Source organism: Diadema antillarum, unplaced genomic scaffold, assembly GCF_040938485.1.
Source record: "Diadema antillarum isolate AM-2024a unplaced genomic scaffold, OU_Dant_1.0 seq00000894_RagTag, whole genome shotgun sequence".
Classification (NCBI taxonomy): Eukaryota; Metazoa; Echinodermata; class Echinoidea; order Diadematoida; family Diadematidae; genus Diadema; species Diadema antillarum.
The window spans coordinates 728,581-800,669 of record NW_027271757.1 but is presented as its reverse complement, the minus strand read 5'-3'; the positions used below and the strand labels follow the sequence as shown (position 1 = coordinate 800,669).

Here is a 72,089-nt window from a genome sequence, read left to right as displayed (position 1 = left end):
GTAAGTTTAAATGATATCATGTGCATGTCACGTCAAGGTGGTCCCAGTTGCAAAGCATTCGACCGCTGACCGGCAGTTCCCCTTGTTACAAACCACTGACGGTGACTTTATTGTTTAACTGTTTAAAGCGGTAGTCGTAGTAGTAGTAGTAGTAGTAGTAGTAGTAATACTACCACTACTAATAATAATAATAAAAATGAAAATAATAATAATGATAATAACAATAATGACTACGAGGTCTTATTTACACAGGGTAGCCTCTTAAAGGGGAAATCCAGTCCAAATATATAAGTTAGTCTGACAAGAAAAAGTAAAATATTACCAGTTCAACGGTATAAATTTGATCGAAATCGGATGAAAAATAAGGAAGTTATGACATTTTGAAGTTTCGCTATTTTTTTTTTTTTTTTGGGGGGGGGACAGTTCTTGAACAGTCAATATGAATATGCAAATGGAAAAGCGAGCATGTCATTTCCTCACAACTTACCATATAGTTTGTACATAAAATTTTGAAATTACCAATTATTCATTCAAACGCAATTATGCCCGAGGCTCAAATCCTCGTATATCTAACTGATCACTACTCTTAAATTATTCAACCAGGAATAACGTCATGTCTCAGGCTTCAATGACAGAAACATTGAATTTTCGTCATTTTTTTTTTGTACACGATCAATGGAAAATTGTGGAGGTATGAATGGTTAGCTCACTCATTTGCATATTCATATCTACTGTACAAGAACTATTTAGCCGAAATTAGCAAAACTTCAAAATGTCATAACTTCCTTTTTTTATCCGATTACAGTAAAATTGTTACCGTTGAACTCGTAAGAGTTTACTCTTTTTTAAAGACTAACTTATATTTGGACTGTATTTCTTCTTTGTTACCACTGCTCTACCAGAGGGCCCTGTCATTATTATCAACCTAGCGTTGCCAGGCACCCATTTATACACTTGGGTCGAGAAGGACATATGGGTATAAAAACATCTTGTCCAAGGACGCAAGCACTGGGCGGGATTCGAACTCGGTTCCTCCGATCAGGAGTTGGGAGTCTTGTCCACTATGCCACAGCGCCCCCACAGTAACCTATGAAGTGTGATTAGTCATGATGAATTTCATTTTCTTTTGTAATTAAACACCGCGTAAAATAATGAATGATGGACAAATGAATGATGTGCATCGGCAGCGAAGAATGAAATTCAATGATAGATACATGATGATATCGACAGCAATATATCTGGCTGTCCTGGCGGAGTGTGGTGTATACATTTATATGAAAGTATTTCAAATGCTTACGATTCTCTTGTTTTGAAATGTTTCCAATTAAGCTCGCTGTCCCTCTTCGAGTGCAAAAGATGACGCCTTACGCTCCTCACGATGCTGATGACACAACAGTCACGTTTCATATGGAAACCTCGACTCATTCCAAATCGTTTAATACGAACTAAGTTCATTGCTTCGTCGCACACGTACAATAAGCATTGAGCAGAGGGAATGCGCAGTGGTCACACACACAATCCGTAAAAAAAAAAGATCGAAATGCTATCCCAGGATGCATCTTGACATCACCAATCCCTCTGGGAACTAGGAAAGATATGGCAGCCGATTTCAGGTTTTCACTTCCAAAAACAAAAAAGCTCGATAGCGACAGGCCCCTGGGATCCGAGGGGCACTGAGGGTGTTGCAGTTCCACTGACCTTTTGGAGTGGAGATGCGTGCGTAGCACCCCCTATGAAACAAACAAAAGCAGGGGGTGCTGGAACACCGTAGGAATACCGGATTTTCAAATCTTATTTCTTAAAATGCGATAGCTCTCTCCTGTGGAAGGAGAGATACCCGCCCGTCACACCCTTCCCCCTGTTCGTGGCTGTGCTCTGATAATGGAGTTTCAAATAATTCTATTACTTACATGAGAAATCATGCAATATACTTACAAACTATATTTGGCTGAATATTTTTATCTTGCAAATGAAATCTGTTACTAAAAAAGTGATGTCTTAATGTTTTTGTCGAAAAATGAAATAAAAATTTGATTTGAATGAATTAAATCTGCCAAGTTATTGTTTTACTCTTTTGACTGAAAATTTTCCAAATATTCCCCCTAAAGTGTGGATCAGATCATTGAACTTCAATACTACCAATGCAACAGATCACTCGTGTGGTAGGGGAGATACGCCCTTTCCCATCTCCTCCTACGCCAGTTGGTTGCTGCGATTAGATATTTGATTTACAGGTTTTTCAAGTATGTTGATTTGTACACAAGAAAATTAATCACGCAGCAATTACAGATTGCAGTTGGTCGGGTCTGTTTTTTCTTTTAACTAATGATTAACGGAATTGTTTCTACTTATTGAAATATTCTCACTTCTTTGAGTGAAAAATTTGCAAATATTTAATGAAATGTGTGTATCAAATCCTTAGTTGAAACCTAAAGGCTGCGCTATATATATATATATATATATATATATATATATATATATTAATGCATTCCTCTGTTGTGACATCATATACATATATATATATATATATATATTAATGCATTCCTCTGTTGTGACATTATATATATATACATATATATATATATATATATATATATATATATATATATATATATATATATATATAATATATATAATGTCACAACAGAGGAATGCATTAAATGCCAATCTTGATTTTGATTAAAAATCCGAATTTTCGGGGGTCCTCCTCCTTCGTCAGGGATGACAGTGCGAATGAATTTTGACTGAAAATTCATTCGCACTGTCATCCCTGACGAAGGGGGAGGACCCCCGAAAATTCGGATTTTAATTAAAATCAAGATTGGCATTTCATGCATTCCTCTGTTGTGACATTATTATTGCTATTTCTAGTACTGCCAATACGCGGAACAACTTAAAAAAAAAAAATATATATATATATATACATATATATATGAGATATGAGAAAGAAGGAGAAATCGGTGCGTAGCTTGACATCACTATTCCTCCTTTTTGGAAAAGCGCAAGAGTTGAAAAATTGGTCTCCGCCGGGAATCGAACCCGGGTCTTTGGCATGGAACGCCAACTCCTTAAACCGCTCGGCCTCGAAGACGTCAAAACGGTCCAGGCAGACCCAGGCTCGAGTACCCGACGGACCAACCCTTCAACCCTTTATGCGCATGTTCCTTTTTGGGGTAGAGAGTTATGAATATAACAACCAGCCGCGTGCCTCAGCTGGATCTTCTAATGAGATTCACGTACCGGTGAATTGGGATAATGTTTTGCGAAAGAAATCACCGCTACAACAGCTTTTTGGCTTCTCCTGAATTAATTTTGCATATGTGAGATATGAGAAAGAAGGAGAAATCGGTGCGTAGCTTTGACATCATTATTCCTCTTACTGTTCCTCCTTTTCAGAAAAGCGCAAGAGTTGAAAAATTGATCTCCACCGGGAATCGAACCCGGGTCTTTGGCATGGAACGCCAACGCCTTAAACCGCTCGGCCACGGAGACGTCATAATGTATATAATTATATATATTACATATATATATATATATATATATATATATATATATATATATATATATATAGAGAGAGAGAGAGAGAGAGAGAGAGAGAGAGAGAGAGAGAGAGTGTGTGTGTGTGTGTGTGTGTGTGAGTCGTGCGTCTTCAGCTACTGAACCCCTGGGTCGTCGCATCTTTTTGGAGTGTGTATAACGAGAGTAAGGAGGCGGTAGACGTTGCTTAATCGAATCCTCACAAGTGATTTTACTTCAAGCTTTCGGGCTTTCTGCCCTTTGTCAAGACTGAGGACAAATCGGACAAAGTACAAAATATGGATATCATATACAAAAAAATAATGATGATCAAAACAATAGTGAAAATAATAACGACAGTGAAGGAGGCAGAGACGGATGTGCGTACACATCCGTATCCATTGTGTGTGCGCAGATGTTTAGTCATACGTATTTGTAAATGCTTGTAATGTATGCTTGTTTGTGATTGTATGTATGCAAGTTATATTATGTAAGATTGATGCATATTAAACACTCCCATCTGTGTAATTATTCTCTGCCGTCTCTGCCTCTTTCACTGTCGTTATTATTTTCACTATTGTTTTGATCATCATTATTTTTTTTTTGTATATGATATCCATATTTTGTACTTTGTCCGATTTGTCCTCAGTCTTGACAAAGGGCAGAAAGCCCGAAAGCTTGAAGTAAAATCACTTGTGAGGATTCAATTAAGCAACGTCTACCGCCTCCTTACTCTCGTTATTATACACTGAAGCAAAAAAGTAAGTTTCCCCCTAGCATTTTTGGATATATCTCAAAAAGCATTTTACCGATTTTCATAATTCAAACGGGAATGGATAGGAAATTTTATTACTCTTAACATGCAGAATGGCATATCATTGCCACTACATATCATTATTGGTGAAAAAAAAATCGTTGTTTCTTTGTTTTCAACCTCCCCCACCCACGCCCTATAAGACCCTTGATTATAATCTTCCTCTCAATCCAACAATTAAGATCACCGTGCCTCCAACAACCATGGTATAAGGTTCCTTCAATCCCTCTATACATCACAAGCTATTAGTTTTGTATTCCTTTGTGTGCTTTTGTCGTATTCACTTTCCATGATTTATGTTTTCGTCATTACATGTATTCGCTATTGCGTTCTCATCTTCCATGCTTGTACGCGTTGTCTTTAAAACTTTGAATCCTGAAGGAAGACGTAATAATTACGCTGTGAAATAAGCTGTAAAGAACGTTAACGTACATGTTTGTTTATATACACCCGTATAGCAACATTACTGGATTCACTACTTTAACGTTGTAAAGTTCTTTGACTTCAGCAATTCCTAAAAGACGTTTCAAATGACACCAAAAAACTGCCTTGTAATATGCAGGCATTACATTCCCTTAAAAAGACGTGAAAAGAGTAGCATGCTGCAACTTTCATGGGTATTTCCTTCTTTTGGAACTATATTACACTATAGACATTGCATGCACTTAGCCTATGAGAACAAAAAACAAACAAATAAACAAAACAAACAAATAATTGAATCTGATGGGAATTCGTTAATGCAAATTTCTCTCAGTTTTTCCTTAATGAGTTCTCATTAATATTCAAAATAATTACAGTATACAATATTCATTTATTCATCGCAAAGAGAAGGTTGACAAGTTAGTGAAGTGGTCCACCAACCTACCCACACCAGAAAATTTGGCGAATAATACCGACCCGGCCTGGATCCTGGAGTTAAACCATGGTCTAGCTAAGTAATGTTGTGTGTTGTCAAATAATTGTATTGTCCTCTCTAGAAGAGGCAAGATATATAGGACATAGAACGGATGTCCTGTGTGTGAGAGCCACAGCTCATGAAAGTATAACCTGATCCCACTATATTCATTCATCACAAAGAGCAGGGTGCATAACCCTGTGAAGTGGTCCCGCCTCATGATATGTCCGAAGACCAGCTATCATGCCACTGCAGCTGAATATTATTCGGTTTCAATTCAATTTCAATTTCAAAGTTTATTTCATTTTTCAACAAAACGTATATATTTCACTTTCTGTGATAACAGAGAATAAGGTAAAATGAACATTGTAGAACGAAAAGACAATCCAATAATTGAGGAACCTTATAATGATTATACATTATAGTACTAGTATTCAAGAAACAGAAGTGGTCTAAATAAAGTACATGCAGAGACTCCAACCCCAAGCACCTTCTGATCTGGAGATTCTCCCGCCTGAGACCCCTAGTAAACGGGAGACTCCAAATTGATGTGTGCGAAGCGCGAAGTTCCTAGGGTTCTAGATGCTCTCTGGTGCTATCTAAGGCTTATTTTTTCAGCATACAATAGCAATAACTAAGAAATCCTTTCCAACGGGAGACACAGGGCCAGGGCGGGAGAAATTAAATCTCAAGCGGGAGAACGGGAGATTCTGCAAAAATGGATTTTCGGCGGGAGATCTCCCGTCGAAAATGGGAGAGTTGGAGTCTCTGTACATGTATAACCTTGAGTAAGTGCGAAAAACGGAGGGACCCACTAAAAAGACAGAGCTTGTAGAATGTGGGCCCCTCTAGAAAAAAAAAACATCCATGGAAAGATAATTGAAGCACCATATGGAAAGAAAATTGAAGCACCGTTATCCAGCCATCTTTTCAGATGAAAAATTTGTTTTGAAACAAACAAACAAACACGCATTATACCTCCCACGGATCGTTCCAGGTGACAAGCAATAGACAGCAAACGGTATCAACCTGGCACATTGTGCTGTATGACAAATGATTATATTGCCTTATCACTGTCGTGTGTATGTGTACAGTAAGTTTACATTGTATGTACAATCACCACGTGTGCATTTTGTTTCCTTTTGAGGTGCAATCACATTGCAATGCAATGATAATATTATAGTAATGATATCACTGTAAGGTGATTTGATATCATCAAAAAGATAGTTGTTCTTGTTTTGGGGGTATGTACAGTTGCATGTTTGTTTTCTGTAACCATATTTCTTGTATGTATGGCACTGTAAATCCGCTGATTTAATGGTATGCTTCTTTTGATTTGTTATGCTGCATGTGCGTTCTGTCCTAGTGCATGTATAATTATTTCTAATGTATGTGCATTTACGTATGTCACCACACGTGTATCAAGTTTCAACCTCCTGTAAGTGCAATGTCTAATTTCAGGATGGCTGTACAATGCCAAAAGTCTACATGTAACTGTAAGTTACCCATCATTCTGGGTCTTCTTGTTGTTATCATAGCAGGCAGGGGATGTTGAAAGAAATCCAGGTTCCAGGTTACCTAAATACCCTTGTGGTGAATGCCAGAAAGCTTGTACAGACTATCAACAGGGGAGCAAAAGTAAGCATCCTGTGTGATGAATGCAATACATGGTTCCATGCAGATTGTATCAACATGTCAGATGAGACTTTTTCCAGTCTTGCAATGAGATCAGACTTACCATGGGAATATGCAAAGTGTGGTATCGCTAACTCTTCAACAAGTCTCTTTGGTGCTCCTCAAGTGACAGAAGTGATATTAGCTGTCCCGGTAGTCTGAGCAGTCCTGACTTGACATCAAGCCTAGACGCTGATGCTATGCCAGGATCTCCTCCTGCACACTCAGACGCCGGCACAGTCGGCTAACAATGCTCTACAAGATAATGTTTAACCTTGTTGATATTGATTGGAAGGACCATCTCACGCCATTGACGTCAAATACCAGAGGCTATGCTAGCCGATTCTGGATCCCACACTCCAGCTCACAAGTTATCTCTTCATCCTTCTTTCCCAGCACCAGCAGAGAATGGAACAACCTAAAGAAGGATCCTGTAATCTTCCCATCACTCGATGTCTTTAACAAGGCATTGAGGGAAGGCCTCATCTAGCATCCAGTCATGCCGAATATTTTTAGCAGCACTTCACTGGTACATTATTACACAATGTATTGTTCACTGTATGTAAATATCGATTGGTCCTTGAGGGCACGTCTCTCAAATTACCATAACGGCATGCACACCACTCTGCAGTGCGCTGATCTTCAACTATGAAGGATGCACTTCTACAGAAGAAGAAGAAGAATAGTGTGTGAGAGTGTACACACGCTCATTCTTCACATCACAGTCCTACACACAGAAATACCATTCAAATCCTGACACGAAGTTTGCATCAGCCGGAAAAACTTGATATTACAAAATAAAAATAAATTATTGTTGTAAAAGACATGGAAAGATGGAGAAATTAAAAAAATAATTTCAGGAACATAATGTAGAGAACTAATGAAGTTTTGATCAGAATATAACCACTTGGATTTTTTTTCTGTTTTTCGTCACCTAAGTCGGGATGCGGCTTATCCGGCGTTGCAGCCTTATCGCCGGCGAATACAGTAATGGTATTTTGTCGACTTAGTAAAGTGATCTTAAAAGGATGGATTCAAGGTGGATCTAAAGGATTGTATGCCGTATGTTTTCTCCGATAGAGCATGAAATATCTCATTAGATTCCCCAATCTCGTGTGATATGAACTTTTTTTTTAATTCCTATAGTTGTATAAGTAAACCTTCACCGTTACAACACCCTTCCCGTCAATGTGAATTTGAATGCGAGTTTGATAAAGATAATGAGAGAGAAGATCGGCAAGCGGAACTGCTAATGGGAACACGCTAAGGTTCTCTTCCATTGGAAAACACGACAAAATAAAGAACAGACCCTGTAATTAGCCTGAATAATTAGGGTCATCCCAAGAGGTCGATACCCACGAATCAAACGGTCCATGAGTTTGACAATGGAAAAAAAAGCTTAGGGGTCATATACCCCATGACTCTAGGAAAATAATGTGGCCCATGAGTCCAACAGCAGGCAAACAAAGCCCACGAGACCAACCGAAATTGTGGGCCTTGTTTGCCTACTGTCGGACTCATGGGCCTTATTTGCCTAGTATCAAGCTCTTGGGCCGTATGACTCGCGGGCTATATGACTCGTGGGTGTCGAAATAGTGGCGTGCATCCGAATAAATACCTGCTTGCTGTTAAGATTACCCTCATGAGCATTGCCACTGAATCCAATGTTTATGATTCTTGTTTAGGTATTTTGTACGTGCGTAGCAAAATGTAGTGCATTGATTCATAGCATTTTATACGGACCCCTCATATAATATACTGATATACTCCAAGGAATCCTTGGAAACTCAGCTGCAACATTACTAACCGATGCTTTTAAACATGATCACATCACCCCAATGTTGCGTGAATTACAACGGCTGACAATACGATATCCGGTTAGATTCAAAGTCTTTTATGAACTCTCTCCTATACGCTTTCACGGTTTGGTCTAACATCAATATTGTCTCCGCGAAGATATCCAAAATTGAGAAATCTTTGTTCCAAGTCCAAATCTCTCTTACACCCTGACTATCACAACATTTTTTTGATGGAGCGAGATATTTGCAGTGACAGCGGCAGAACTGTGGATCGCCTCCACAATATGAAATGCTGCAAAAATAGTTAACTCTTTGAGAGCAATGGTCAGAACATTTATAAATCTTTACTTTGAAGAGTAAAATTTGTTCCCCTTTAAGTACCTGTTTAGCTCTTACTCTACAAATGTGTTGTTGTTTTTTCACTCATATTCTGTTCTTCTGTCTTTTTCATTTCTTTACTGAATTGTCGTCCTTGAAGCGCATAGAAGCTTCTTTCCGGAATGTGACCACTGTAGTAATTGTTTATTGCTAGTGTTCTTTTTGATCGGTAAAGCTGGTATCTCACTGAGCGGCGAACGTTTGCGAACGTAGCGAATTTGAGATTCGCCAACTTTTCTGACGAATGTTTGCGAAAAATCAAAGTTCGCTTCTGCCATTAGCGACAGTTAGCGACTTTTAGCGATGTTTAGCGACAATTAGCAACACTTTAGCGAATGTTTGCGAAAGTGTTTGCGAACACAGGTGGCGACTATTAGCGAATGTTAGCAAATGTTAGCGACAATTTTGCAAATGTTAGCGACAGTTTTGCAAATATTAGCAACTGTTTGCGAATCATTTGCGACAATTTTGCGAATGTTCTTGGACCTAGAAAAGTACTAGGCGATTGTGTATAGTAAGACCAATAAAACGACATAAAACCTTCCACTGAATTCAGATCTCTTGTGACAACCGTTCAAGATGGATTTCCAGGATATGGAAATAAATTTCTGCCAAGAAGAGGCTCAAGGTGTTGCTATCCTTGAAGAGCTGCTTTGTCAGGCTGCTGCTACAGCTATTCTCTCTAAAAAAGAAAGAGTGAAAATGTTCACTCTTGAAGAAGTGAATAACAGAAAAGAGTGAGTTTCAAGTGAAATTAGAGTGATTTTGGAGTGAAAATGTTCATTTTCATTCATTTTTGAGTGACCTCAGGGATCACTCCAAGATTTTCGAGTGATCCCTGAGGTCACTCCAAAATGAGTGAAAATAGATATTTTCACTCAAAATTCACTCCAATTTCACTCAAAACTCACTCTTTTCTGTAATTCACTCCTTCAAGAGTGAACATTTTCACTCTTTCTTTTTAGAGAGTTGTGCAGTATAAGAGAAATAAAATAAAGAAAAACAAGAAAGGAAGAAGAAAAGAAAGAGATTCAGAGAGTGCTTGATGTAGAGGACAGACTTTAGTCAATATGAAAAGCTTTTGAAGCAATTACCATCATGATGGAGATGTCAAGAGCTTCAAGAACTTTCTAGAGTGGAACCTTGTCTGTTTCAGAAGCTTTTATAGGAACCATGTGGTTACTTGTTCGCAAGCAGTGGCGAATCATATAAAAATGTTAGCGACACCGTATTACGACCGTTTGCGAATTCTTACGAGTGTTTTGCGAATGTTTGCGAATGTTTGCGAATGTTTGCAACTGTTAGCGAAAATACAAATTCGCAAAGGTTCGCAAAGAAATTTTGAACATGTTCAAAATTTCTTTGCGACAAGAAAAACTGTTTGCGACACTAAAAACCGTTTGCGAACTTTCTTGCGAATGTTAACGAACCTTTTGCAACCGTTTACGAACCATGGCGAATTCCCAAATTCGCTACGTTCGCAAACGTTCGCCGCTCAGTGAGATACCCCCTTTAGTGATTGATTACTAAGCTAGATGTGCTTCCTTTCCCTATCGTAAGGGGGTATCTCACTGAGCGGCGAACGTTTGCGAACGTAGCGAATTTGGGAATTCGCCATGGTTCGTAAACGGTTGCAAAAGGTTCGTTAACATTCGCAAGAAAGTTCGCAAACGGTTTTTAGTGTCGCAAACAGTTTTTCTTGTCGCAAAGAAATTTTGAACATGTTCAAAATTTCTTTGCGAACCTTTGCGAATTTGTATTTTCGCTAACAGTTGCAAACATTCGCAAACATTCGCAAACATTCGCAAAACACTCGTAAGAATTCGCAAACGGTCGTAATACGGTGTCGCTAACATTTTTATATGATTCGCCACTGCTTGCGAACAAGTAACCACATGGTTCCTATAAAAGCTTCTGAAACAGACAAGGTTCCACTCTAGAAAGTTCTTGAAGCTCTTGACATCTCCATCATGATGGTAATTGCTTCAAAAGCTTTTCATATTGACTAAAGTCTGTCCTCTACATCAAGCACTCTCTGAATCTCTTTCTTTTCTTCTTCCTTTCTTGTTTTTCTTTATTTTATTTCTCTTATACTGCACAACTCTCTAAAAAGAAAGAGTGAAAATGTTCACTCTTGAAGGAGTGAATTACAGAAAAGAGTGAGTTTTGAGTGAAATTGGAGTGAATTTTGAGTGAAAATATCTATTTTCACTCATTTTGGAGTGACCTCAGGGATCACTCGAAAATCTTGGAGTGATCCCTGAGGTCACTCAAAAATGAATGAAAATGAACATTTTCACTCCAAAATCACTCTAATTTCACTTGAAACTCACTCTTTTCTGTTATTCACTTCTTCAAGAGTGAACATTTTCACTCTTTCTTTTTTAGAGAGAATAGCTGTAGCAGCAGCCTGACAAAGCAGCTCTTCAAGGATAGCAACACCTTGAGCCTCTTCTTGGCAGAAATTTATTTCCATATCCTGGAAATCCATCTTGAACGGTTGTCACAAGAGATCTGAATTCAGTGGAAGGTTTTATGTCGTTTTATTGGTCTTACTATACACAATCGCCTAGTACTTTTCTAGGTCCAAGAACATTCGCAAAATTGTCGCAAATGATTCGCAAACAGTTGCTAATATTTGCAAAACTGTCGCTAACATTTGCAAAATTGTCGCTAACATTTGCTAACATTCGCTAATAGTCGCCACCTGTGTTCGCAAACACTTTCGCAAACATTCGCTAAAGTGTTGCTAATTGTCGCTAAACATCGCTAAAAGTCGCTAACTGTCGCTAATGGCAGAAGCGAACTTTGATTTTTCGCAAACATTCGTCAGAAAAGTTGGCGAATCTCAAATTCGCTACGTTCGCAAACGTTCGCCGCTCAGTGAGATACCAGCTTAAGGTCAGTAGTTTCAGATGGCCATGAACTGAAATGTACTATCAATAATCGACGTAGTGCTGATGTTTCGTGCTAGATATGCTCTAATCATGCCGTGTGTATTTTAATGCTCCTAGGACCACGGAGAATTCCAGACAATCGACTGAGAAGGACATACGTCATCTCTAGACACATACTCTAGACAATTTGTCAAAGTTTTAGTGCATTGACGTTCAGTTCTCGCACACTTTCAAGAGGTATAGTCACTTGCGGGCCCTGTAAATACGCAACATTACTTAGAGTTGTTTGGCTGACGTCGAGTGTTGTATGAGGGTTTTTGTTCCCTTTATCATAAGATCCATTCCATACGGAGGTTAGCCAGGCTCTCCATTTACATTCTTAGCGACAAAACTCATTATTTTTATGCAGATGTACGAAATTCGTGCGATGTTGACGGACGTTCCTAGGCACACCTTTACTTCTTTGAATTTGTCATGGAATGAGGCGACACCAAAGTTAGAGACCCGACGTAAAACCCATTAAATCTCTGCTACATTTCACATAAAAAAGCTTTTGAATAGAACTTCTCCGTTTCTTTTCTCCTTTTTTTTCAGTAGGGGATTATTTTCTGATTCACTGGCACAGAAAGAAGGAACAAACTGAGTCAATAAGCAATTTTATCGTCGTGAGTATAGATAAGGGAAAGTCATGTTGATCAATAATGTCTCACAGTACGTGGTAGAGGCACTGAGAGAGAACAGTGGGTAGAAGAAAGAATTACAACGGTCTGCTAGCCTTCGATCGATCGTCTGGCAATGTGGACTGAGCGCTGCTCCGAGCTTAATGTAGCGCTTGCAAAGGATCATTATTATATCACTCAGAGGTTCGCCGTTGTTTCGCTACAGTGAGGCGTTTAACGCGCATCATGAGATAATTGATCAACTTGACTATCTTTCAACAGACTACATTGTTTTGAAAAAAATCGATCCGCAAACGACATGCTCTTATTCATGCATAGCTTTTGTCAAGTCGTCTTACACCAGTAAAAATTCTCTCTTACTGGTTTCGTGATCCAGGAGACCGCAAGAGATCCTTGAGCTGGAGGTTTTCCCTCCGGCTCATCATTTCAGAGACAACGTTTATTTAAAGATGAACAACGCTTTTACCACTCAATAATTAGATTTATTTTTTATTAGAATAGGTGCCTATAAATGTGATAATCATCAAGCTTCTAAAGTCCAGGCCTATAACCATATTTAAAAAACTACAGAACTACTCCGTTTTTATTGCAACTGATTGACAAATTGCCTTGCATCGACGTAATCAATCAGTTACAATGAAAAAAAGAATTTCATGTACTCCGTTTTTGTTGTTGTTATTTTTCTATATAAAGCGTTTCTAAGTTTTCATGACTTTTCCCCCATTTTGCCGTGGTGTCTTCGGAAGACGAGGGAATGGGCATGGGAAAATGCGAAGTATAAAAAGCAGCAGGCACATGAGATCGAATACTACACCAACTCAAATACCCAGTCAGAATACACATTCGTATTCCCAAGACCTCCAGCTTCAACTATTTAACTAACAATCAAGATCTTTGTTTTGTTTCGTTTTGTTTTTGGCAACCATTCATGTGGACAGCGCAACAAACAACATTGCGTTTTAAGTAGGACTGAAAGGGAAAAGAAACATCAACTGTGAACTCAAGCGTGAAGTCACGATATCCAATCGAATATTTTCCCTGGGAATATTTTCTCATTCAAACCGGGTTGTCTTTTTCTTTTTGTTTTGTTTTGTTGTTTTGTTGTTTGTTTGTTTGTTGTTGTTTTTTTTGGGGGGAATAAGCTGATTAATTTCTAGGTTTATGGAGAAAATTCAAACGCACAGTAATTACGTATATATACGACGCAAAAAAAAAAGAAAGAAAGAAAGAAAGAAAGAAAGAAAAATGAGCAACTAACTGTAAATAATTTTGGCATGAGATGTGTTGCCCACATCTCTTTTTCACTGATAGGACGACCCGTGACGTACGCAGTACAGTGCTATAAATTTCGATACAGTAATAATCTATCGGTAAATTTGTACGATGTGTCTGATCAATCTTAGGAATAAAGATCCTTCGGAATAACGAACCTTCGGAATAACGAGCTGTAACCTCTGATTCCTACCGTTAACTCTATACTCTCCCCTCTTCTCTCTCACCCCTCCCCCCCCCCCCCTTTCCGGGACTTTTGTTTCTGGACTTATTGTTCCTTCAAGATTTTCCAGTTTACTATAGGAGCTGTTCCCCTCATCTATGCACATTTCTTGTTAATCTATTTTCTGTAGGATTTTTGTTTATTTCATTATATTAGGGGTTTTATGTTAATAATAATGATGATAATAATGATGATGATGATATAATAATAATAATAATAATAATAATAATAATAATAATAATGTAAACCTCTATAGTGCAACAATACATCAAAAAGATGCTCATGGCGCTTTTAGTCTTTGAGGTTAAGAACAGAAAGAAAGAAGAAGAAGAAGAAGAAGAGGCCTCCGAGCGCCCCCCCCCCCCCGGCCTAGTTAGCGTTAAGAATTCATTATAAATTCAAGAACCAAGTATAATTTACAATTTTTCTAATTTGAGAAATCAATTCAAAATCCTAACATTTTTGTTAATATTGCTTCTTCTCTCATTTCATTTGAATTTGGATTTGACAGATAATTCCTCATTTTCCTTTATTGTTTTTAGCCTTTGTTGATCTTTTGGGACTTATCAAGTTATTATAAAGATCATAGGTATATTTTTGGAACTGGATTCATGTTTTTATTGTGTTTAAATGTGTCTTTTATTCTTATCGTTACATGGAAGAGCATTTACGCATGAATGACAACTTGCTCATTTTTGCAATTTTTACTTTTGTGCCTTGGAAGGGAAAAACAAAGAGGTTCACTCATGCGTAAAGTTTCACTTTTTATTTACTTACCATGTTGATAGCCAATTAAATTACCTTTTATAAGGTAAATAATACATTAACATTTAGTCCAAATTCTATGAGAAATATAAATTTGAAAAAGTGTTTACTTTCTTTTTTTGCTGAATGTATTTCACAAGAATTATGATAGGATTTAGTACTTGCACATTTTCTTTATTGCATCTCTACTCCGTCCAGAACAAAATGTATTTTAAAGTGAAATTTCTTGAAACGAAATAATTAAAGCAACTCTCACATGATTCCTGAATCAATTGTGTGTAGTCGCATGAATCATATAGATATTTCTCTTACTACTTTTTCTCAGAAGGAAAAAAAAATGACGTAAGATACTTGAAAGACAACGAAACAGAGAGAAATTATGCTTTGCACATAATGAAATATGTCATATTTATGTCTAAAGTTGAAACTGCTTAGCTGGTTTTTCGGTGCCAGATGAAATGTCAGATACAAAAGTGGTGAATTTTATTATTATTATTATTAGTAGTAGTAGTAGTAGTAGTAGTATTGTTATTGTTATTATTATTATTATTATTATTATCATCATTATTAATGTTATCATTCATTCAGACATTTATTACTTTTTCTCACGTACAACATTTAACGTTCTTTCCGGTATAAAAAGTTGATACAGGAATTTGGACTAAAAATACGGTCCAGGAAATACAATTAACTATTCAAGCAAATATTCTTCACAGGAAAAACTGGAAGGGTGCTAAATTGCTTGGGGCTGCAGCACCCCTCCCTCCTCCCCCCCCCCCCCCCCCCCCCATGTGAACCACTGGTTCCATGACATAGGTATATGCCCCTCCGACAATTGGATTGTACCCGTGAAATGTCTGCATAAATTCTACATCCATAACCCCTCATATCAAACTAAACCTAGAGCCCTATCACAGCCCTAACCCTAACCTTAAGTCCTTGGAGAAAATAAGACCGAAGCAATTTTCAGGAGCTGATATCGTCTCCATGTAATAAAGGGCCCCGAATATCCTCATCCAGGTTATAGAATATCAAATTTTTGTGCGTTATTACTCGCTTTGCTCTCTTGCAAGTCTAAAAGTATAAATACAACAATTTGGAAAGTTTATAATCAGATATAATGGTAAGGCTCCCTCTTCCTTTCTCTCTATCGCCTGACATCAGGATATCAACATGTTCATATACATGGAGTCCTTGACGGATCTTGAAATGCCCCCACCTTCTAGAGTAATTCACAAATTTTACAAACTATTCTTTTCTTGTGAATTTCTCTTTTCCATGTAGAGTTATAAATTTAGATTGTATTGCTTATTTGTTTATTTATCCAAACCAGAGTTGATATCATTATAATAATTGTATTCATGCTTTGTTGAAACTTACGTGATTCAAAGTCCCTTTAGATATTATGTACTCATGTAAGCGTTATGTATATTACTTTGTATTACTTTATATGGAAATAAAATCATTTTGAATTGAATTGAATTGAATATCTCTCTCCCTCTTTCTCTCTCTCTCTCTCTCTAAGAAGTGTTTGTTGAACTATCATCGCTGAATATTTTTGCGTACTTAGTTTGTGTAGATTCATGAATATTTATGATTATAACATGTATTTCACAAGGCATATAAGTCAGTGGGCTCCGAGCTCTGAGTATCCCCTAATCATTAGCCTTTAGATATACTAGTATGGTGATTCCTACCACTACCACACTTTGGTGGATTAATTCTAAGGCCGGACATCCAGCTGTAAATATAGCAATGGTATACATGGTTGTATTTCATGCACTGAGGATTTTTTTTTCTCCTGCTTTGAAGTTCTGTGATTTGGGCACATGCTTATAAAAATATCCGCATATCCGTATTATGTTATTACATAATATGTGGCTTCTAATTATCTCACAAAAATCTGAATTCCCCCATCTCAACCAAAGTTATACCATCCCTCAAGTTCGCAACAAAGTTCGTAATTTCGTTCAACGTCTGAAATGATCAGTCAACAACCTTATGGTTTGCTTTCAGATGTCGAAAAAGGGGAGGGAGAGGAAAGGAAGAGAGAACCAACTTTGCCCAGCACTGTCTACTAAAAAAAATGCAATTATTTGTTGGTCATGCAAGAGGTAGTGATGCAAAGCCGGATGCGAATCAGCAAAGCCGGATGCGAATCGAGGTACTAGCCTGGTATTACTCCTTGCTCAAATAAAACAAAGCGGATAAAAGAATTACTGTCACAATCAGCAAAATTTAAGAATTTCATCAATGTTTATACTTAAAACTCAGCTCTCTAATTTATTGCTCTCCACTGATATCTATATCTCACCCAAACAAATTTAACCATGAAAATCGTTCTGGCGTGTCGCTAGATATTTTGATGACAAATTACATGCCTACCGCTGAAGAGAAACAATCGTCCTCCTGGGCACCGTCCCTTTGTCTTAGTTCTAAGTTCGAAAAAAACATCCTTGTGCTCAGCAGCTACGAACACAAATTTTAATTTCTTATGTCATTTCGGAAAACCATGAAAATATTTTGAGAAAAAATGTAAAGAAATCCATCTTGAAGGGGAATTCCGGGGATAAAAAAAGAGGAAATAATAAAATTGTGATAATTTTGTAAATTTCTCAAAACCAGTTCTTGAACAGTTAGAATGAATATGCAAATGAGTGAGCTGATGATGTCATTTCATTGCAATTTTCCCATGATCATGTTACCCCCCCCCCCAAAAAAAAAGAGCAAAGATTAAACTTTTTTTCTTCTGCCGTAAAAGGGGAAAAGATAATCATATTCCTACCTGAATGACTTACCAAATAACGATCCGTCGGATATGTTAGGACTTAGGACCGGGGCATAATCTCCCAATTATCATAACATTATGAATACATTTTCACTACAGCACCTGTAGAATTGTACTCTTTCTTTTCAGACTAACTGGTACCAGTAATTGGTCCGGAATTCCCCTTTGACCCTCTTTGCTTGTAGGGATGTTATCAACATAATCTTTATCTACCTTCCGTCTGTTGTACAAAAAGTTTTGCTTTTTTCCCCCTTCAACGTTGTATCGACGTGTTTGTTTGTTTGTATGTTTTGTTTTGTTTTGTTTTGTGCTTAAGTGAGGGCGAAAACTGTGTCAAAGAGAGAAACATTGATTGAAACGATTAGAAAGAGAGAGAGAGAGAGAGAGAGAGAGAGAGAGGGAGAGATTGAGAATTTGAATACAATGATGTTCTGACCTTTAATATATTCTGTTCTAAAAATAGAGAGAGAGGGGGGGGGGGGGGGGAGACGCCATGTTTGCCGTATGTCATATACCCTTGAATGCCCCCAAACATTTGCACTGCATATCTACTGAGGGAATTAATGTCATTTCCAGAACTCTCTCTCGTGTGAGAGTTATCCTGGCTCCCTGACATACCGATGACATTGGGACATTAGGACGCTTAGCACACTATAGCACATTCATCATCACCACCAAGATCACTATCATCTTCATTATATTTTTTTTTCTCATCAATCACCCTACCATCGTCATAATCATAATTAACCATATCTTGGCTAGCTTTTATGGGCTAGAATATAAAACCTAATGCATCATACACGTTCAGTTCTCTTTGGCCATTTTGCTGAATAAGATGTATCATACTATGCTTCTTTCCAACCCTTTTCTCCCCCTACCCTTCAGTAGGTTTTCTAGGCTGCCACGAGTTAAAGCAATCGTTTAAGTGACAGTCCTTTCTTCTGCATATATTTTTTTAAGTTAACCATTTGCTAATTTGGTCATAATAACATAGATCATTTTCATGTAATCAGTTTATACATTTATTTCCTTTCTTTGAATCAAGTATACTGTAATCCGTATATTGACGTTTTCTGTTATATTACTTTAAAAAAATTGATTTATGTTTGAAATTGTGTTGTGGGTAATAAAATCAAGCAAATCAAGCAAAACTTAACCCGTTGCAAAGCTGCACCTGGAGCGCATTGTGTCAAAAATGTGGAGACATTCCCATATCTCAGCAGTAACGGGTTGAATGCTGAAGCGAAGCCTACTGCATAATAGGGCCTTCAATCTCGTCGAAAGGCTATCTGTTAAGGATAAGGATCCCCTTTTCTTATTCATCTTATCAGTGTTAGGACATCATTGTGTGTTTCCGTAGAAGCAAATCGTTAGTGCTCACATGTCATTATCATCCTCTCTCGGCAAGAGAAAGAGAAGGAATATTCGAAAGCTGGAAATTATGATAGCACTGTCTGTTTGTGTTATAGTCCGTCAATAAGTTTGTGTGTGTGTGTGTGTGTGTGTGTGTGCGCGCGCGCGTTTGAACGTGTGCGTGTTGTATTTGTGTTTGTGTGTTAAGGGGTATCAGAGTTATGTTGAAATGCAGCTTAAACGTGAGGCAGTGGGTAATGTTCGAAAATGATATAAGGTTCGCTATTCTGAAGGTTATTTTATTCTGTAATGAGATATAGTCCGTTATTCCGAAGTTTTGTTATACCGAACCTGTGCAGACGTTGCTTACAAACGAACCTTCGGCATCACGAAACATTTTTCGTTTTCGGATTAATGAACCTTCGGAATAACGAACCTTATTTCATTTTCGGAATAACGAACTGTAACCAATTAAAGCAATATACATCCAAAAAGTTTCAGGGAATGGTTGTGAATACCCCCTCCCCATTAAAACATCCAATACCATCCACCCACTCACACCCACATCCTCATATGTATACACAACTGAAATACGAAACTTTCAGAATAAAATCACTTATTTTAATATTACGCAAAATTACTGCAGAAGGATTATTCGCATAAAACTGAATAAGCACCATCTGATTTGTTTTTTACGTAAAAAAGACTGATGATTTTCATCGAAAGAGGATCACTTATTTTCTTCAAAGAGTCGAAAACAACAGTCAAAATTACATTGTGTTTTAAATTTTCTGTCTAAAAATCACAAACTTGGCTGGAAATAAGGATTCTGTGCTGATGACTACAGTTATAGGAACGGTAATTTGCATACTGATGGATGTTATGAAGCTGAGACACTGAATTTTCTTTTATCTAATACACATTCAGCTGGAAATGATTTTAGAGAGCTTTCCAGAAATTCTACCGGGTTGTAACGGAGGCGAGCTGTGGATGCGGATGGAAGCTCTTTATATATGAGAGAAGCAACCTGCGTAATCCCCCCAGTCATCTTTGGAAAAGGGCCAAAGAAGAAACATAATAACAACGCACCCTTGTCATCAGTATCGTGCATGTATTGACAACTGTTTGGGACCTACGGGAGCTTCCATGCGAGACAACCATTTGTTTTTGCATGCAGGCAAAGCTTCTGACTAAAATGTGCTCTTATTTGTGCTTTACACCCAGTTAGTCGTGATATTAAATCTCGTGTGACTAATTAGGTAAAGACGAATTGAAGTAAAAAGATTTAAAGAATGGAAAATCGGATTGCTATGCCACTTACTTTCCAGCAGATTAAACAAAAAATGCTCACCAATCGACCATGACAAATTGCTTTAATAATCAAAAGACTTTCAAATATTTTCCATAAGACCCTCGGAACATTTGTGCGTCATGATTGTAAGTGACCATTTTTTTAAATGTCAATCAAAACAATCAGTCAGGTTTACAGTGGAAATAAAACATTATTGAAAGGGTCCAGATGTTTCTTCCTCGTGTATGTTTCCCGTTCCTTTGATTCGACAATTGATATTACTGTTCCATGATACTTGAGTTTCCTTTCTTGAGTTCCTCATCATGGCCGATTTGTGTGTGTGTGTGTGTGTGTGTGTGTGTGTGTGTGTGTGTGTGTGTGTGTGTGTGTGTGTGTTCGTATGCTTACAGTAAACATCGTATATGCTTGTTCGTCCGTATTGCAGGAAAGAAAGATGTCGCTTGAAAATGAAAATAAGATCCATTACTTTACTTGCAGTTCTATAAGCTATAAACTTTATAGATTTACATCAAGTAAATCTAAATGGATTTTACGTATTATTATGTTTAAGTTTACGTGAGCAAAATTGTAGCCGCAATTGTATTTATATATCAATACTCCAATACTTTCAGACAAACACTTAGCGTTTTGATATAGGCCTACAGATTGAGCCATTAAGACATTCTACATTATATTTTTCTCTAAACAAGCTGATCTTTCGGTATATACTGGCCTACAAATTCTATTCCTCTCTTCCACAAAATGAATTATAGATAATTATCATATCTCCGACTGTATCTATACGTTCCCTTTCCCCGTGGTATTTTAAATAGAAAATGTTGATGCTATTGCATCATCTCACTGTTAAAGTGCCCTGCCTTTACCTGAATATATCCCATACGTGTCTTTTTCCAATTTCGTAACTTGCAAATGATTACCTTCTTTTATATATTGAATACATAATGCACACATTTAAATTGTATGATGTGATGAAGCAATCAGTGCAGGAGAGACACCATAATAAAGGTCCTTAACAGGTGATGTTTGTTATTCCGAAGGTTAGTTACTCCAGGAAGGTGAGTTTCACTTCCCGGCATGATTCTGGAACAACCAAGTCGTTCGTTCATCCGAAAAAGGGCTCGTTTGTCTGAAGATTTGTGGTGTTATTCCACTGATAGTTAGTAGTTAGTAGATATCAGTGCGTGCGTTATTCCGTATGGTCGATATTCCGAAAATGTGAAGATAGAACCTTAAGCCCCTGGCACACTTTGCTGGATAGACTCATCGTACATGCAATGGGCGATATTTTGCTCATACGTAGTTCAAACCGTCAATCCGATGGACAAAGTGTAATGATAATGATATCCAGAACCTCACTATATTGTGGTCTCTCAAGAGTATGCGTAAACTCAACAGCTACTATATATTTTCGAACTGCGTATATGGATTAGGTTTATTCTCATTAATCGACTTTCTAGTTCTTGTATTTTTTTGGTTATAATGAGAAAATAGGACAGCTTGGGGAGTTAAATTACCACTTTACAGATGTTGCTACATCACTTCCTGTTGAGGAAAATGAATCGCAAAACACCCCACTGAATAATATACTTAGAAATTCAAATTCACCTACATTATCTACAGTTGCAACTGATTGACAAATTTCATGTCACTGAATTTCATTGATTTGTTTCCATATCCAAATAATATACAAATATACTTGGCCTTGAGAGTTTCTTGTTAAAACTATGGGCAGAGGTGACTCCAAACTAGTACTATTCACTGAGAGGCGCAGCCCCGAAGTGAATAGTACTAGTTTGGAGTCACCGAGGCCCATAGTTTTAACAAGAAACTCGAAACTAGGCAAAGTATATTTGTTTTATATTTTGGATCAAAAATTTGAATAAAAAGTGAAAATCATTATAGGCTTAGCCCGCCCCCGGCACGCTCCGTGTACACAGTTACACTGCAACACTGCGTGTTGGGGTTGGTCGCAGTTAGGCTTAGCCGCACTGCGGCGGCAGCGCAGCGCCTGCAATACGCAACAGTGCGAGAGACCGGAAATTGAAAAACGTAGCAGCCGTGGCACCGCCAGAGTTGCCCGTCGCATGTATGCAAGCGCTCGTATGGCCGCTGCAAACCTGAACACTAGAATTCGGGACCGGACGTGGATGGACCACGTACACTTGATTGTAAAGAAGGGTGATTGTGACATCATTTTGCAAATAGTATATACTATTTGCAAAATGTTGTCATAAAAGTGACGTCATTTTGCAAATAGTACTTCATGGAGTGTCAAACACACCAACACTCTAAAATAGTTCAAAATACCTATAATCACGTGAAGCTCTTTTAACCAATCAATGGAAGACAAATTTTTGATCCAAAATATAATACAAAATAATTGCAAAGTAGCATAATCGATTTGTACAAGACGGTGAAGTGTCATGAAGCACTGATACAAATGCTAACAATAATAATACAAAGTATAACTCATGTACAGTAAAATGTACATGTAAAATGAAAATTAAGTAATACTAAACACTTTTATGCCGCCAACATAAAGGAAGTACACATGCATACTATACTGTACTGCTGTCGCTGCCAGATGTCAGCGCTGTGTGTACCTGTACGTATGATGTGATTTTGACTTCGCGTGCACACAATCCAGATCTATTCATTACATTCACGTCTTCAATATTCACACTTCTCAGATAATGAAATCTAAGTGCTACTACTTTCTCAATCAAAGTGGACCATCTAATCAATATGAATTTTTACCCTATGATTACTAGACCCAAGTTCGAACACCCAAACGAAGTGAGTATGAATTCTCGTGGCTGCGAATGCGCACGCGTATAGAGAGTCAGTGGATCGGTCAATTTTCCGACATGTTTGTTAATTTACAGATCAGCAGTTGCGATCTTAACAAATTTTCATTTGTAGAGGGAGACAAACTGAAGAAACTCAAACCTGAGCCTTCACCCCTCTGAATAATATCTTTCTTTAATTTATAGTTGTTCAAATGTAAAAGTCTAAAAATTACCCGGAGGTCCCCTTTAATTCCTGCACACCAATCATTTACAGTATCATAGCATCATACTGACCCCACAGAAGAGATATGTATGACCTCGTTTGAAGATTTTCATCACCTTGGCACGTACTTATCTTCCTTTAAACATCTTTCCTCCAAATGATCTTCGCAGACGAACTAGTAACAATTTTTGAATTAAGATACGTTTTTTACAAACAAGGTCATAACTGCTTTCTTTGCTGTGTCGACTTTTTCCGTATCTTTATCAATAAGATATTTTTGATTAATCAAACCCAAATTTCGTTGTACAGTTCAACATTCCGTGAGACGCCATGATATTATACATTAAGGAGGCATGCAGATCCTTTACCCAGTGCCTCAGCAATCAAAAGCAAATACAGTTGTCTATTGATCACTTGTAAAAATAAACGTCTATGTCTAATGTTAAGCATCTTTGCTGTAATTTTTCAAAACGTACCATACTGTCAAACCGTGAAAATGATGATGATAATAATTGCAAAAATTAAGTATTTCATGAAGTAAGTATTTGGGTACATTAACTTCTGGTCAATTGTGCATCGTTATGATTATCTATTTTGTCGTTGGATATTTGTTAATCTGCTATAGATACGAGCTTTGCGTATTTTGATTATTTCATTGCAACACTGCTTCAAACTACGTGATGGATAGAGTTTTCTTATATTCATCGCTGTAAAAAATATCAATACAAATGGAAACCAGACGAAATCTATTACTGAAGGTTGATTTTCGAGAGATTTCAACAGTACAAATACGAGACGATCAGACACCACATTATACCCCAGATCTTTGACCTTTTCTCAAATTCAAAGTTCAGCTCGAATTCCTGCTGTCTGAAACATAAATTCACTGCCAAATTTCGCTCAGAACAGGTAGATTTTGCATGTATGCAGTGCAAGTCTTATCATCCTTAAACAGTCGTATAATCTTACGATCATTCGTCAAATTTACACAAGTTCGCTGTGCTACATTTTATGGGAGGCATTGAAACGAATGATTAACGAGGAAGCACGGGATGTTGTCTTTTCATTCCAACACGTAGAGCAATTCCACTATAAAAACAATGAAATATATCTTATATACTCCCAAACAAGACTTTACTATAGTCTTTCACAAGACATTGATTTAATGAATGATGATCTGATAACTCTTATAATCATCACGTATTGAACTCGGAATTAAGCGTGCAGGTTACGAAAAAGAGCACGTAAGAATGTTGCGATTAGGTGGCGTGTTGTAAACAGCCCTATATAGCCGACGCAGATAACTATTATTCAATCAACAGTCTTGTCATTCTTCTCCGCCTCGCTCTTTCAATATGTTAGTTATTGCGACTGATTAAAAGCAAAGAAAATTTGTTTCCCCTCAAGGTTCTGTTCATTTATCCTTTTTTTTTTCACTTGCCACCTCTTCCCAGCTATTTTCATAATTCCTTGCTACTATATACATATCCTCTCTCTTCCTCTCCTCCTTCGTTATGTAAGACTAGAGAGTATATGTAAGATCTATTCGGAAAGAGAAACCCCAATTTTCTCTGCTTTCCCCGCATCTACTCTCTTAGCCCTAGCCTCTTCGCAAGTTATCTTCAAAAGCATCACGTGCAATACTCTCCCTCTCTCTCTCCCTCTCTCTCTCTCTCTCTCTCCATCTCCTTTGGCACTCTAAGCAAGCGAATGAACTTCTGCCCTAACTTTCCACTCTCATGTCCTCTTTCGTCCAAGTAGTCAAGATATACTCTAATACCATGATGGTATTAACGTTGTATATAGAAATCTATCTGATTCGTTCTAAGACAGTCACAACCTTTTTGTAACTCAACTTTGTAACTCTCCCTTAAAAAGAAAAATATCCCCGATGAATTATTGTTGATTCGTTCTAAGACAGTCACAACCTTTTTGTAACTCAACTTTGTAACTCTCCCTTAAAAAAAAATATCCCCGATGAATTATTGTTGAAGAGAAATATTCAGTCTTCAAAATACACTTCGCGTAAACATTTCAGCGTTTTCATTGTGAAACATAAGATGCATTTTTTTTTTCTATTGGGACAAATAGGCCTGTCTGTTGTCTCCATAGAGTTCTTCGAATGGGCGAACTGCCTTTCTCACCTCGTGTGGACTTCACTTTGGTAAATAATAACCATCTCCTTTCCTGGCATAAAAAGATTACAAAACTTCTGTAAACAGGTTTATATTGCATTTCGGGTTGCATGGTGGTCCTCAAACTACGGTAGTCCCCTGGAGTAATTGCTAGGTCCTTCGGGTAAATGGATCTGGTAAATTCTGTGAGCAAGTCTTTAACCATTGCCCTGTCGTTATAAAACAAGTAATTTGTATCGCTGTTCAAAGTCACGTTTATCCTTACAATCCTCACAACGGGAGCAGTGCGGGTAAGTTCAACGTAGAAGTAGATTCATTGTAGTCGTTGCCATTCACATTGAGAAAAGGAATAATGAAACTAGATGTACCTCACCCGAGAACTTATTCAAGAAACGTAGTGTAACATATTGAGGCGCCAAACTATGGAATAATTTATCAGATGATGTAAAGCAAAGTGTATCCTTTATTGTATTTATAGATAAGGTAGATACATTATATACGTAGTAATTGTTTGCATTGAACTGGAACATTGTGCATCAATCATTTTCTTTTGGGTTTTGTCAGTATCTTAATTTCCATTTTCTTTATGTAATATGCATGATTTTGTATGTTTTGTTTTTGAGTGTTTCTTTGTTTGTTTGTTTTTTTTTTTACGTTTCCCATACTATGTATAAAGTGTTGTATTTTGTAATTGTATGGTTTTTACTTCACGGACTCACAGAAGAACAGCCATTGGCTGAAGTGAGTGACCCGTGGTGAAATAGAATAAACTTAAAACTTAAACTTCACGGTATTTGTGGCAATGATTGATACTATATAAGAGTAACTTTCCATTACAGCTTTTGGTTGCAACAGTAAAATGCTTACTTTTTTACTACCCGTTCCCGAGCATTCTTCCTGAAATGGGATACTACCATGTTGACTTCAGCAACAAGCGGAAATTTTTTTAGAAGAATTTTTTTTTTTTTTTTTTACAGGGAATGTTGGAGAAATAGTAGCAGTACTGATAGCAATTTACTCTACCTTTCATTAAGATTTTGAAAAGTGTAAAAGATAACTTGGGAATTGTAATATCCATCAACCATAAATAACAACAACTTGACAGGAAAAGTTGTATACCAAATTTAAATGTGGGTGAACAAAATGGACGTGAAACAGTTCGAAATGGACCGAGTTCCACCGATTAAAATGGACACAGAACACGAAAGCGACAAGAAATAACTAAAATTCCATTTGACAATGATAATTTAGATGACAAAAAAAAATGTAAGATTGACAGGAAAGGTACTTTACCTCAGGCAAATATTTTTCCTCACTTCACATTTTCAAGAACATTTGCCCTGAGATCTCAACATCCGCTTTCATGTGATACATACGTATGTGTTGTATTCCTAATGTATTATACCACTGAGGTCTCTTCTTCGACCCTGATTCATTTTCATTTTTCTTTCGCCTTTAGACGGTCTCCTCTTGTTTTGTTTTTTCATAAGTCACATATACCACGTAGCATATTTGCATCAGCTGGTATTTGTGTTTGCAGCTCTGGGCTTTCGGTACCTGTAACTATTCTATTGAAGAACATTAAGATGAAAACTGTGACTTAATGATTTGCTTGCATTTAGCTGCCCCTCTATGCTTATCCCATCTAGTCGTCTGCCGGTTTGTTTCTGGAAAACTGCATGATCCATTGTTTTCCTATCCATCTGAATTTGCCTGTAACATTTATTTATACTATACTTTATACTAGTACTTACTATACAAGTTTATACTTTACATTATACTGTAGATACTGTTGTTATTTACCAAGTCCTAAAATTTGTCAGACTATTTTCCCACATTTTATTAGGGACCTATAAACTATACAAGTTCACTTTTTATTAGGATCCTCCATATCTTCACTTCGTTTAGTATATAGTCGTCGAAATAAAAAACAAAAGAAAGAATTGACGCGATCAATGCTTGTTATCTATTACGCTTTGGAATCATCATATAAGTTTGATTAATGTACATGCAAATAGATTCAAATTCAAATGCAAATGCAAATAATCTTATTTCAATAATAGTCATGCAGAGTAATATACAGTACATAAGGCTTACATGAATACATAATTTTGACAGGAATTTTGAATCACAGAAGCTCCAACAAAGCTTTGTTTTCTGCTGCATGCACTATCTACTACTTTAGATGTTTATCACATTTTAATGATGTTGAATATACGTATGGTTCATTTATTCTGATCACCGATTAAATTAAGATGAAATTTTCATTGTTAATCAATGTTATTGTATTGTATACCGTGTGCTGCTATTACGTACGTTATGTGAAAATATGGAATTAGATTGAAATTAAGGACCTGCTCCTTCATAACCCTGACATTCTCACTGTACCATTTGCAGCGTTTCATTATGTCTGAATATGATACTACTCCGTTTTCCTGGCCTGGATAGGTATCACTGAAACTCCGTTTCTCGTATCTGTCCTTTAAATTCTATATAATAGTAATCTTTGGGTCTTGTCCTTCTTCCTTCACCCCTCCCTCCCCTCTGTCACCCCCTCTCTCTAATTTCATTTCATTCCTTTCATTTATTTCATTTCCAACGAAGTGTGAACACAGCATGACATTTGCTCCAAGGTGTTTCAAACACTGTCATTGATACGAGTAATAGCTGAATAATGTACAATTTTTTTGGAGATGATTTTAATATGAAAGCATAGATCGGTTTCAGTAAATCAATGATTTAACTTAAAGTTAGATTTCAGACTTTTGTCAAAGTGTAACCCCCCGTACAAAACTTGAACTTTACACAGGATCCAGTTATGTGTATGTGAGTGTTTGCTTACAGCGACACTAAACAATGGACATGAGTACGACATGTTCAGAGCGTAACAGGGCAATTACCCCAAGAGGGCAATTACCCCCCGGCTAAATACTGGTTAGTGGTAAGATATGAGTAAAGATTAGGGTTAGGAATAAGTTTAGTGTTAGGAGTTTGGGTTAGGGTTAGGACTAGGATTAGGTTCAGGATTAGGATTAGTTTGAAAATGTCTTTATCTTGTAAGGAAGAGTTTTACAACTAATAGATTAATTTATCTTCTGATCTCTTCCCCTCTCTATCTCTTTCTGTTCTTTTCTCTCTGTTGACTGAAACTCTATTTTGTTCTCGACCATACCGTACCCCCCCCCCCCCTGTCTGGCTGTCTGTGTGTTTTCTCACAGGAAAAGACACCCCAAACTCGCATATTCGTTGAATACTGACAGAGTTATCAGAATGGCTGTTAATTGGGGCGGAATCGCCGGTATGGTGGTGTTCTATCTCCTCATCCTCGGCATCGGTCTGTGGGCCTCGCGGAAGACCAGGGGTAGCAGTAACTCGGAGCGGACGATGGTAGCAGACCGCAACTTCGGCTGGGTCGTGGGTCTCTTTACGCTCATAGGTAGGTTCTCCCTAACTGTTCATATTACCAGGGCCCGTTTTATCAAAAGATATAATCGATTATAGATTTCCTTGCCACATAGGCTACCATAGACTTACCATGGAAGTTAGCTATTATAACCAATCATAATTCTTCATAAAACATGGCCAGGATACCCCTTTTGCGCTGAGATATTGTTTTAAGAGTTAACATGCGCTGCTAGAATAACATGCAGGGATGTTGATGTGGGAGCGTACTGATAGAATGAGAAGATGTGAAGTGGGATGTTAGTGAGCGAGCAATCAGTTCGACGTTGAAGTCCATGCTCGTTGTTGACTTCATAAATTAATGGTAAGTACACGGCCATGCGCAGCAGGGCGGGGGGGGGGGGGGGGAGGAGGAGGCAGGAATTTTCACACTTCCAAACAGGCCTAAGTGTGTGTTACATTTGGTAACATATCGCTAATGTTAGGTTCTATGATATTTTGCCCCTCTAACTTGATCGTAAGAAATTATGCACTGATATGAAAAATGATGGTATTAGCAATACAGCAACCCCGGAGTATAACCCATGCTGCATCATTTATTTCTTAGTTTGTATATAATGGTATAAATGAAAGAAGTTACATTACTAATTTGCTCGAAGACTAATTGCCAGACCAATACAATCGATGCACTATTGCCGATTGGGATTCTTAATCCGATGTCAGCATCGCCAACGTCTTGTTGCATCTTTGTTGAAATTATTGTCAAGAATTCTGTGTTAACCTTTGTTTATTGTCAGACAATGTAGATTCCATTTACGACTTCGTATGAATCATATACTTGTGTCTACTTGCGTAAATGATTATTATCGTGAAAGCGACGATACACACTTCTTTGTTTCTCTTTTTAACTTAACCGTTCGTAAGTGACAGGTGTTAAGAGAATAGAAGGGATTCATGAGGTGAAGCCTATGGAACAAGGAAAGGGTTGTAGGTTGAAGTGACGTAGGTACATGTATTATACTTTAAATACACGGGGAAAGAGATATTGCCCCTCCCCCAAAAAAAATAAAAAAAATAAAAAAAATAAAAAAAATAAATAAAAGATAAATAAATAAATAGATAAATAATAATAATAATAATAATACTAATAATAATCAATCAATCAGCCTTGATCGCAAACTTGTCATCATATCCCAACGTTTCAATAGAGGTGCAGCTCAGGCACTGAGATTTGATTTCTTTCCAAACTCCTGTCATCGACATATCTTTAGATTTAATAGACAGAATAAGGAGATTGAAGACACGATCTTACGATGATGTTACCGAGTTCGCCCGCTGAATCAAACCAATTCCATAACCATAACCATAACCATAACCAAAACCAATCAAACCAATACCATGGAGAGTGCATTACTAGACATATTGTACTCGATACATACTGCAGTATTATAATTACTCCTACTATACTACTAATTCGAGGGCATCTATTAGCTTTTGATAGGCCAATAATGCTACCTCCGGTTCCATAAACATAGCTGCACCTCCAAATCGATCTATTATATCTTGCTTAAGGTTCGGTAACAAATGCCTTTACGAACTGTTTCGAACGCCATAAGAACGATTTTCAGGCCATTTCGTAATATCTTCTTAAGAAGGCCGTACTAAACCAGCGTTCGAAGACCTTTCTTAAACCGTTCGTTAAGTTCGCAGCCTGGTCGATGGCCTTCTCCAAGATATCTTTCCACATCGTACGAAACCGTCGTTTCGTTAGGTGGCCCTACGAACGTCGTAAGAACAACGTAAGAAGCACGCAAGATTTTTGATAGACTTCGTGGGGTCGCGAGACAATTTTAGAAGCCTCAAATTCTTGAGATGATCGTAAGAACGCCTCAAGTTGTTCACAGAAGACTTTTATGGCGTTCGGAAAATAGCCTCGAACGAAAATTCGGCGTTCATACAAACGACACATAACCTTCATGAGACGTTCGTAAGCTGCTCGCAAGGAGTACGTCCACAATTTGTGTTTGTTGGGTTATTATAGGGACTTTAAGGCAAGGTTCTTCATTAGCATCGGGACCGCATGCCGCGGTAAATTTTTTGATAGTTAAAAGATCTGACACGGCATCCACGGCAGTCATGATTTCTCACATTTTGCCTATCCCGTCTCACCGCGTTGTCTCACGTCCATCCCACTTTGTACACAAAAGGCCTGAAACTTGACATTAAAATAAATTGAACTTGAACTTGTACAGTTCAGTTTGCCGCGCACAGTGTCCCGCTAATCATCTTCCTCCTACGGACCTTGTCGGACACTCTTGACAATCCACCATGATTATGTTTACATTTGCTTTCCACCAGTTATCCATTGACCATGCACAATTCACTTTCTGCCCTATAGCAGAGTGTGAACCTGGCTGAATAACTTTAAATTAATGATGAGGCAGAGGTGTTAGATTTACAGATTGGGAGGGGGGGGGGGGGTTATTGATGTTGAACAAACACCCCCCCCCCCCCCCCATGGAAATGGCAAAGTTTTACGAAGTAACAATAATATGGCAAGTTGTCAAGTGATGATATTACCAATTATATAGACTTGTGAAAATCAGCGAAGCTCACAATTTCCCTTCTTTTCATTCGACACTAATCAATTAATTTACACTGTTGGGCTTATCAAATGTTATTTTTCTGACAACTTATAACTCATCAAGAATGATAATTATTGTCCTTTAAGGTTTGTGCATTGCACTGCAATAGTCCTTTGGCTGCTTGAAGCCAGTTGTAACTATTTTATGGTTTCCTGTCCATAATTTGGAACGAGATATACCTTTACCATAATGATGGCATAAATTAAAATAGCCCTGTCGAATGAATTGATGTATTTAAATTTCTAGGAATAAGATGGCACAGTGGTTCACGTCCCCGACCTGCCGGGCTGCTGTGTAGTTTGGAGCGCTTGCTTTGTTGCCGCTTGTGATTTCGTAGGGATCTACTCAGCGTCATTTGTTATACAGCAACAACAAACATTTGAGGCCGAACCCTGCATGCAGGTGACTAATTACCATGCAGATTGTCCTTAATCAAATCTTTGTCAAGAGAGTGGTAAATATGACCCCTAACATAAAGCGCGCCGGAACGCTTTTGTTTTTGTTGTTGTTGTTGTTGTGTTGTTGTTGTTTGTTTGTTTGTTTGTTTGTTTGTTTGTTTGTTTGTTTTTTGAGGGGGGGGGGGGCAAAATCTCGACGGGGGCACATTATGTGACGGTGTGAAATCCTCAGCAAGAGAGCGAAGCGACCGAGCGGGGGTACGGCGGTAGGGACTTTTTGTAAAAACAGAGTACACAAAGCGCATTTATAGAGCATTTAAGGGCAAATTTCTAGGAAATTACACATAGTGGAAAAAATTTAGTGCGAAGGACTATGATCATAACATACGGGGGTACATCTATGTGACGGTGTGAGATTCTCGGCGAGGGAGCGAAGCGACCGAGCAGGGGGAGGGTATGGGAGGGGGATACCTCCCTCCCATGGTAGGGACTTTTTATAAAAACAGAGTACAAAAGTCGCGCTTATAGAGCATTTAAAAGCAAATTTCTAGGAAATTAAACATAGTGAAAAAAAATTGGTGCGAAGGACTATGATTATATCATACAGGGGTACATTTCTATGTGACGGTATGAAATCCTCGGCGAGGGAGCGAAGCGACCGAGCAGGGGGACGGTACATGGGAGGGGGATACCCCCCTCCCACGGTAGGGACTATTTGTAAAAACAGAGTACAAACGTACATTTATAGAGCATTTAAGGGCAAACTTCAAGGAAATTACACATAGTGGAAAAAAAAATAGTGCGAAGGACTATGATTATAACATACTGGGGTACATCTATGTGACGGTGTGAGATCCTCGGCGAGGGAGCGAAGCGACCGAGCAGGGGGAGGGTATGGGGGGGGGGATACCCCCCACCCACGGTAGGGACTTTTTATCAAAAAACAGAGTGCAAAAGTCGCGCTTATAGAGCATTTAAAGGCACATTTCTAGGAAATTAAACATAGTGAAAAAAAAAACAGTGCGAAGGACTATGATTATAACATACTGTATAACATACTGGGGTACATCTATGTGACGGTGTGAGATCCTCGGCGAGGGAGCGAAGCGACCGAGCAGGGGGATGGTATGGGAGGGGGATACCCCACTCCCACGGTAGGGACTTGTTGTAAAAACAGAGTACAAAAGTCGCGTTTATAGAGCATTTAATAGCAAATTTCTAGGGAATTAAACATGGCGAAAAAATAGTGCGACGGACTACGATTATAACATACGGGGGTACATCATGTGACGGTGTGAGATCCTCGGCGAGGGTGTTGGACGGGGTATCACGGTAAGGACTTTTTGTAAAAACAGAGTGTAAAAGTTGCGTGTACAGAACATTTTAATTCAAGTTTCTACACTGTAAAAAAAATTGTTTAGTTTCTAAACACCTAACTAAACACTTTTCTGTGACAGTTTAAAAACACTGCGACGTGTTTATATATTAAACATGTTTATGAACTAAACACATGCTGTGTTTATTTTCAGCACACCCTAGGTGTTTATCACACACACATGTTTATGTTTTAAACGGTTCTGATGTTTAAAAACTAAACACCTGCTGTGTTTATAGCCTAAACACCAAACGTTTACACCGTAATCACTCACAGTGTTTAAATACTAAACACTGCACAGTCACATAAACACCCACAATGTTTAAGATCTAACACTGAACCAAAAAATAAACATGACGCACTGTTTACGATGTAAACACTGCGACATGTTTATTCGCTGTGACAGATTAAAAACACTGCGACATGTTTATTTGCCATTTTAGTGTTTATTCTCAGAACACATGTCTGATTTTTAGATCGATCACAAAATTGCATACACTAAACATGTGACATGTTTACATATTAAACATCGTAATTTCTCAGTGTTTATATGATACATGTTTACACCTTATACATGCTGAGTGTTTATAATATGAGACATGTTTACACATCATACATGGTAATTCCCACGTGTTTATATGAGACATGTTTACACATCATACATTCATACATGCTAATTTCTACGTGTTTAAATGAGACATATCATCATGCATGTTAATTCCCATGTATTTATTAATGTATAGTGGATTGTTTCCACTTTTTTGCATGGAATAAGATAAACGCATAACATTATATAGAATTTACCCAGTATGTACCAAATCATCAGCACACTTACATCGCATAATACCAGGGAAGACCTGGGTTAGCTTTCAGAAACATTTTGGCTACAAGAGTTAAAGGCAATTCTCTGAATGCAAGTTATCAAAACATCAGTCAAAGCTTGGGCAATATCTCATGAATAATAAGTTAAAATCCTTTAAAGGGGAATTCGAGTCCAATAAATAAGTCTGATAAAAAAGAGTAAAACCTTACCAGTTTAACAGTAAAAATTTGAATGAAATCGGATGAAAAATAAGTTATCAAACTGTGAAGATTTGCTAATTTCTGCAAAGCAGTTAAAAGTGGATATGAATATGCAAATGAGTGAGTTGACCATGCCATAACAATTTTCCATTGATCGTGTACCCCCCCCCCCAAAAAAAAAATGATGAAATTCAATGTTTATGTTAATGAAATGTGAAACATTATGGTATTGCTGGTTGAATAACAGAAAAGTGATCAGTTAGATATATCAGGACTTGAGCCTCGGGAATAATTGCGTTTGAATGAAAAACTTGAAATTAAGTAAGTTGTGAGGGAATGACATGCCCACGTTGCCATTTGCATATTCATATCAACCATTCAAGAACTGTTTCCTCAAAAATTAGCGAAACTTCAAAATGTCATAACTTCCTTATTTTACATCCGATTTCGATCAAAATTTTACCAATGAACTCTTAATATTTTATTCTTTCTCAGACTAACTTGTATTTGGACTGGATTTCCCCTTTAAATATTGCCATGTTATTGCTATACGACACCATACTGAGTTAAATGCAAGATACCTGGGAGTCACTGGCCTGTACACGAAGACGTGAATGGAATTCTCTCAGCTATACACACAGTAAAGTTTGTATTTGCAGGAAATGACACATAACTCATTTTGGAGAGAAAAAAATTGCATTTAACAATTACTTTTCAGTCACATGTAATTCTTAGCCTACTTTCAAGAATTGCCGTCTTTCTACTGTATTCAGAACTAATTCTTAGTACATGTATTGTAAAACAAACGAATAAACTTGTTGATTGTGAATTGCAACTCAACGCTTCGGAAGCTTGACATGTATGTATAACCTCCAGGAACATAACTGCAGTCTGTGAACAAATCGATGCCGACCTTGAAGATTGCATCAGTTATTGGCAAAGTGCTTTGGGGTGTACCCGAACCAAATTAGGCTCACGGCAAATTATACCATGCACAACACTATGGTCGTATTGGTACTGGTCAGGGAGTGTAGATGATGCACTCATCATAAAGAGACCCCCCCCCCCCAAAAAAAAAAAAAAAAAAAAAAATGTTTTCACTGTATTTAGAATGTGGTGAACATCTGCACTCCCTGATCAGTACCAATAATGGAACTTAAATACATACATGATATCGTTCTTTTTCACTGCGACGTTCACTGAAAGTACATGTAGGCTAACAGTACTGTATTGATTTTTCACTTTTGGTATTTCGAGAGAAATCTTAGAATGTTAGTGGATTTCAAAAGGTGAGTGAGAAAAAAACGTCTACCTTGCTAGAACCTTGGAGAAAGAAGTCAAACTCAATGGGTATACATGAATAGTCTATTAGAGTCTAATCAGTCTCATCATACTCCACATAATCATGGTATGGAGGGCCACTTTCAATCTCGACACAGCAGAATTTTTGGTAAAGACAAGAGGATATGAACAAAGAAAAAATAATGCATTGCAACTGGAGGCGGGAGGGTATGCAAGGCTGTCATGAACACGCGATGTGATCAGCAAGACTCTTCCCTTGTCAATTTGTCAGTCAGTTGCAAGACTCCTCCCTATTCTCCATGCATGTTGTACTACATTTCTGATACCTCTCTCCATGTGACCGATTTCAAGAATATCTCAGAAAGAAAATATTAACTACCGAATGCTGCATTTCCTATCAGGTCTATAAGAAAATTGCAAAGAATTCCAAACAAATGCAACTACTGGCCTCTTATTTGCGCCCAATATCTGCTGATTGTATTTGAAGCACCTGAGGGGAAAAAAAAAATGAAATGGCTGATATTTTGATTTGATTTGATTTGTTTTGATTTCTATATTCCTTTTTGCACAAGAATATAACAGAAAGCCAATCGAACAAAGTTCTTGAGTAATATCTTAACAGTGAATTACAAGGATATTGGTTGATGAATAAAATGAAGTGAATAAAACTGTTTTTCTTAGTAGTGCAAAACGATTTCGAGCAAGTGTCTTTACTTAATAGATAACATTACAATTTTACGTACCAGCTGTTAAAATAAGACAATTACACATATCTATGAGCAATAAGAATACAGGTGACCATTATCGTAAGCACAGAGGACAATAGAATCGCTTTGTTTTGGATATCCCTGCCATTTCAAAACCAATTTTCATCAAATAAGCATTGAATTCCTCTTCGAATTATATAGGCCCCTACCTTCATATTTCTTTAGAGGTTCGTCATTATGTAATACACGCATACACGCACACGGAGAACTGAAGCCCCAGCGCATACAAAATCCTATCAACCCCCATATGATTTACTTTATTCTAGTATACAGGTTTAGATGCACACTGTCAGTGAAGAAAAAAAAACAACAAAAGAAAGGTTGCTCTAACAGGTGGGATGCCTCCTAATAGGTCTGTAGTGCATCATGACGATGTGAGACATCACATGGCTAGCGGGAATAAGATTATTAACATTCAAAATCATTATCAATGGTTCATTCCCTTCATATGGCATGTAGGCCTATAGATATACTGTATATCAGTATATCTTGCGAAGTCCTTGTAATCCTCAGATGTTTGCACTCTTTAGACGGGTTGTATAGAAGTAAGCGCATGCATCTTTCATTCTAATCCAGACAGGTTTGGCGTGATCCCTGATCAATTCTTCCGTGACATACTGGTGCTGGTAAAAAGAAATGATTACACAAGGAAAACAAATCAGTTGGCTTTGCAATACAATGGACTTAACTGATCCCATAGATTCTGACAATGAATGGATAGCAAAGAAGTTGACTGAATCCATAAGCAAGTTCAAATTAAAAGGAATGACAGAATCCCTTCATCACATTAGCACATAGTGTCTTGCGTCAGTTTTTACTTACTTTGCTGAATTTTCTGGAAATAATTCAAGTCTTTTTTGTTGTTGTTGTTTGTTCTTTCTTATTCATCATCATTATCAAGCAGAGTTACGACCATACTGTATCCTTTGTTTCTTGGGTGAAGATCTGTAATTTACACTTTCAACAATATTTGCAATAAATCAATTTTCCATATTTATTTTAGCTAATGGATTGAATTCGGGAGTCGGGAGTAGGTAATCCCCCCCCCCCAAAAAAAAAACAAAACAAAACCAAAACCACACACACACACACGCAAAACAGAAGAACTTAAAGCATCTAAAATCTGCATTTTTACATGCCCTTTAAGTATATAATATTCATTGATTTGGCTCTGCAATTTTGAGTACTTACTTGATTTCCACTTTCCACACAGGTAGTACATGGTATACAGTGATGTACTATCCCCAGTCGATTTACTCTGCTGACTGCACCATGCCTCGTTATCTGCCAGCAGATGTAATGTCTTTCAGGATTTATACAGTACACGTCAGGACATCATCGTCACCCACTTTGGTGCCATCGCCATCCCCTTCCAAGACATCCTAATGGGCTTTACATTCAATTTTCACCACCTGTTGAGTGAAGAATTTACAGGGAATAAAACTGAATTTCACTCAAAATATAGTCACTAACCCATCGTCATTCACATGAAAGATACCAGGTACTTCATGACTTCGTAAAATTAAAGATACAGTGAGTTTACCCGCTAGGCCGAGTTTACCCGCTAGGCCGAGTTTACCCATAACTACGGTACCGGTAATTTGCAGAGTGTAGGCCTAGATATTGTAACGTTAACAACACTACACGTTACAGTTAGAGCGTTCCCCCGTTCTAACGTAACTTAGTCGTTAGATTTAGAAATAGAAAACTAAAACAACCGAGCAAAATCTTTAAGGGCGTAGCTTATTTCCACGCCTACTACAGTTTTACATTAAACGAGGGCGATTTTGCAATAAATCTTGTTATTCACCGACTTAGCAGAAACTCACCGCTTTCATGCAGGCCGGCCAGGCTAGAACTTTATCCCTTCGACGCCATCTTAGCTAGATCCGCTCCTTTGTTATATGCAGTGCAGTCGAGTCAGCAGCAGCTCAGTTTATGCAGTCGATCGAGTCGTAAGTGCAGTGTATCGTGGACGACCAAGCCTAGAACGAATGCGCACGTACTGTAGGCCTACGCACATCACGCTGCTGGGGCATGCAATCGCAGCACCAGCCAGCCAATCACACAGATCCATCCGTACAGGTACGTACGCGCGCGCACATCTCCTTTCCCGCCAATTAATTGTGCATTGATTATGGTCATAATCATTCATAGCACGAGTGTGCGCTAGAAGCGCACGCACAGGGCACCACTGCGTGCGTTGTGGCCGCGGCCGTCATGTCACATGCGCTGCTGACTTGTAGAGTACGAGTATCACAGTGTTTATGTTAAACATGTGCGGTGTTTAGAACGTGTTTACGAGGCGTTCTAAATGTAAACGCGTCTGTTTATCCTGACAGTAAAAGTGTTTAGGCCTAACCAACAAACATTTGGGTAATGCCCTAAACCATGAACGAAATCATTAACAAAGGCAGCTCCCATTTTTTTCTAGCAGTTAAAATATAGGACTGTACCTGCGAAACCAAAATATAAATTTATTACAGTTGTATTACATATTTTTAGGTTATCCTTTTTCCTTATTGATTAGGCATTTCCATTAAAGGCCTAAAATATGAATTATTTCATAGTGCATCTTGATGTCGTAACAGTTTCCACTTTCTCGTGATAAAAGGAAACTAGAAATTGCAATTTACACACCATTTCCAACACTTCTCCATCCCATATTGAGATTAACATAACGTGACCAGAATAAACACTCCAACTAAACACTCCAAGCTAAACACTTTAACTCTCAATACTTTACACGTGCTATACACAACGGGTGTTTAGATGTTAAACAAAGTGTTTAGATTTTTAACACTGTGTTTAGTTCATAAACATGTCGCATGTCGCATTTTTTACAGTGTAGGGAATTAAACGTAGTAAAACAAACATCACTGCGAAGGACTATCATCATAACTCATGAAAAGTGTTCATTTTACTATGTGCGGGCAGAGCGAGCGAGCCACTTTCACTTTGCCATTCGTCTGAAATGTATTCATTAAAAGCTTAAACGTGATCGTATTGTTCGAGCAATAGAAATAATTCTTATATTGCCAAAAAGCATAGAAGAAAAGGAAAATGTATAAGGTTTACTAAAGGTATGTTTCAGGGGGAACACTCGAGGACGCGAGGCTGCCATCTATACACTAAATTTTAGAAAAAACATTTTTAGTAAATATTAGTGTATAGATTGATGTATAGATATTATAATTTATCATAATGTATATTGATAATGAATTATAGGGGCGAAAATTTTGCATTTTCATTTATGAAATTGACAAATTTTGGACAAGAAAAGTGCCTTTATTGTTCATTTTGGTCTGTAAATATTTGGTTAATTATTTGTTACAGGGGGCTGGGGGGGGGGGGGGGGTCAAGTGCCACCCCTGTGCCCCCCCCCCCTTTCCGGCGCCCTTGCCTAACATTCAGTGCCAACTCTCCCTCCGTGGAATGCGGAACATATTTTCAATAGTAACTTTGATTTCTTATTTCTCAGGAAAATCACATTCGTTCACTCATTTTTCCATCTCCGACAGAAACATATGAACACGAATTCTTACAGAAAATAGGTGCATTCTTATAACTACAAATCTATAAGTTTCCACAGTATTTTGAGTACACGAAAATGGTGGGGGAAAAAGGGGGATGCAATGCCTGTATGGTGCATTCGATCCCCCCCCCCCTAAAAATACCCACTATGATAAAGGTACAAAATTAAATCAACTCATCTGGACTTACTGTTTTAATTCCGAGAACGGTTTCACGTCTGACCCTGGACACTTCATCAGCTCGTCTGATTTGATGGCGGGAAGACGTCGTTGCCAATCGGCGCAGATGCACTACCGACTTTATTGTTCGGAATCAGTCGTAGAGGAATTCTCCGGATGACAGAGCTGTACGCCCGGGAGAGGTTGTATCGCAGTCCCCCACCCTTGTTGAGGGAGAGGACGTAGACGGCTTCCCGGACCCCCCCCCCCCCCCCTCTCGAACCACCGAGGCTCCTTGTCTAACATGCGCACATCTTTGTCATTGAAGTTGTGACTTCAACCTCTCCCGGGTGTAGGGCCTACATCTCTGTCATCTGGAGATTTTCTCCGAACATTAACGTTGGTAATGCATCTGCGCCTTCCCACCATCAAATCAGACGAACTGATTAATCGTCCAGGATCGGACGTTAAACCGTTCTCGGAATTACGACAGTAAGTCCAGATGAATTGATTTCATTTGCTACTTTTATTGAACGTTACCTCGATGAAACAGAACTTACGTCAATATTGATTACCAACAATGATACAAATTTTCAACTTTTTCCTCGTATGTTGTCAGATGTATACGCGTTGTCATTTTCATGTATGATTTCCTTGAAAAAAAATAAAGAAATAAAATCAAACTGTGGTGAATGATACAACATGTCATCAATGCACTATTATGCATAAGAAGCGGGATCAAAAAAAAAAAAAAACCTCAATAGAATAACTCAATTACACTTATCAATGAAGAATAGAAACCTATAGCAAGCTTTAAGCACACACCTCAGACAAATCACTATTTTGCTGTTAGGCAGAAAAGAGAGAGATGAAAAGGGAGACAAATGAAACAAGTAACATGGTGAAAAAATTACATTCATGGTCGATGGCTAGACAAGAAGTAATGGTTGGTCGGAGCCGCTGAGATGTTAAAAGAAAATTGAAAATTTGGTGTTCCGGTCCTTTTGTAACCATTAAAGGTCCTGTTTGTCTTTGGGAGCAGTGATTAAAAAAAATGTTCAAGATATCACTTTTGATGCATATCATGTGTAGGTCAGTGATATCACAAAACATCTTACCATATAAAACTTTTGCAATAAAGGCTAAAATATAAGGAGATATCACTATTTTTCTCATTAAACCATAACTGTAGTCGGTTTAGTCTGGAAACATTTCTATTTTATAACTATTCACATTTTGTATATTTAACAATACTTAACATCGATTATACTAGTTCAAATTTTTTTATATTGGTTGTTTCTATCCCAAACTCACATTCTAGAATTTTCTAGAACTTTTGTTTCATCTGCAAATGGTAAATCATGCCTTTAACGCGTCAGCAAGGTATGTCCAGTTTCATAATGTAAATAGATAAAACGATAGCTTTGATGATCAGACTCGGGTGATTTTTTTTTTCTTTTGTGTCTACTAAAAAGAACGTTCTTTATATTTATCTTGAAAGAATTCGAACACATACAATATGAGGAAAATGCTAATATATAAATCCATAAATGGCAAAATACAAATTAGGTGAAACATTCATCTCAATATATGAAAACTATCCCGATATGATTTTTTTGTACAGGTATTTAATGGTCAGTTTACAGTGGTATTGTAAATGCATAAAACATTAGCTTTATTTTATCATTATCATAAAACTTAGAGAAGCCACATAAGAGTAGGCAGCAAGTCAGCAAAGGAAACATCATAGGGCCGAAGCATCCGGGGTGCCGGCCCCTCCCTCCCACTTTTTTTTTTTTTTTTAGGGGGGAGGGGTAGGGGGTTGCTGCTTTTCTGGCCATGTCACTACAGAAGTGTCACCCCAAAATGCAAAAAAAAAAAAAAAGTCCAAAATTCCAAATTCCAATCGATTAACGCCGGAAGTGGCATCAGAAAATATGGCAGCAAGATGTCCCCCCCCCATCATCCCCAAGTCCATGCTCCCAGAAAGTCGGTCCCCTCACTCTGAAGGTTATGGTAATGCAAGTGGCAATGGGTGTAATTTTGTTTTTCTTCAGCCTGTCAGGATAACATAACTTAACTTTGGACGGTCGGACATTTTTGGGACTCAAAACATGACGTGTGAGAAGAACACAGCGTATAGAAACCACAAATCCAACAGGGACTCCCGGCCCAAACCAGGCCTCCTTATGAATTGGACGTTTTGCCCCAATTCCTTACAGAAAAAAAAACACAAACAAACAAACAAACAGACAAACAAACAAGAGTTAGTGTCTTCGAACGACTTCAGTGGGTATAGGGCAATTACCCCTTGGGCAATTACCCCAGACTTAGTTCCCCTGACCCTAACCGTAATCCTAATCCTGAACCTAATCCCAACCCTAACCCAAACTTAATCCTAAACTTACCCCTACCCCTAATCTTTACTCTAACCTTTCCCTAAGCGGTATTAAGGCGGCTGGTGGGGGGGGGGGGGGGGGGTGGGGGGGTGGGGGGAGTAATTGTCCGGGGGGGGGGGGTAATTGCCCTGAGACGCAATAAATGCATGAGCCCCGTCTCAGGGCGTTCTTCACCCGTGCTTACATTCCTCTCCTTGGCCAATCACATTTACAGATACGCTGAAAATGGAAGCATTTCACATCATTGTCATAGCAGTAGCATGTGATTGCGTTGAATGTGCACGTGTGTAATGATATAGGCATGTGGGCCCAATTACCTTTAAAGGCGTTTGAGTTAGGGCTGCAGTTTTCCCTTAAAATTATTTTATTTCTCTTTTCTTAAGGATCGTTGAAGAAGAAATAAAGGACGTATAAGTCATGAAATCAGCCACATATTTTACAATCAGAGCACGCCTATTGTGATACCGTTCAACCCAAAGCTCGATGAGTGTGACGACTGTTAATACAAACTCTACACAGCCCTGTACACGCTGCGCAGAAGTCGCCGTGAGAAGCACGGCGTCTGGTCGGGCTTAAAAGCTCCAGTCACATATTAACACGGGTCCTCAAGGATCTACACGATGATCCGGGGAGTTCCGGGATAGTTCCGCCCTGAATGGAGCGTCAACGAGCGTAGATGACTGTACACTCGGTATCATAACGGCAGCTACACGGATAAGGCCGGAACAGCACGGCATCTACACGGCGCTTACACGGACCAATACGGCAGCTACGCAGCGGCCACACGGACCATCCGGGATTGCTCTGCCATCACGGCATGATGCCGGATGTTTTTGACCTCCAAAAGTTGCCGTGTTGGCCTCCCGGATGTCCAAGGATGTTCAAGGCGTCAAGACGGATCTCTCCCCGGATCACCCGGATCAGATCCGGGGTGATCCGGGGAGAGATCCGTGTTGACGCCTTGGGCATCCTTGGAGGTCCGTGTAGGTCCGGGGACGTCCGGGAGGCCTACATGGCAGCTTTTGGAGTTCAAAACATACGGAGTCATCCGGGGACTGCCGTGTTGGCAAAGCAATCCGGGATGGTCCATGTGGCTGCCGTTTAGATGCCATGAAGGTCCGTGTGGCTACCTGGCGCCGTGAGTATCATTGGCTATCCGTGACGTATTTTTTTTCACATCAAAATTTTCGTCTGCCGGCGTGGTACGTGTCGCTGCCTTGTTGGTCCGTGTAGCTGCCATGTTGGTCCATGTAGACGCCTTGATGGCCGTGTAGACGCCTTGCTTTGCCGGCATGGACCGCGTAGTTGCCGGGTAGGTACGGCATGGTCCGTGGAGGTCCGTGTAAGCGCCTTGTGGATGCCGTGTGGATGCCGTGCTGGTACGGCCTCATCCGTGTGGCTGCCGTGTTGATACTGTGTGTACAATCATAAACTCTCGTTGACGCTCCATCCGGGGCAAAAACTAGCCTGATCTGAGGATCGTCATGTAGATCCTTGAGGACCCGTGCTTATTTTGTGACTGGGGCTTAATATATAGGGAGAGTTCATAGGATTTGTGTGGCGCAGCGCTGGTCACCTGACTGGATCGCATGGCGATTACGGGGAAGATTCATCCCGCAAGCGTCTTAACAGACACCTTAACACCTAACAGGCGTCTTAACAAACACGTGACAGCCTCCGGCGAATCGCCGGAGGTTCCCCCGCCATTACCCTGGTCGATCGCAGGGTAAGATTTCTCTGGAGGCTCTCTCGAGGCTGTCCACTGTGTTTCGTCTTAACAGACACAATCTTCTATGGAGAACAATCTTCGACGGAGGCTACCCCGAGGGTACCCTGCATGCGTTTTGTGGCCTGTTAAGAAGGGGCTTTTTTTTCCAGAACATGTGCAGATAAATGTTATTCGCAAGAACTGCCACGTTTATTTCAATGTCATGTACATAAGACGACATGTTGCCTAATGACAGAACAACAGTCGACTGTATTTCCTCTTACTTGATATTTAGAAATGTCTTCGTCTCTTAGATGTTGCACTCAGGTCATTACGATTATACGTTCTTGCTCAAATGTGAGAATTAAAGTTTTAATTTGAGGACTACCTCGCTGATTAGAAGTAGGTCGATATGTACATTTTGATTGTATGATCTTGGTGAATCTTTGCCCTTTCCAGTTCAGATCAACAATAAAATTTAATGCTTAAGACAACAATACTGGAATGCCATCCATAATGTTCAAAATAAATATACATAGCTCTCTTCTGCTTTTTTCCCTCTCATACATTCGCCTATGGCTCTCTTTGATCTCAACTCGGAATAACGTACAAGAGACATGCGTGTGCTAAAAAAAAAAGAAAAAAAAAAAAAAGGAAAAAGTCGTGGCATGTATCCCATTCACAGTTATAGCTGTTCAATAAAGATAACGGTGGATTAGTATTGGTAGTACGGTCTGTGAATGACCGGTGCGGTACCTTGTTATCGCGAATATGATCAAGAGACAACTGAACTTCAAAAGAACGAAGAGGCGCATAAAACACCAGAATAGGGGATAATAACAATGAAGGCCTGTCTGCAGTTGATTTTGATATCTCCGCGGCAAGTGCTCTCTCGGGTGTCTAAAAGCCAAAGTTCTGGAACGCTTGGTCCGAAGTACAATGTATTTTTTTTTTTTGAGGTACAGAGATCAGGTGTACACGTCGTAGAACATCAATATCTCGCGATAACAATGTCAAGCGAAAAGTCACCTAATTAAAAAATGCCGGATTGTACTGGCAGTGTGGAATAATAAACTGGTAATTTTGAAACTGATTCCAGCTACGACTGCTTAGATATTAATCGTAGTTGTCTGTCAGCAATAAACAAATTAATTGAGAAAAACAAACAAACAAACAAACAAGTATGATTGTCACGAAAGACGAAACGTATTTTTTTCCCTCATGATAATCGTTATAACATTGCCATTAATCAAATTCTGGTTCAAAACCAACCGGACATAACTAACGAAAGCTTCAGCGACAAGGCTAATAAATTCTAAAACGTACTTGAACCTTACAACACAATTAATCGTGTTCCCCCCCCCTTTTTTTTGGTGCTATGTATACTATTGCTTATATAATTTCCTTTTTGTTTGTGACCGAACTCGCAATCTGATAACTCGATTTTATAATTCTTTGCAAAGGTGTAGGGAAGGGGTCACGTGGTCTAAGTAGATTTCTACAACTTACTTCGACTGCTTTGTTTTGCTATGTCTAGAACTCAATCACCCTCTGGTAGGACCGATACGGCACATCATTGTGAGTGCTCGCCATTCAGGACATTTTTATTTATTCATATGATTTATTGATTTCAACTATTGGCATACAAACATACATCATTTCTAATTATAGTATACAAATAACACAAGCAAGAAAAATAAATTTTGCGAGAAAAGAAGCAAAAATAGTGTTGAGTTTGATTTTAGTTCACCTTGACTCATCTAACGGATTGATGCGTCTAACCCAGCGGAAGAGCTTGTATTTTTGATTCATCAACTTCGCCTAATTCATGAAATTATCGATAGAATTTGACAAAAGGATTAAAATGTTGATCATCTGCTATTGTCGTGACTCCCACCCACATGAAGACGTTTAGCCCATTCTGTGTTGGTCTTAATCTTGTTAGATTTCTGTTAAATTTTGTTTTTTTTTTTCATTTTGTTCAATTTTTATGCGTTTTTTTTTTCAATCACGTGGTAGAGTTTGTTGGTAAGTAGACCATATCCTAAATGTTCTGGGATAATTGTAATGGTTGGAAATATTCATTATGATTGTCATTGTCATTGTCATCATTAAATCAAACGTGTAATGTATGTCTACTTATTTATTGTTTGATATGCCATGCTTTATATACACGAGTAAATGGCGAAAAAGACAAATATGCACAAAATACACACACACACACACACACACACACACACACACACACACAAGGGCACGCATAGATAGACAAATGTCAAGACAAATGACTAGGAAAGAGTGGATGGAAAATGTTAAGCTTGATGTAAAGCATGAAACTTTGGTAATTATTCATAGTCACCTTCAGTGGGTTTATAATAAAATCACCCAGGAAACAGTTTATTTGCTGTACAAATGTAGGCACATACACGCACTCACGGAAAGTACGTAGCTACGTGAAGTATGAGTTTACACGTTTCGCCAGAATGGTTTTGATTGTCGCTATATTGTAATTCTTATAAACAAAGTTATTTCAGGTATATTTTACCTCCAATATACATCTTGCAAGTTTGTTTGTGTGTCTGTTTGTTTGTTTTTTTTCAATGAAAACGGGCTGTAGGAAACCAGAAAGCGTAAGACAGAGAATTCAAAATGAGGTTGTCGTGAGAGAAGCAAACATGTCAAGCATGTCGAAATTCTTTAACAACGTGACGTAAACGGTCCATCGTCCTTTATCGTGATATTGCAATTATTTGAAAAATAAAGAATGAAAATATGTACTCTCATTAGCTAATGCGATAAGCTACATTGCATGATTTCGATTTTTGAAAAAAGTGTCCATCTGCAAACGTTATCTACAAGAAAATTAAGTTTGTCCTCCTGGATGGGAATGTGGAATAACAAAATGAAGAATATATTCATATAATCTATTTCCAATCATTAATTTCCCACGTTAATTTCTTTTAATTTCTTTTTCAAATATTTGACCCCTTCATAATGAGATGCATTCTCAAGATGGTGGTGTTCGCCATTCCCGTATTCCCTCTTCTCCCCTGAACAGCCACATGGGTTGGTGGAGGTTATATCAACGGAACCGCGGAAGTAGTGTTCACTCCGGGATGGGGCCTCGTCTGGGCCCAGGCGCCATGGGGGTACAGCATCAGCTTCATGATCAGTAAGTTCGAGATCTGCATGAAGCCAGTTCCAATTTCAAATTCAATTTGAGGGGTTTGATCGCAAAAGGAGTTAGATTGATTCGTGATAATTTCAGATATTTAAAATTAGAACTGCTAAAAAAAACCCGAAAATGTTAAGAAAATATAGGAAATTTTAAGTCATAACTTCAAGAACTTACCTTTTATGTAACAAGTGAGGCATTGTCGGAAAGGTTATATTTTGCTCTATCTGATGATGGACTTATTTAAAAATGTTAAGAAATGTCTCTTAAACCGTTTTGCGATTAAAATCTTCATGTATTTCTGCCACTTTTATTTGTTTTTGTTTTTTGCAAAAATGCAATTCAAATTCAAATTCAATGTTATTTTCATTTCAAACAAATAAACAGAGAAAATTATATACAACGTATAAGTAGAACATATTTGTAATAATTGCACAAACGTAACAAAATACATGTGATAATGCGTAACAAAATGAAGAAAACATATATGTATTGTATTGTACAATGTACAAACGCAGTTGTCAGCTTGAAAATCACATCCTATCCTTTCCTATCTAGTTTTTCATTAAAACTCAGTGCAGCTTCTTTATCAAAAATACTTTTTTTAACGAGATCATTCACTCACACCTTGTCACATTTCTAACATACATTGCATAATATTCAATGTGCATAATACGTCTGACATTCACTTTAATAGACCACTGTGCATAATGTACTTATGATGATACATGCTAGTATGCATTAAAGCGCTCACATACACTTTGTACACACACATACTCAAACAATTATGCATTCCTGTCATTAAACAATGTAGCATCTTTCCGCCTACAGATGGATTGTTCTTTGCCAAGCAGATGCGAGAAAAGAATTACGTAACAATGCTGGACCCATTCCAGTTTAAATTCGGGGATCGAATGGGGGGAGTGTTGTTCCTCTCGGCCCTCACGGGGGAGCTTCTTTGGTGTGCAGCTATCTTAGCAGCCCTTGGTAAGTTTTAAAGGACAAGTTCACAGGCAAGTTCACCTTCATATACATGTGAACTGAGAGAGTGCAGCAATGTTGATAGAACACATCGGTGAAGATTTGAGGAAAATCGGGCAATCTTTGAAAGCATCTCGACGCAAGAATTTCATGAATTTGAATCGGGCAATCTGTTCAGAAGTTATGCATTTTTAGATTTCCGCGCAGTCACAGTTGGGAAGACTGCCAAAGTTTATGATGTCACATGCGTAGAACAATATTAGAACAATATAAAGAGAATTTCACAAAATTTCATAAAAAAAAAAAACAAAGTAGGCATTCACCGACAGTGTTAAGGGCATAATTCCCCCTGCCTTCTGAAAGGGGCAAGTCAAGTGTTCTTTAGTTATGCAAGAAAAGTAAAAATATGTTGAGTTTTTCCTATATATTTTATTCGTATCGTTCTATACATGTGACGTCACCAACTGTAGTAGAGGTAGCATCACGGAAACTTCGAAAATTTTTAACTGAAGGGATTGTCCGATTTTCCTCAAACTTTCACTGATGATTTCTATAACTATTGCTTCATTGTCTCAATAAAGTGTATGAAACTGAACTTGTCCTTTTTAAAAGTCAGCCACCTGTAGAACTCTTTGTCCAAGAGCTACTGGTTTCATTAAACTGTTTTATAGCGTGGGAAGGACGAAACTTGTGGAAGTCGTTGCCCGGCGGTTCTTTCATCTTTTATTTTTATTTTTGTGTATCAATGATATATATCATTTGCCAGAAAATACTGTCTTCGCCAAGGATGACATCTCAGGTTACCCCCCCCCCCCCTTTCACTGATATCAGTTCATACAAGTATTTGGAACTTCTTGGAGAATTATTATGCTTCTGTCATGGAAGATTTGTCGTTGTAATCTAAATCGTGCTACCTTGAGCTGTACGGGAATGAGTTAAAGAATGTATATTTATTGCGCAGCAGCACCGTTCATACTAAATTGATAACAAATCAAATGTATATAAAGAAATATATAACTCGGTTATACGAGTTTCCTCGAAACATATATGCATCGTGATAAACTTTTGACTGTGTTCAAACGCACCTCATTGTAACCGATGACGTATTAAACCAGATGAGAGATCATGTGATACTTCTAGATCTAACGTAGATACACCTGTAATTATTCAAATCGACATTCATGAAGTTACCTTGGATCTCAACAGTCTGCGGATTGGAGTACTAGTAATTGATTCATCAGCCCAGGTCTCTATTAAATACGTTTCAAGATTCATCCCAACACAATGCACACCGCACTGCACCGCACGTCCTTCGCACAATTACTTCCCACTCAGTGAGTGGCAAGATTTTCTTTATGTATCTCTTTATTGTGCCCTTTGCACAATTACCCCCCACTCAGTGAGTGGCAAGATTTTCTCTATGGATCTCTTTACCTGGGGCCATCTTCCTCGTCAAGCTTAGCTTATGATGATGGTCCCCTGCATTTCATTTTTATCATTTCCTATTGCTTCCTTTCATATATGATATTCGTTCTTGAAAAAAAGAAAATGTATGTAAGATCCAAACGTTACGAATATTAGCTGTGTAAATGACTATGTAAGTATTTTGTTGATTTGTTGATTTGTATTGATTCTGAAATGCAGAAATAAAAACTGAACTGAACTGAACTGAACGTTTAACCACTTCTTGCATTTCAAGTGAAAAAGATCCTTCAAGGCAATTTTGCTAGCAAGAATTCCAGGGTGCTATCTATTCTAAGCTGGAATAACTGGATTTGTGATGAACAAACTTACTCCTCATAGTGAAAATAATGACCGAATATGAAGCCAGCACTCAAATACTGAAACAGGAAAATCAAGAAAACTACTCAAGAAGAAAGATATTGAAGACTGGATTAAGTAGTTTTCTGAAAAGGATACATTTTCCCCCGCAGGATCGACAATCAGCGTGATCTTGGATCTGGATCAAAATATGTCTGTGATCTTATCTGCTTGTATCGCTGCATTCTACACGTTCTTTGGAGGCCTATACTCTGTTGCATACACGGATATAGTACAACTTGTGTGTATATTTGTTGGTCTGGTGAGTTAACGGATTCAATAATCATTGATAGCATAAAATAAAGTACCCATCAGCAAAACACTGATCAGCACGTATACTGTACGTGTATCCACGTCCATTTGTAATTCATCGCATGACTTTATTTGAATTGCTGAAACATTTTAACGTTCCACGACTGTACCTTATGTCCTTGAAAAAATACAATGGGACCATCCGCAACGATAACTTTTGAAATAGTGCATCAATCCAAATACAATTTCAGGGTATGAAACAAATGATTTATTACCCACATCTTACAGAAACCCCATTTGACTTGCTTCAGTGGTCAGAGAGAAATTAGGATTTTGTGTGTGTGTGCGTGTGTGTAGATATGTCAGGAATCCCTTCCCTCCAAGTTCTGTCCATTGTGTTCACATATTAATATGCATTTCAAAGAGCATCCAAGTGCTAAACTTGGAAGTATCAGACCCATGGCATGCTTTACAGCGATCCACATTTCTCTGTAACCGCTTAACCAAATTGAATGGGGTTTTCTGCAAAATAAAGCTAAGATGTTACATTTTAAGACCCTGAAATAGCATTCAGGCAGTTTAATCATATTGGAAGTTATCAATGCGAATATTCGTTTGCATTTTTTTTTCGGGGGGGGGGGGAGGGGGGAGGGGGACATAATGTATGATAAGAACTACTCAAATCATCACATACAGAGAGACTTGAGGTTTACGTAGTCTTGTCCACCGACCCCCTCCCTCGCGCCCACTTGTTTTCCTTCACGCTAATGCCTATTCACCAGCCACAACATCCACACAAAACATTTTCGCGTTATGCTATACTGATGACGCATGGCAATGCGTGCTCTGCATGAAGTGCACTTTTGTTGGGTTATAATGATTATTTAAGCCAGTAAGCCTCCACAGAATGAACTCGTATAACATTCTTCCTGACACGCAGTGGATTTGTGTCCCTTTCTCGTTGACCAATGACGCGGTGGCGCCGCTGTCTTCGACCGCTAGCCAATGGGTCGGAACGTGGGAAACCCGACTGGTCGGTCAGTGGCTCGACAGTGCTTTTCTCATGGTAAGCCAAATATGGTCGCACTCGCACACTTGGGTTTGCAAAACATATCAGAAAGAGCGAAAAGAAGACCAACATATTATAAAGAATAACTACATTCAGCTAAATGACATCACAGCTATAAAACAACGACAACATAAGGGGCATCCTCTACACATAAGTCGATACAGAATATAAATTCAGAAATAGAGACTGTGAAGTATTCATTGAACACCTTCTTAAATTTCAACAATTTGATTTCTCGTTTCGTCGCTCCATATATTATTAATAAATCACGACGCCTTCTTTGCGTATCACCAACATGGAACAAAACAAAAGTTAAAGCAAAAATGCTCAATACTACCATTGCATTCAAAACTTGACCAACTAGGATGGTGACATTTTGTATACCAAAAGCAATGGATATATAGATGTGCAAACCTGGGATAGATAGATCAAAGTGGTACTAACCAGAATTTAGGCAAAGTAATAAGAATAATATCAAAAGTCACCGTCATGATCCCATCCTAATTTGAGCTAGCAATTCACATATTATAGATATGTTGTGCGCAGATTCGGTTTTGATAAGTCTCGATGACACAAATCCAGGTTTCCCTCGAAAGAATCTTTTATGAAACCTTCATTCCTATACTCCTCTATACCATCATGATGTTCTACTGAAATAAAAAGAAGAACAAGAAAAAGAGTAACAGTAATGCACAATCTTGCTTCCAGGATATGTCATGTTATAATGTTGGCCTATATGCAATCAACGTTGCAAGTTTTAAAAATTCGCTGTCATAATGTTCGATTCCACAAGATCTTCGGAGGAGTACCATGGCAGGCCTACTACCAACGAGCCCTTTCGGCCAAAACGCCCGACCACGCCCGCAACCTCTCCCTGGTTGCCGCTTTCGGCTGCTTCCTAATGAGCATTCCCGCCTATGTGATGGGGGCCGTGGGCGCTAGCACTGGTAAGTTAGAAAACATCATCGTTAATCGTTGGACCTATATACTCATCCTCACCAGTGGCGGATGGGGGGGGGGGGGTAGGTGGTTTATATTACTCTTGGGTTCTTGGGGTTAAGGTTTTTTTGTTACCCCTTTTTGTTGCTGTTGTTATTTCAAGGTGGAGTTGTTATTTCAGGGCAGAGTGGGTGCAGAAACAATAAAAGACAAATGATTGAAAATCAAACAAAGTTATTAAACAATTTATTTTCATTGCAGAAGTTGTGATTTGTAGACCTATTCACATCAACAAAAGTCAACATGTGAAGGATGTCATTAATGATAAATTTCAATACGATTCAGACTTTGTTTTCAATATCGCATCAAGTCTTGCAATGACAATAATCGCCAGTCGTCAATAAGTATTAATCATGCATTTAAAAGAGAAAAATAGAAAATAAGCAAGGGCAGAAGCTATATCAAACTGTTTGAATAAAATCATTGTGTTATTGAAAAAGACAGACCCGTGAAATGACGTAAGATACCCTAATGGGGAAGGGGTTTGCTTGCTGCCCTATGGGGCGAGTATGATGGACACATCAAACTCTCCTACATTGCATTCTAGCAGGGTAAAATGTAGAGAAAACTCACCAGCAACCAACCTCTCCTGATCTCAATAATAGGTAGCTATAGCTAGGAATGAGGGGGTTTCCCCCGGACCAAGTTACTGAGAACACTGCTATCCAGATATGATTGTTCTTTTGTTCCATGAGCTATCAAGTTTACAATCATAAACTCTTTGCATTGCCTTTCAGTGAAAATTTTAGGAAAGGGTACGGAAGTACGCAAGGTTCTGTCACGCAAAGAAGGCCTATACAACAGGAAAAAGATGAACTTTAAGTTGACTGTATTGGTAGTTAAGTGCACTATGACGAACATGGTATTGCTATGTGACACGTAAAACGCGGAAATGTTGCAATAACTTCTAGCTATTACATGTTTATGTTCCACATAAAAGTAAAGTAGGACTGCAGCTTGAACCTTAAATTCAAACTTGCTGTCACATCAAGTCCCGCTTTCAATTCTCCGTGTATTCGCCTCTTTATTGACTGTGTCTTAGTGGGGATTAGATTGTGACAACATAGTTTGATTGCGAAGTGATTCCTTTCAATATTTTCACTATTTAGCTTAATATTTTAATAACAGAATCAATATAGTATCGCGAAAGAGGAGTGGACTTCATTGACTTGTTTTCAAGTCGAACAACACCGACGGAAGTTGCTTACTGGAGTATACATCTCCAAACAGAGCAAACAAGCAGAACTGTACAAAAATGTGATTCGTTTACAGCAATTATAAAAGCCACACATTATGAAATGCACTATTTGCCTATACGTCTACAACTGTGATCAATCATCAATCATTCAACATTCTTTTCGTTACGCCTGTGAAACGGAATACATGTTTCCCATGTTCTTTTAAATTGTTAAATTCTCCATCTTTTTTTTTTATCTAGTTGTCTGCTAATCTTTTGTTAATCCATACTCATTTTTCATAATTATAACAGTGTCACCCGGAGTAAACTGGTATCGCATCACATCGCAAATACAAAAACAAAACAGCCCACCTGAACACGAAACAAACGAAAAACAAGTCCAAACAAGATAACTTTGATGCTTTGCTGATTCTGTGTTTGTATGTCGTTGTTTTTGTAACCGTATTATACAGTGTGTTCCTGAAAAAAGTAACCGAAGTTCAAAGGTCAGCTATGTCAAGAACAAGAAGTTCATTCTTGTGAAATGTTTAATAAAAACAAAGTGGCTCATCAGCTTAATTTGACACCTTGCTTGCGTAACCATTGTCACGGATCACAGGTTTAGGGTCCTTCGAAGGTGAAGGGTACAAAACCTACATTTTCCAAGTTTTAGTTTGTAATGTGTGAACTTTTCTGTAAGTTTTTGGTTTCATCGTTTGTTTGTTTTTCACACCTAGTTTTAATGAAATGGTATCCCCTCTGTTAACGTTTTGCAAGTGAATGTAATTTACAGTCTCTGGTGAGTGCATCATTCAGCCCATACATTTTATGCACCAACACCTTCAACGTGTCCACCTCCCTTGTCGACACAAAGCTGTGAACGACGCTGCATGTCTTGCAACTGCTCTTCTAACCATTGCGGGATCATGAGGAAGAACATTGATCTCATAATGTCGAATACAGTTTACGCGCCTAGTCACCCAGATCACGTGGTGGGGATGCGTATACCCTGCTCTTTAGGTATCCCCAGAGGAAAAGGTCACAGGGTGTCAAGTCAGAAGATCTTGGAGGCCATTCCAACTCATGATTGAGGGCTATTATGCGTTGGCCAAATATCTCTACCAGCCTCTCACTGACAGCTCGAGCTTGAGCACCATCCTGTATCCACCAATGGTGCCGCAACTCAATTCAATTCGTATTTATTGCATTCCAACGGATAAAAAACATTCTGACAAAGGTACAGATAATATAATTCAAATTGACAACAAAAATGTAATAAAATGTGAAGACAGCAAGAAAAAGTAAGTTTGATAATAAAGTTGCCACCAAAACAAAAGGGTATATAATAAAGTCAGATTTAAGTCGAACGAATACATAAGAAGAAATACCAAACTAACCTAAGGCACATTATTAAGAAAAACACAACGGATACAATTGTACATTATTAAAAAAAAGAAATTGTTATTCATATTTTCTGCTGAATTCTCTATATAATGATTTTCTTATTGGTAAAAATCATACACTGAGTTTTCTTCACATTCAAAACGTAGCAGTAAAATATCAATATTATCTTCAGACATAAACATACTGATATCACAAGTGTACAAAATGAACTGTATTTTATCTGTGACATTGCAAATATCGTTAATACAAATAAAAAGAAAAGTGCACCAAGAATTAAACCCCGAGACTCTCCACATCCCAGGCTCAGATTTCCAACTATTAACTAATACAAACTGTATACGATTATCCAAATAATCAAAATACGATTTTAACAAATTACCTCGGATACCATATATATATATATATATATATATATATATATAATTATGTATAACACTTATCTAATAAAATGGAATGATTTGATGAAACAAAAGCCTCTCTCAAATCTAATAACAAACCAATAACTGCCTGATGAGAATTTAGTGCATTAGGTACTTTAAAAACAAGCTTAATCAAAGCATGGGAAGATGAGTGTCCAGAACGAAATCCGTATTTACATGCTGTTATTACTGTACATCATATTTGTCTAAAAATATCAATAATCTATCATACATACATTTCTCAGGAATCAAAAAACAAACATGTAACACAGAAGATATTGGTCTATAATAAATAACATCATTAATTGATCCACCTTTAAAATCTGGTATAACTTTAGCAATCTTAAGTTTATTTGGAAAGATACCACTGGATATTGCACAATTAAGAATATCACTTAAAGGATAACGTATCACACGAATTACATTTCTTTCTTTTTTTAGTACAGTTACAACAATTTCATCATAACCAGAAATTGAACCATTATCACAATTACATACCATTCTTACAATTTTTCCTGGGGTAAATGGGCTTAAAAAAAACTTTATTTCTATCTTTATTCACAAACTGAGTATAATCATCATTGTTACAAACTTGAACTGAATTCTTCATTTATATGCATACCTACACTAACAAAATGATCATTAAAAATTTGAGCAATTTCTTCACCTTTTAAAGTTTTCTATTATCTACCAAAAATACTAGGTTGTCCATTTGTTTTACCCAAAGCCTTATCTATAAGTTTCCATTTCTATATCAAAATTAATCTCCCATAGCCTATTCTTAAAAAAAACTAAGTTCATTATTGTCTTTATTTTTTTAAAAAAAATGTATTTTGTACATAGAACATGATTATTCACACAATTTTCGTAAATCATTATTAGACCATGGCTTATTTTTGCGACATTTGCCTCTGTACTTAATTTTAGTAAAACATTTATCATACATAAGGGCATGAATTGAAAATAAAAATTTTCGTATGCAATATTAGCATCACAATTATCCACACGCCTATTAACTCTCATTAATTCACAAAGAAAACATTGTACATTTCTCTCATTTATCAATAGTTTATCAAAACCTTCAAAATAATTAGCAAACTGAGTATAATCATCATTGTTACAAACTTGAACTGAACTCTACATTTATATGCAAACCTACACTAAAAAATGATCATTAAAAATTTGACCGATTTCTTTACCTTTTAAAATTTTCTATTATCTACAAAAAAAAAAGAATACTAGGTTGTACATTTGTTTAACCCAAGGCCTTATCTATAAGTTTCCATTTTTTTTATATCAAAAATTAATCTCCAGAAGCCTATTCTTAAAAAAACCTCATTCTTGACAAGCTTAATTTCATTAATGTCTTTATTTCGAAATGGCCTATGTTACCTTTTCTCTACAATGGATGCACATTATTATCACCATTAACATTTTAGGCAGAAACCTACAATGATCAAAATGCTAACAAATTTCAAGACTACTTCCATCCTATTAATGTCACTGACTTAGATTTTCTGGTTCTAAATTTCACACACACTAGGCATTCTGTCTGTGAGAAAATCAATTTTGAAATGTGCTGTAAAGCTCAATTAGTGTCTTGAATATGCTCATTTTCAGGCATTTACTGTATGGCTATCTTTAGAATAATGTCAAGGTCAAATGATATGGATGACTTTTGATACTATTTGTTGCTCAAAATGGAAAAAAGTGGAAAATGATTTAAAATTATCAGCTATAACTCATCATTAATGTTATAATGACACACAATTCAAAGTTGGTGCAAGCACCCTATATATTGGAAATTTGAACAATTATTGATCTTATGTTTTTCAGCTGTATTTTCAAGGCCATTGTCATGTTAGACACATCAATCAATCCCAGATCTTCTAAATACTTGTCACAGACTACAAGTACTGTAAATATGAATATGATCAGGCATTCTGTCTGAGAGAAAAATCAATTTTGAAATATGGTTAAATCTTGTGTGTTGGGAATATGCTAATTTCAAGGAATTTACAGCTATTTTCAGAACAATGTCAAGGTCAATAGATCTGAGGATTACCTGAAATATTATTTGTAGCTTAAAATAGAATAGAAATGGAACATGATTAGCAGTTTTTATCTTAAAGTCACCACGAGTACTGAAATGGCATGCAACTAAAAGTCAATGTAAACACACTTTAACAACATTATGGCTACAGAAAATTGTTGGATTTTTTAACGTATGTTTTGGACATAAAACATATTTCTTATTACACAATTTTCGTAAATCATCATTTGCCTCTGCACTTTATTTCAGTAAAACATTTATCATACATAAGGGCATGAACTGAAAATAAAAAATTTCGTATGCAATATTAGCATCACAATTATCCACACGCCTATTAACTCTCATTAATTCACAAGAAAAATATTGTACATTTTTCTCATTTATCAATCGTTTATCAGAACCTTCAAAATCATTAACTACACTCATTTTATAACGACTTTTTAAACAAGAAAACAACAACAAATAAACTGGAAACTGATACATCTGCCAAGATAACATCAGGTACTAAATGATTCATATCATTTGCGAATATATTGTCGATTAGGGTAGCTGAGTGATTTGTAACACGTGTAGGGACATGAATAATTGGATAAGAAGCTTTGGTCATAAACATATCAAGAAATTCATTAATTTGGTGGGGCAAGAATCAATATCTAATAAATTAAGGTTGAAATCCCCTGAAATATACGATAACGTATTTCCTTAATGATATTATCTAATATTGCATTCAATGAAAATAGAAATTGAAGCAAGAGGGCATTTGGAGGTCCATAAATAGTAGCTAATATAGTATTTACTGGCTTAATATCCATTTCGATAAATATACATTCAATCCAGTCAGAGTACTCTCTGTGTTCTGATTGGTTTCTTTACCATACGACCGTTGTCTTGTTTTGCCATTGCAAAGACACGTCCATCTGATGTCCATGACGTTGTTACACTTTGACGGGATGTCTGGGAAAGCAGTTCAGCGTTCTTCTTTGTCAGATCTTTCACAATCACTATGCCGGAACCTTACAGCTTCCTACGGTTCCTCATCATCTCAAACTTGGCCTTGTAGGAAGTGAACTTCACTATGTTGGAAGGTGGGGAGGCAGCGCTGTTTCTCCCAGCGTTCGCGTAGGATGGCTGACCATCCTCGATCCTGTCTTTCAAAGTTTTCTTCCAGCTGTGAGACAATGTCCTCATTGATCAAGTCTAAGTCCATGTCACCATTCATGTTCTGTTAAAGAAGAATGACCGAGTTACTAAGCCACTTCAACTCAGGCAAGCCCACACACTCCATTTTTGTCTGCTCATGTTTATGTCTGGTGGATGTCCCGCAGCCGCGTAATCCACGACATTGTGGATGTTTACTCTCCCGTCCATGCTACATGCGGCTTCGTCGCCAACAACATGGTTTTCTAGAAAATTGGCATGACCCTCAATCCTGCCCAGAGCCACCTCGAAAAGTTTAGCCTCCTCTGGAAATCCCTCTCCAGCAGTTGATGACGCTCATGCACTTTGTACGGAAATATGTTAAGATCCAATCGTGCAATACGACGGAAAGTTGTTGGCCTTATCCCTAACCCATTACGGCGTGCAGTTGTGGTTCTAGGATGAGCCTCCAGTTCTCTCCTGACAGCCTCAATGTTTTCAGGGCATCTCCCACTCCTCCGCTTTCCAGAATAACCCTTGTTTCTGTTAAGGCTTGATCTGTATCGTTGGCATTTCTTTCTGGATGGAGGATCTCTGTCTGGGAACCGCAAACAGAATGCTTCCCTTATACATTGTGCTACCGGTACGATGAAATATTGTCACCACAAATGCCCTTCGCTCGCCATGATCAGATATCATTTGCTGATCAAGTCTAAGTCCATGTCACCATACATGTTTCTGTTGAAGAAGAATGACCGAGTTACTTAGCCACTTCAACTCAGGCAAGCCCACACACTCCATTTTTGTCTGTTCATGTTTATGTCTGGTGGATGTCCTGCAGCCGCGTACTCCACGACATTGTGGATGTTTACTTTCCGTCCATGCTAAATGCGGCTTCGTCGCCAACAACATGGTTTTCTAGAAAATTGGCATGACCCTCAATCCTGCCCAGGAGCCACCTCGAAAAGTTTAGCCTCCTCTGGAAATCCCTCTCCAGCAGTTGATGACGCTCATGCACTTTGTACGGAAACATGTTAAGATCCAATCGTGCAATACGATGGAAAGTTTTTTGGCCCTATCCCTAAAACATTACGGCGTGCAGTTGTGGTTCTAGGATGAGCCTCCAGTTGTCTCCTGACAGCCTCAATGTTTTCGGGGCATCTCCCACTCCTCGGCCTGCCAGAATTGCCCTTGGTTCTGTTAAGGCTTGATGTGCATCATTAATTTATTGGTATTTGCACACATTCGCCCAGATAAGTCTTTCTGGATGGAGGATCTCTGTATGGGAATCGCAAACGAAATGTTTCCCTTGTATCCATATGCTACCGGTACGGTGAAATGTTGTCACCACAAGTGTCCCTTGCTCAACAGTAAATTGCGCCATGATCAGATATAATTTGCTGTCTCCTATCATATTAAAACTGCACTTTTCTCAATTGAATACTTACAACGAAGTGATGTGTAGGGCATACTTACCTGACCTTGGTGTCAGAGCAATAGGCTGTTACATCACAATGTACGGCCAGTGGTCTCCTGACATTGCAGATGGAAATTTACCCGGTTAGATGAAACAATGTCAATTATTCAGAAGAATGCGGTGGTTTAATGCATACGTGACATTGCAAGAAGAATGCGAGGCTTATGGATACCTGACATTGCAAGAAAAATGCGTGGGTTATGCATACCTGATATTGCAGCAGGTCAATTACCCTGCTGGATGAAAATGTTTGCAGTAGGCGTTTTCATATCAGCCCGATGTTTCGAAATAGCGCGCTATTTTCTGACTTGGGAAATTAACCCAATCATGAAATAGCGCGCGCTATTTGATAATGTGAACACAAATTAGCGCGCTAATTGTATCGCTCTGATCGAGAAAATTTCTCGAGTCCAACTCGGGAAATTTCTGAAATAGCGGGATAGTAGCGCGCTATTTGATAATGTGAAAACGACTCGAGAAATTAGCGCGATCCATCCCATCATGCCTAGCGTGTGTGACCCGATCGATCGAGGCAAACTGCACACAAATCATGAGAAGTATTTTGAGAGGGCACACACACATTACTGATGCTGTTTGCACATACTCAGCTGTCGAATTAGCTCGAAAAAATGCGGGCTAATTCTCTTCGGGCTGATGTGAATAAGAAATGAAATAGCGCTCTAATTTGCAATCGCGAAAAATATCTCGAGCTTGGATTTTTATCGGGCTGATGTGAAAACGCCCTACTAAGTGCCATTCATCTCTTTCATTTTTATTCAATGAAATGAATGTAGGAAAGGATGTGCTCAACAGAGATAGCAACTAGACACTGGTTACGTAACATTACATTTACTTGCAAAAAAAAAGAGTTAACAGAGGGAATAGCATTTCATTAAAACTTGGTGGGAAAAACAAACGATGAAATAAAAAAAAAACTTACAGAAAGGTTGTTTCGTACTTTACAAACCAAAACTTTGAAAAGGTAGGTTTTTGTGCCCTTCACCTTCGAAGGGGTTACACTCTCTGATCCATAACAATGTTGACGTAATCAAGGTGTCAAATTAAAGCTGATGAGTAACTTCGTGTTGTAGTAAACATTTTACAAGAATAAACGGGGTCATCCCACTAGATCGATACCCACGAGTCATACATCCCACGAGTTCGACTATGAAAACAGGTCCACGAGTCATACAGCCCATGAGTTCGACACTAGGCAAATAAAGCCCATGAGTTCGACACCAGGTCAAAACAGCTCACGAATTCGACAGATACAACACGGGGCTTAATGTGTCGGTCTCGTGGGCTTTGTCAGCTTAGTGTCGAACTCGTGGGTTGTATGACTCGTGAGCTGTATAACTCATGGGTTGTATGACTTGTGAGCTGTATGACTCGTGGGCTCTATGACTCGTGGGTGTCGGTCTCGTGACGTGCACCCAAATAAACTACGTCTTCTAGACATAGCTGACCTTTGAACTCTGGTATACACGGTTCAACGAATAGTGCCTGTGCCGTAACATTTATCTTATCTTAGCTTTGTATGTCCTCTTTCCTTGAAAAAAAGTACTGAGCAAAACATTTCCTTTTGATATTACCTGGAACATGTTTACCAATTAAAAAATGTTCTAATTGTAAATTGACAATTTGGATGTAATGTATTTGATACTGGCATACTGTTTTCGATTGACCCACGTTTTACCAGAGCTGCTTTTCAGTAGATCACTCTTTTCCATCGCTACGATTACTTCTTGTCACTATTGCAAAGTACTAGTATGCATTGTTTCTATTCATGCATTCATATATTGTGTTTCAAAGTTTCGTTTCATTTCATTTATTTCATTTCTTTTCATTTTTATCTATATCATATCCACACGGGCACATGGTTCACCTGAAGATTGTTCAAGTCCGTGCATCTTAACAGTCACATGGCATGATTCAGGAACATACAGGAACAGAGTACAAAAAATGGCTTTTATAATTTGTATTTCTTACATATTGTTAATGAACAATCTGATATATCTACTTTGTTCTGCATTGACTTTTCTTGAATGGAAATAAAGCACAACTGAGTTGACATTGATATGAATCCGTTGCCTGGTTGCCAGATTGGAATATGACGTCTATGAACCTGAACAAGACGGATCCGTACAAGACACCAGGAATTATCCTTCCAGCCGTGGTCCAGTACCTGACCCCGCCCTTCATCGCTTTCCTTGGCCTTGGCGCCATCTCAGCCGCCGTCATGTCGTCCACGGACTCCTCCGTGCTGGCCTCAAGCTCCATGTTCGTTCGAAACATCTACAAGAACATCATCCGCCCACAGGTGATCGAACTCTTGTCTGAGCAGACTGAGCTGAGCAAACTCATGCCTTTCGGTTACAGTTCGTTATTCCGAAGGTTCGTTATTCCGAAGGTTCGTCAATCCGAAAATGGAATAAGGTTTGTACGAAACTTATTTCATTTTCAGACTGACAAACCTTATTTCATTTTCGAATTAAGAACCTTCGGAACAACAAACCTTTTTTCATTTTTGGATTAAGGAATCTACGGAATAATGAACCTTCGGAATAAAGAACCTTCGGAATAACGCCACAAAATGCTCGGATCAACGAACCTTTAAGTATAGGGAATTTGTATATTCAGGAATAACGAACCTTCGGAATAACGAACATCTGCTTTTTTATTAGCGTGATGCACAGCTTGTGATTTCAAACTGATGCTTTTTTACTTACTGTTTGTAGGGAAACTTAAAAGTTGTCGAGCCAATTTCAAACCAGCTGCTTTCTAATCCAGGATTCCACAGCACGATTGCCGCCTTTCGCATAAGACAAGCCAATCTATTGGTAATAGTGGACCCACTTGAATTGCAATAAATTGTACACTGACTTAAATCGGCCTGAATATCTTCCAGTTCAGTGGGGTTTTTTTTCTCCCCCACATTTCGAACTTTGGCCTGCTCTGTATTGACAAAATACAAAAAGTATGAAACATATGAGTGATTGTAAATGTATACGTTGATGTAAACGTATCTGCAGTGGAGTATTCTTCATCCCCTCCAACTGACGGCATGGTGGCATGCACAGTGGATAAGACTCCTGACTCCTATAAGCGGAGGACCCGAGTTCGAATCTAGTCCAGTGCTTACGTTCTTGAACAAGATGTTTCTACCCACCATGTCCCTCCCGACCCGGGCGTGCAAATGGGTACCCGGCAACGCTTGGGTAATAATAAAAGTAAAAGCCCTCTGATAGAACTGTGTCATCACTGAACAGCCTACAATGGATAAATAAGACCATACTATTGTTGTTATTATTATTATAATTATAATTATTATTATCATTATTGTTATTATTTATTATTATTATTATTATTATTATATCATTATTATTATTACCATTATTATTATCATCATCATCATCATCATTATTATTATAGCTATTATTTTTATTAGTGTGCCTGACCCTTATTTCTCCCTCCCCACCCCCAAACACACAATAGGCCTCCGAGAGGGAGATGGGATGGGTGCTGCGCGCGTCCATCGTGGTCGTTGCCACCATAGCAACCGTCATGGCCCTCACCGTCGAGTCAATCTACATCCTCTTCGTGCTCTGTTCGGATTTCGTCTTCGTCATCCTCTTCCCGCAATTCGTCGCCGTCATCCACGTGGACAAGGCCAACACGTACGGCTCTGCGGTTGCCTTCGTCACCGGTCTCCTGCTGCGACTCACGGGCGGAGAGCCAGCGCTACATATCCCTCCCTGTGTCCTCTATCCATACTACCACCCTGTCGACGGACAGCTCTTTCCGTTCCGCACATTAGCGTCCATCTTGACCTTCTTGGTTCTCGTCGCCGTCTCGTACATCACAGACGCCGTCTTCACCAGGGGTTACCTCGACAAAAAGTGGGACGTCTTCAAATGCTTCGTTGACGGCAAGCGGCGGCGGGGATTGGATGTGAAGAGTCATACCGCTCACTTTGAACCACTCAATGGATTCAAGACGGAGATTATCACGTACAAGGAAACGACCCTGTGATTCTGTTCTGTTCTCAGAAGGATCCTAATGAAATAGTACAATGCTACGAATATATTTGGCGGAAGTTAAGCCTGTAGGTTTAAGTTGCATCGTTACGTTGATCGGCGTGTTAAAGTCTTTCATAAAAACAAGACTCAAAGAAAGGAAAACGCCGGTCTTCTTTGTTGAAAAGAAAAATACTTTCTTTAATAGCGCTGATGGCAACGTTGTCGAAGTTTCTGTGTGAGTTTCATGTGAAAGAACATCTTTTCTTTGATCCTTTTAGTGCTAGGATCTCGTGTAGTCCTGAAAACTAGATTAGACGAGTGCAATGTATACTGCTCTTTAAGAATTTTGTACCAGACGAAATTTCCGCTAGACAGACATCATGGACATCGGATAATTATGATGCTGGTGTCAATCCATCGACATGAAATATAGTACGTAAACGCGGAAGAAGCCACTTGAACACAATAGATGTTGCATTGTATAGTATAGGAATATTAGGAATATCAAAATTTGTCCAATTTTACATTTTTTTTTAAGATCAAATCGATTCATTTCATTTGCAACTGAAAGTAATAAACATAGGTTGCATAACATCGTATTATTAAAAATCGTCCTTCACGATTTATCGTATTCCAGATCCGCTCCATACGCTTTGCGCATGCGTTTTATCGTTAGCAGGCTTTGCTTGTTTGCATTTCAAAGTTTCATAGGTCTCCAACATTTGCTTTTTTTTCATCTTTTTTTTTTTTTGGGGGGGGGGGGGGGAGGAGAGAACATGATTATGATAAGTCACCCCATTTCAAGCAAAGCAATGACCAAATAACTTTAAAACATGTGATGAAAATACTTTTCCTCTTTGTTCCAACAGAGGACAGTCATAAATGGACAGTTTCGACTGGGGGCCCAAATTCAAAACTTGTAGCTGATATAAGTTGATTCAGTTTCAATGCACGACAGTATCATTCACATTCAACAGCTTGTTAACACTGTGTTAGAAGAATTTGCATTCGATTGTATAAAATATTTTGTCATGCCTAAATGATCAGTGATCCAAAACCCAAAATGATCTAACTTTGAGTAAACCTTTAGTGAAAGCAGACAGACCTCTCGTTTCCTTTCTCCTTTCTTCTATCCTATCTCTGCGCAAGTCATCCATTCCTCCTATGTATTTTTCCGATATTATGTATTACGTACCAGGGCTAGCTGCATGCAAATCAAGCTAGGCTTAAAGTGTATTCATTGTATCGCTGATACGTTTTGCTGTACATTGTAAATTGTGTTACCAACTTATGTTTATGTATATACATGGCACCAACAATGTAGGCCTACATGTATATGTGTGTGCATATACAATGATAATGCAGAAACCAATAAATCAAATCAAATTAGATCTCTATGTAACGACCATACATAGAGATCTGTGGTTCGAACGCACAGGACTTTTACTAAGCAATGTTGTGTGTTATCATGCCGTCCCCTCAAGCAGAGGCACAACACTCTGTCATTCGGATAGAACATTGATTGGGGTGGGATTTCACGGAGCACGCGAACGATTTGCGAAGGACGCGAATGACAAAATCCAACATTCGGAAAAGTTTTTCTCCGAATGTGTTCCGACAATGAAGCCGAAAACTATTCTTGCGCAATTTGCGCGAAGTTTCCACGACGTATGTGCGAATGTTGTGTGTATCATTGCTAAAGTACAGCATGTTACGTACACGAAGAACACGCGACGGAAATGCGAACAACGAAAAATGTTCAATAATCATGGAGAAAATGTACCCAAGGAGTGGTGGAAGCTGTCTTAAGTTGATTTTTTTTTTTCGTTCCTCTATTCTCCTTTCTTTTCTCTCATTTCTCTATCGTGTGCTTGCCTACATTTTTTTCCCTAGGACCTATCTCCACTAGTAAAGCATTTCATTTTTTTTTTTTGCAGTTCCTCTAACACATAATCTCTATATACAGTTCAAATGAAATTTTGCATACTTTAGATTAATATAATTATTAAGTTTATTCTGCGATTTTTTTTTTGTATATCAAACATGTCTTTTTCTTTGGTAGTCTTTAATTTCTTTTGTTACTGTAGTTGTTAATGATTGTTTGATGTTTAGATGTATGGTACGATTTTTATTTGTAGAAACGTATAGGTCATACATCCCCAAACGTGCGCCAAACGTTCGCGAGAATGTCTCAAAAGGTACGCGAACAGTTTGCGATTACGTCGTAAAATGATCGGAAAAACTTCGCAGATTTCGCGTAACATACGCGAGACATTCTCCAAAGTTTCGGAGTCTGTTTGGGGTTTCACGAACATTTTGCGAACACCGCGCGTGTCTTGCGAAGGTCTTGCGCATATGACGAGGCTTTAAAGACACTTTCGAGAACAATTCACGAGCAAATCACGACCAAGTGTGCGGAAAAGGTTCGCAAAAAATTTCAAACTTTTTTTAAAATCATCGCCGAAGTAAAAACGACATTCGCGAACAATTGACGACGCTTCCGAACCCTCACGTTCGTTTGGCGATCTTTTGCAGACTAAAATACGAATGCTGGATTTTGCCATTCGCGTCCTTCGCAAATCGTTCGCGTGCTCCGTGAAATCCCACCCTAATGGTGGTCCAGTATGTGAGAGAGTCACGACATACGCAAGTAAGAGGGCCCGCTTCATTCATTCATCGCATATAGAGCAGGTGCATAACCCGGTGAATGGTCCTGGATATCCATCCATCTTGTCAGATGAAAAACAAAAACAAAAGACAAAACAAAAAAACAAAAAAAGCAAATAAACAGACAAACAAAGCAAAATATACTGCGCCTATTAACAGACCACCTGTTATTCTTGTTTCTACTGTAGGCGTATGAGTGAAATTCAGCAAATTAAGGTTCACCCGACGTTCACAACCTTAAAGTTTTTAGCTCGTAGTTTAGCCCTGCATGTAGTTGCACTCGAAAGTTAGCATTTTAAAGATTGGTCGATGAACTGGACTTACAATAGCTTTCTTAGGTTTTACGCTCCATCCGCAAGGTCCCCACTCGTAGTTTGACATCGTGTGATGGATAATCAACGAACTGGAAAGTTATTGTGACCCCTCCGTGAACCATGATTATCATTTCCCCTAGCATCCGGGTCAACCTCCAGGTGTGTGTTGTACACTACTGTATCGTTATGTTATAATCATCGAGTGGGACTCTTGCCAAAAAGTTTAATCCTAGGGATAAAGTGTCGTGTGGACAAGCGCAGTAGTTTAAAACTAGCGAGCTAATCATCACAAGTTTAAAACTTCGAGTTGATTTTAAAGACTAGAAAAGTCGTGTTAACGTAAGTACTAGCTAGGTTCACACGAAGTTTCCAATAAACACCGGGACGTTCGCTCTCCATTCGTCATCCAGCTGGCGTGATCTCTCATCCTGTCGCAGCTTTCGCTCAATGTGCAATTCCACCCCATGTTTATGGTGGCTTGTTAGATTAAAACTAAAACTAAAACTACAACAACAACAACAACAACGACGACGACGACGACGACGACGAAGTTGTTGAATCTAAAATATGATAATTCTCAACATTATTAAGTAGCACCCGTATTATGCAATGTTTATGTTCATTCTTCCGAAGGTTCGTTATTCCGAAGGATCTAGTTCCGAAAACGAAAAAAAAAAGTTTCTTAATCCGAAGGTTCGCTTATCCGAAACCGAAATAAGGTTCGTAATCCCAAAGGTTCGTAAATACGTACCCTTTTTTCAGTTTCTTATTCGTAAACCTTCGGAAAAGCGAAACTTACTTCATTTTCGGAATAACGAACCTACAGAATGACGCAAATTCTACCAATTGTTGACTTCTTTAAAGGGGGTTTATTGCTGATACATCACTGACTTTATTTTTTTTTTTTTTGATTTGCAATCTCTTATCGCAATCTTTAGGTACCCATAAAAGTGTTTTGAGAATATGAATTCCTCGCTTTATCTAAAGTGCACATGATATGGCTGTTAGGGATAATAATGAGTTGTGCCGTGTAAACGTTTCTTGCAGTTTATAGCTATTTAAGAGCTTACCTATTGTGAATGAACCTGTTCCCGTTCTATTTATACGACTTTGAACTTCGGATTAGATTAACTGTCTTAAATTCATGTTCGCTATAAAGGTTCCTTATCGTACATACGTTACATTGTATCATTGGACCTATTTGCAGGTCTCCCTTGAAAAAACAAGTTCTGAATGGGAGTACCCTGCCTTTAAAGGCATTATTTACAATCTGCAGATGAAACAGAACCCATGCAGCTTTAGTGCTTCAAAATAATTCCAAAGTTTGAGTTAAGAATAAAAACAATCAATGTAAAAACTGGAATTAGTATAATCTATATTAAGTATTTTTAGATATACTAAATATGAACAATAGTTGTAATAAAAGTGTTTCCTGGCTAAACCATCTACAGTTATGGTTTATTGAGAAAAATAGTGACATCTCCTTATATTTTAGGCTTTATTGCAAAAAAAAATATATATGGTAGGATGTTTTGTGATACAAATGACCTAAACATATGCATCAAAAGTGATATTTGAACATTTTTATATCACTGTTCCCAAAGGTAAACAGGACCTTTAAAATTTTCTTGAGATATGAGAGCTGTTCCACTTCTCCTACATCCAAGTTCACCCCAGTCTCCCCTCAATAAATAAGTGAATAGACGAATAAATACATTGGAATTGCCATGTCCTATATACGGCGGATATTGTGGTCTTTAGCCTTGAAGGTAGTGTGGTTATGTTTGTTTCATTATATTTTGTTTGGGAATACAATGTATAAGTAAGATACAACGTAGCTTCTTCGCACAATGGATGAAGTTATGGACACGCTTCGTATATTTTCATATAGGTTCCTATGTTATATATATGATATATATATATATATATATATATATATATATATATATATATATATTTTTTCTCTCTCTTCTTTCCTTATATATATATATATATATATATATATATATATAAGATTGCAGCGCCCCAGACTCAAGCGGGTTGCGTATCTGATAGTCAAATTACAGTAATATTACTTTTTCGGTTTGCTTTCCAAGCGTGGCTGTGCAATGAATGGGACAAAAATAGATTGTGAATTTCCGCAGCAACTACAATGAAGGGATTATCAAATTAAGCTGAGATTCATCACGCTCTATAAGCACATGTTTTCCGTGACTAGTATCAACTTTCAAGGCAGTATCGCTTTATCCTTTCAAAAGTTATCAGAGTTGAAAGGGAAGAATGTGTTCAGGGTTTTCAAAGAAATGTTTGCCTCTATAAGACATACCTGATCACGCTACTCTCACAAGAAAAAAACGTAGAAAAACTGCTGAAAACACACTTTCCTACTCATTTTATGATCCCAAACTCAGGAATATTAAATGTAGAAAGAGAATAGCTCTTTCAGAAAATATGAAAAAGTCGAGATTGACTTAACTGACCCGTTTCACCCTTTTTATGCCTCACGTTATATCAAGAGGTGCGACTTTTTGTTGGTTTTGTGATGCATGGTCACATATAGCTATTCTATACGAGAGAGAGAGAGAGAGAGAGAGAGAGAGAGAGAGAGAGAGAGCGCAGTAGAGCTGTGAAATATTCCATGCCAGGAAATTGAACAATGCCACTGAGACAAACCACATTAAAGTCCTTTCGTTTATTTTTTTTTTGTATTTTGTACAATCGAATGCAAATTCTTCTAACAAGCTGTTGAATGATATCCACCTGATTTTTCTTTTAAAATTCAGTTAAAAATATATTACACCAAAAAAAAAACTTGTTGCCATTTTGCTAAAATTGCATTTTACTTCAAACAAGAATTTTAAAAGCCAAAAAAATAATCAGCATGAACGAGGTCACTGTAGACGTGTGTGCAGTGACATGCCTGAGCGGTCAGCTGTGTGCATTGGTGCATGCTCAGTATGTGTGTGTGTGTGCGTGAGTGTAATATACAGCAGTCAGTGGGGTTCACATCCTCTTTCAGTGTGTTTCATATCTTTGTGCACGCTGCATTATGTGTGGTAACTATAGTTGACAAGATTTTGAAGTTGTTACCAATCTGTGCAGGTTGTGTATCATGGACTAGACATCTGATGCACCATGAATGTAGTTTTAAAGTGTATTTTATTCAAGAGGCTTCTTTTCTGATGTGATATGTAATACTATAAAAATTCTTTCAGCTTTCAATGCAAAGTCCTCTTGCATGTCACAATTCATTTGATACAGCAATGGTGCACAACTGATAAACGTGCAATGATCAGTTCAATTTAAATGATTTTTTTTTTTGTTAATAACATATTTTAACATCGATACATACTCGAAGACGATAGGACTTACAATGAAGGGGTGAATGGGGGTGGAGTCTGGATATTAATGAAAAGTTTTAATTGGACAAAATCTTAGTCGCTATGCGGGAACAAAGGCGGGACTAGTTTTAGAAAGAAGGTAGTATATTCATATAGCTATACTTCATTGTAAGTATGTAACTCTATATATATTCTTGGATTTTTGGCTCAGCAACAATGCCCGTACGAGTGACAACCATACAGGCATTCGAGGGCTGCACAGTTGCTTAGTTGTACGGTTTCTTGCGTTCTGATTAGTTAAAACCTGACGTCCTTCCATGGCTGTATAGTTGCATAGTTGTACTAATTTCGACTCGTCTAGCCCGCGAGAAGTTCTCTGGGTTTAGTGACCTTACGACGTTGACAAAGGTTTGCGCTCTCTGAGTGTCCCCAATTCGGTGACACGTCATATGCTCCTGCGACAATATTACTGCTCCGGTCTTATTTCCTCCAAGGACTTAGGGTTAGGGCTGTGATTGCGTTTTAGGCTTAGTGTGATTTTAGGATTTGGATTAGGGTTAGGGTTATGTTTGAGGATAGAATTTATGTTATATAGGCTTAGCGTGCAGATATTTCATGGGAGCAATTATCGCAGGAACAAATGTCATGGAATCCCTAGTTCATATACTGCAGTTGTCTACGGAAGTAGAGATGAAGGAATGGGAAGGGGACTGTCATTCTATGACATGACACTTGCATATAGCATATCATTTATCATGGAGATAATATGAATGTATGTGAACCATTTCTAACCAGTGTAAAGTTGTTAGAGATAGCATTGAGAGACATCAATTAACACATCAAACGAAATAAGAAATCGCGAATTGCGTGTTTCGTTAAAGGGGCATTTCAGACGATTTTCATAATTTCACATCATGTAGAACATAAATCAACAGCTCCATGTATAGAAATGTGGAATATATTGTGGTCCTTGAGCAGAGAAACCAATACTAAAAAAAATAAAACTTAAACAAATTACACTGAACAGTGTTGATGACATAGGAACCTCACACATTTCAGAAATGCAGCAGTGTTATTCCATTACAATACCGCTTGCTTAACAAGTTCACCTGTGTAGAATCTGGTCATGCCTTTTTCTTTTGTTCTGCTTCCTTGGGCCCCAACTCATGCATTCTTATTGTGAGGCTGCCATGTCATCGTCCTTGTTCAGTGCAATTTGTTATAAATTTGAAAACATTCTTATTCCTCATCCCAACAATATAAATTCTGAAAATCTGTTTTCAGTATAACTAAGAGTTGTTCAAATGTAAAAGTCTGAAAATCATCCGGAGGTCTCCTTGAAGGTTCGCGAGCTGACTGAAATCCCAAACATGAAATTCCAAAATGAGCCACTTCATCGAAATTCGTAGAGTCCTAGAACAAGTTTGGGATAAGAACAACAAGAAGTTTAGGAAAGAGAGATCTTAAAGGAGAAAACGAGTTTAGTAAAGCAAGAACTTTCTACTCATATAGGAGAAGCAATGGAATGCGAGGGACAGCTAGAACAACAAGAAGCTCTAC

The 72,089-nt window shown here is 38.1% G+C and overlaps 1 protein-coding gene across 1 annotated transcript; it reads left to right on the top strand.

Moving 5' to 3' along the window:
• The first annotated feature begins 28,778 nt into the window (after positions 1-28,778).
• Positions 28,779-64,220, top strand: LOC139740995 (high affinity choline transporter 1-like). The gene is made up of 8 exons (XM_071651586.1): positions 28,779-28,949; positions 47,283-47,396; positions 48,231-48,386; positions 50,315-50,463; positions 51,394-51,519; positions 52,316-52,469; positions 62,291-62,508; positions 63,684-64,220. The coding sequence occupies exons 1-8, from the start codon at positions 28,784-28,786 to the stop codon at positions 64,218-64,220; spliced, it is 1,620 nt and encodes a 539-aa protein (XP_071507687.1). The 5' UTR covers positions 28,779-28,783.
• The last annotated feature ends 7,869 nt before the right edge of the window (positions 64,221-72,089 follow it).

Bases quoted from the DNA above. Each gene is read 5' to 3' on its own strand.
- LOC139740995 (XM_071651586.1), top strand. From the start codon at position 28,784: ATGGCTGTTAATTGGGGCGGAATCGCCGGTATGGTGGTGTTCTATCTC. The intron at 51,520-52,315 runs GTAAGCCAAATA...CGATTCCACAAG, and splicing joins TCGACAGTGCTTTTCTCATG to ATCTTCGGAGGAGTACCATG. The intron at 62,509-63,683 runs GTGATCGAACTC...AACACACAATAG, and splicing joins AGAACATCATCCGCCCACAG to GCCTCCGAGAGGGAGATGGG.